Here is a 71,844-nt window from a genome sequence, read left to right as displayed (position 1 = left end):
GGTCATATAGCAGGGCAGAGGTATGTATTGGATTCAAATGGGAATCTTGGCATCACATAGAGCTGCTTCAATCTAGATGTACATGCACAATTAATAAAATCAAAGTTAGATAGCTATAGAGTACTTACCAGAATAAAACTCTCATATAACTCTTGAAATTAAGGAGGATAATTGAAAACAGCAATGCAGAAATTACAATACATCGAGTGAGCATGGCTGATGATGTTATCTTTATGCATGTGCCTTTTGTTTGTCAAGGTAACTCGTCTTTCTCTGAAGAAAACTGGTGTTCTATTTCTGCTGAAAATACAATCTTGGCACCAAGGAAATTGTTCTGAAGCATTGAGCTCGAGTCTCATCAAGACAAATAGCAAGTTTATGGCATGATATTTGCTCCCATGTTTTCTCATACAGAAGATAATTATAAATAGACTTCAATATCCTGCGTTCTTTCAAGCATGCCAAACTCAACATATTATGAGCAGAGATCTCAATCAAACTGAAAACATTAAAAAATGGACTTAATATGATTATGTGATTAAAAAATTTTAAATATATTTCCATATCAAACTGTGTTGATATACAAAAAATTGTAATTTTGATTAAATGTAATAAATAAATAGGTGGGGGAATACATAAGACATACAAACTAAAGGGAGTCTGGTCACAATTGGCATTTAACAAATAGCTAATGTTTATTGATTGCTTCTAATATTCCTAGTAAATCTTGAGTGATTGCATATATTAAAGCATGTACCGCCCCAATTTTCCAAAATTATGTAGCTAGTAAGAATTAGAAACAAGATTAAAAAATTTTTTTTAATGTTTTTTAATTTAGTTTTGAGAGAGAGAAAGAGACAGAAACAGAGCATGAGCAGGGGAGGGGCAGAGAGAGACACACACAGAATCCAAAGATAGGCTCCAGGCTCTGAGCTGTCAGTACAGAGCCCAATGCGGGGCTCGAACCCATGAACCATGAGAGCATGACCTGAGCTGAAGTCGGGGGCTTAACCGAATGAGCCACCCAGGTGCCCCTAGAAACAAGATTTAACCATGAGAGTTTTACTCTAGAGATCATGAGCATTAATCATTATGCTATGCTAACCCCAGAACAATAAATCATATTGAAGCAAGTTGTAAGAATATTACTTTTGTTGGAAAGAGCCAGCGTCGCTCATACAAGGAGATTTACATTTTTTCTCCCCTGTATGTATCTTTCAGAAAGGAACAAATGAGAAAAAGAACTTTCAAGAATCAAATATCATAACAGCTATTCATGAGGAGTGACAATTTTATACTAAGTCTTCTCTGGAATTTGAATAAAAAGGATTAATAGAGGGGATTCTCCCCTTAGTAGACTCTAGCAAGCCTAAAGAATATAGGTCTCTTTCCTTTTTGTTTGCCCCCAATAGTTAACTTTATATCGTTTCTCCTTTTGCACTGCATTCAAGTTGTTACTGCCATTAATAAAGAATTCAATCTACCTGTGGGGTGGTAAATGTGTGTCCTATATGCTGACAATTCTATGTGGCACTCTCATAACTACAACACTCCTCTCTACTGAACTGAACTCCATGTTGAGTAATTTTTTAAAAAATATTTTATTTATTTCTAGGAGAGAGAGAGAGAGACAGCGTGAGCAGGGGAGGGTCAGAGAGAGAGAGTCACAGACTGAAACAGGCTCCAGGCTCTGCGCTGGCAGTCAGCACAGAGCCCGACACGGGGCTTGAACCCACGAACCGCGAGATCATGACCTAAGCGAAAGTCGGACGCTTAACCAACTAAGCCACCCAGGCGCCCCTCCATGTTGAGTAATTTTTAACAAAGCACACCTGAAAGTCTTCCCCAATGGCATTGCTCTTATCTCATCCACGCACTAGGCTTTAAACTAAACTCGTATATACAGATCATGAGTGAATCTTTTAGGAAAAGCATGTAAAAACAAATGTAAGTAAAGACTAATGAGTTTGCTAAGGTAATGTCTCCTAACGGTGACCTCACAGTGTGCTTTTTGTAAATCACAGTTTCCCCATAACTTAGAGTGGAAGAGATGATGTCTGGGAATGTTCCAAAACTGACAGAGAACATCAAATTGCAGATTGACAATGCCTTATGAGCCCCAGGAGGGTGAACAAAGTGAAAACAAAGTTATGTGTATCATGTAACTTGCTGAAAATCAAATCAGATGAAAGAGTTGAAAGGCAGTCAGAGAAAAAGAGAATTTGCCTTCATATGAGCAATTGACAGCTAACCTATAAAAAGACAAAGAAAACATGAAAGTCATATACTTACTGAAAGATAATTGTCATACTAAAATTATTTTCCTAGAGAAAATATGTTAAATATATAATAATAATCATATGAGTGTTGGTGCACTTGGGTGGCTCAGCTGGTTAAACATCCGAATTTGGCTCAGGTCATGATCTAACAGTTTGTGATTTCGAGCCCCATGTCAGGTTCTGTGCTAACATCACGGAGCCTGGAGCCTACTTTGAATTCTGTGTCTCTCTCCCTCTCTGCCCCTCCCCTACTCATGCTCTGTCTCTCTCTCTCTCTCTCTCTCAAAAATAAACAAACATAAAAAAAGAATCATATGAGTGCATAATCATGTTTTATAGGTGAAAAGAATATAATTGAAGATACACAGAGAAAAAAAGAATTTATTACCTTAAGTCTGCACTAAGTATACAAACTATAATGTTCTTTAAGTGTAAGAAAATTATTCCAAATGGAATATTGAAGATTCAAGACAAAGGGCAATGAAATAGGTTAATGTGGGTATAGGTCAAAATGGTGATTATATAAAATAATATTAATATTATGGAGCACCTGGGTGGCTCAGTTGGTTAAGCGCTGACTTTGCCTCAGGTCATGATCTAGCAGTTTGTGACTTCGAGCCCCGCATCGGGCTCTGTGTTGACAGCTCAGAGCTTGAGGCCTGCTTCGGATTCTGTGTCTCCATCTCTCTCTGCCCCTCCCCCACTCATACTCTGTCTCTCTCTCGCTCAAAACTAATAAACATTAAACATTTTAAAAATAATATTAATACATAATAATATATAATATATAATTATATAATATTAATGTCTATGGTTTAAAATTGTGTAAAATTACAGTACACTGTATGTGTAGCAATTAACCAAAGGGGGATCAATGGAGTTGAAAGGCCCTAAGTTTATTACAGCATCTAGGAAGAGATAAAGCAACTATTTACATTGGACATTAATAAGTCAAGGACACATGCTGAGACTTTCAAGATCACCGTTAAAATAATAACAAAATATTGTATAAATATGAATATAGTGAAAGAATATATCTCAATTAATGGAATAATAATTTAATGGAATAACTCTTAATTAGTATAATTATATTCAATGACATTAGTAAAGGAAGAGATTTAATGTCAGGATCATTTTTAGACAAAGATGCAGGAGTTCAAACAAGAACTTGAGCCTTATCTCTTGGGTCCTTTCAAGATATTCGGGGGCCCATAAAGGACTGAGGGTGGATGTTGGGGAATGAGAATGAATGATTCCTGATGCTAAAGCAAAAGCATCCCCAAGTGCCTCTGAGTCACAGTTTTCTTATGTTTCCCTTTTTCTGTCAACTAGTCTGGCTCACAGACTAAGTATATTTACCTCTGTTCATTGGGCCTCTTCCTAAAATCTATGTAGGTTTCCTTGACTTCTTCATAGTTCTTACCAAATCTCTTATCCCAGGGTGCTCTCAGATATATATGTAATATATATATTACACATACTTTGTTAACCCATGATATTCTTTTCAACCTCTATTTCTAGAAAAAGAGCCATGTAGTTTTGTGAGGAAACCACATCAAGAAGCTTCATCTTTATGCTATTCTTGCTCCCCATTTTTTTTCACTCTCAACCAGAGGCCTAAAATAAATTTCAAAGGTCTCTTTTGCCCTATTTCCTTTCCCTGAGACATATCTATCTCTGTAAAGACTGGTTTGTCTCCGTGTGGAAGGTAGTACAGTGAAACCCTGGATTGCAAGTGGCCTGTTCTGTGAATGTTCTGCAAGATAAGCAAGCATTTCTAATAAATTTTCCTTGATAAACAAGCAATGTCTTGCAATGTGAGTACTATGTTATCACAAATGTCACATGATCGCAATTGAACCAATGGTTCTTGAAATTTGCTTTGATATACAAGTGCTTTGGATTACAGGCATGTTTCCAGAACAAATTATGCTTGCAAACCAAGGTTTTGCTGTAATGGATTCCTTCAACTCTTTCAATAGCTGATATTTCAAGCATATTTATTACCTCAATTTCTATTTTTAATAAATCTACTGCAGCCAGATTCTGTAGTACCCAGATATAATTCCCATTATCACTTTATCATTAACTAGCCTATTTAGGCTGACTATCCCACCACTGTTCCCTCAAAAGAAGATGCCTCTCATCCCAAAGTGGCTGGACACAATTTGCTCCACGTTCAAAAGGTTATTGTCTTGGGAAAGAGTAGTTATGTCCAATAATGGGAACAAACTGTCTAGTGATAGGACATATACCACAAATGACACATGCAACAAACACAAGAAAACCAGAGATAATTAACACATGGTGCCACAGACTTTGGTCAAACCAAAGAAGATGAGCTTGGCCTGAGCATAACTTAACACACTGTTGACTGCATAGCATGGGAGAACTCCTGATTTCCGCAGGATTCATATGTTTATAGGGGGAATGAGGGTGGCGGGGACCATTTACCCGAGCTAGATTCACTAAGTCACCTAGCAAGTTAATAAGTCTGTCTCTCTACAACCATAAACATATTTATAATGTAAGGTAGAGAAAGCCAAGATTTCAAAAGCATTTTGGTGACAGATACAAAATAGACACATTATAAACAATTGGAAAGGGTTGGAGTGATGTCAACAAAATGGCAAACCAGGAAGTTCCTGGTTCTAGTTTCCCCCATAAAAATATTGAAAAGAATGATTATAGGCTGGCTAAAATAACTTTATAGGTGCTCTGGGAAACAGCGAAAGATCTACAGCCACCAACAGAATGCCCAGTCAAGGAAAAGCGACATTCAAACCAGTAGGAAATGTTGTCCCCATCTTCCTGATATGACATGGCCTTGGTCTGGTGGAGGTTGGCAACCCAGATGTCAAGCTTAAAATTTGAACCCTTGGAGGCATGGTAGCTCAGTTGAGCATGTGACACTTGACTTCAGCTAAGGTCATAATTCTAAGATCATGGGATCGAGTCCCTCATTGGGCTCCATGTTGAATGTGGAGCCTACTTGAGATTCTCTCTCTCTCCCTCTGCTCCTCTCCTGCTCGCTCTCTCTCTCTCAAAAAAAGAAAAAGAAAAAGAAAGAAAGAAATTGAACTGTTGGGCTTATCTTTTTCTTTTATCACTTAATCCAGTGACATTAGGAGCAACTGGTCAATATCATTATAATCATTAGTTTCCCAAAATGTTTGAAAGTATCATATAGAGAGTCACTCAGCTCCTTTTGTCTTCTGAGTGGTTGCTTAGAAATATCCAATGCAGATGTTTTGCATATCTCTGTCACCTGATCATGCCGTGGACTATAACTGCTCTCCTTACTATTGAAAATAGAGTCTAGGCATCTTCATTTATCTTTTTTTTTTTTTTTTTTTTTTTTGAGAGAGAGAGAGAGTAGAGGGAAAGGGCAGAGAGAGAAGAGAGAGGGAATACCAAGCAGGCTCTCTGCTGTCAGAGGAGAGCTCCACACAGGGCTTGAACTCACAAACCATGGGATCATGACCTGAGCCAAAATCAAGAGTTGAATGCCTAACCAACTGAGCCACCCACTAGGCACCCTGAGTTTGGCATCTTCAAACCCAATCAAGTTACAGAACCAATTCCAGTAACTCCAAATCGAATTCAGAAAACTCATCCTTAAAATCCTATTCCTCTAGAACCACTCTTGGTACCCAAATCTGTATTCATCATGGCTCTCCAGAGAAATATAACCAATAGGATAGAATCAATGGGATGGGAACTGGCTCATGTGCTTATAGAACCCGAGACCTGCAAGCTTGAGAACTGAGATCCATCTAAGACCTTGTCATGGTCTACCATCTGCAAGTTGGAAACCAAGGAGATCCAGTGGGTGTAATTCCAGACCAAGTATGAAGGTCTACACACCAGGGAAACCAATAATGTAAATCTCAGGCTAAGGGCAAAAGAACACTGAGGTGGCACCTCAAACAAGTAGTCTGGAGAGGAATGAATCCTTCCTCCAATCTTCATTCAAATCAGGCCTTCAAGAGACTGGATGATAACCATCCACATTGTGGAGGTAAACCTCCTTTACAGAGCTCACAGATTTACATGCTAAACTCATCCAGAGACTCACCCTCCAAGACATACCTAGAAATAACATTTAATCTGCATAGGCCATGGCCCAATCAAGTTGGCACATAACCATCACAGACCCTCAATAAAATACTAGCAAACCAAATTCAGTGGCATATTAAAAAATATTATACACTATCCAAGTGAGATGTATCCATGAAAGGCAAGCGTGATTCAACATATGAAAGTCAATTAAGATGATATATCAAATTAACAGACTGAAGGGGGAAAATCACACAACCATCCTAACTTAATGCAAAAAAAAAAATCATTTGACAAAATTCTACATCCCTTCATGATGAAGTTGACGAACTAGAAACAGAAGGAAATATATGAAAATCCATATATGAAAAGGCCACAGCTGATATCATATTCAATGGTCAAAGTCCTTTAAGATTGAAAACAAGCAGCATCACTCATCATCAGAGAAATACAAATCGAAACTACAATGACATATCATCTCACACCAGTCAGAATGGCTAAAATTAACAACACAGAAAAACAATAGGTGTTAGAGAGAATGCGAAGAAAAATAACACTTCTTACACTGTTGATGAGAATGCAGACTGGTGCAGCCACTTTGGAAAACGGTATGGAGATTCCTTAAAAAGGTAAAATAGAACTAACAGCAATTCCCCTACCAGGCATTTACTCAAAGGATACAAAAATACGGATTTGAAGGTATACGTTCCCCCCCTCAATGTTTATAACAGAATTATCAACAATAGCCAAAGTATGGAAAGAGCCCAAATGTCCATCGACTGATGAATGAATAAAGAAGACGCGATACACCACCCCCCCACACACACACACAAAATCAGTGGAATGTTAACCATCAAAAATAATAGAATCTTGCCATTTGTAACAATCTGGATGGAGGTAGAGTGTTATGCTAAGTGAAATAAGTCAGTCAGAGAAAGACAAATACCATATGATTTTACTCATCTGTGGAATTTAAGAAACAAAAAGAGATGAACATAAGGGAAAAAAGAGAGAGCCAAACCAGAAAACAGACTGTTGACTATAGAGAACAAATTAAAGGTTGCTGGAGGGGAGGTGGGCAGGGGGGATGGGTTGAATAGGTGATGGGTAATGAGGAGGGCACTTGTGTTGAGCACTCAGTGTCATATGTAAGCGATAAATCACTACACCTGAAACTAATACTACACTGTAGTTAACCAGATCTAATTTAAGTAAAAACTTGAAAAAAAAAAGATGTCCACTTTTGCCACTTCTGTTTTCCATAGTGTAGGCAGTTCTAGCCCAAGCAACTAGAAGAAGAAAGAAAAGAAACAAAGAAACAAAATGAAACGAAACGAAATGAAATCAAATAAATTGAAATGAAAAAGGAGAGACGGAAGGAAGGAAGGAAAGAAGGAAGGGATAGAGAGAAAGATAGAAAGACAGGCAGGAAGGAAAGAAATAGGGCACTTGGGTGGATCAGTTGGTTAAGCTTTGGACTCTTGAGTTTGGGTCAAGAGTCATTATCTCACAGTTCATAAGATTGATCCCTGCATCAGGCTCAACACTGACAGCACAGAGCCTACTTGGGATTCTCTCTCTCTTCCTCTCTCTGCCTCTTCCCCACTCATCTTCTCTCTCTCTCTCTCCCTCCCTCTCTCTCTCTCAAAATAAATAAATATTGAAAAAGAAAGAGAAAGAAAGAAGGAGGGAGGGAAGAAGAAACGAAGGAAGGAAGGAAGGAAGGAAGACAAGAGATAACAAGCATTAGCAGGATATGGAGGAAAAGTACCCCTGTGCACTGTTGGTGGGGCTATAAATTGGTGTAGCCATTATGGAAAACACTATGGAGTTTACTTTAGAAATTAAACATAAAACTATCAGGTGATCTATCAATTCCACTTTTGAGTATATATGTGAAGGAAATGAAATCACTGTCTCAGAGAGCTATCTGTATTATATGCATACAATGAAATATTGTTCAGTTTAAAATTTTTTTTAATGTTTACTTATTTTGGGGGGGGGGGAGATGGGCAGATAGAGAGGGAGACACGAAGCAGGCTCCAGGCTCTGAGCTGTCAGCATAGAGCTCAACTTAGGGCTCAAACTCACAAGCTGTGAGAGCATGACCTGAGCTGCAGTCAGATGCTCAACCGACTGAGCCACCCAGGCGCCCCTATTGTTCAGCCTTTAAAAGGGAGGAAATCCTGCCATATGCAACAGTAAGGATGGACCTGGAAGACATTGTGCTAAGTGAAGTATGCCAGACACAGAAGGACATATACTGCATGATTCCACTTACACAGAGTACATAAGAGAGTCAAACTACTAGAAACAGAGAGTAGAATGGTAGTTGCCAGGGGGCTGCATGGAGGAACAAAAGGTGAGCTGCTGTTCAACAGGTATGAAGTTTTACTCATGCAGTAAGAAAGAATGAGATCTAGAATGGGGGCGCCTGGGGGGCTCAGTCGGTTAAGCATCCAACTTCAGCTCAGGTCATGATCACACGGTTTGTGGGTTCGAGGCCGGCGTCGGGCTCTGTGCTGACAGCTCAGAGCCTGGAGCCTGTTTCGGATTCTGTATCTCCCTCTCTTTCTGACCCTTCTCTGCTCACGCTGTCTCTCTCTCTCTCTCTCAAAAATAAATAAAGCCTTAAAAAAAGTTTGTGTTTCAAATAAATTTACCAACTTCAATAAGAAAATATGTTTAAATATCGTAATTCATTTCATACAATAAAGCATGTACAAAATAAAATCTTGAGATAGCTTGTTAGTATCAGTAAAGTAAATGAAGTGCACTTGTTGTCACCAGAATTGTTTTCCACACAACAATGTCCTCTGTGCTACTAAGAACGAAAGTCTTATAGCATTTCTTAAAAGAGTGCCATCTACTGTCTCTAACGATTTTCTTCCTTGCTCCTGATGCTCATTATGCAGGCTTTATGCTAATAATTACTTGATCTGTGAAAATTCTGTCAAAATTGTCTGTAAAATTTTTATAGAAAAAAAGAAGTCTTATATTCCATTCTTGAATGATGCTTAAGTATTCTGTTGACTAAAATATGCAAGACATATGATGTACTTAACGCCTCTGAAGTAAGGATACTATCCCAGCAATGATGAAGGTCAGATGTATGCACACAATTACAAACATAGGACACCTGTCTTCTGATCCACAGTGATTTTAAGACTCTGTATATTTTAAGAAGCACCCTGAAATGAGAGACTTATTGATATAGATTAATGAGAAAAAAATATGAAAATGAGGCAAAATATATTATAAAAATAAATAAGAATAACAATTTTAAAGAAGCAAAATACTATGTCAAGTCTAACATGTAAATCTACTAAATTATCGAAAATTATATACAAATTGTGGTTTTGATGACAAATGTGAGAAAGAGTAAACTTTGGTTTTGAATTAACTGAATTATGTATGGAATAGGGGAAAATGAAGTGGACACGCCCATTCAGATAAGAAGTTTTTTTTTTTAAATTGTAAACATTTGCTGGCTAAATGACATTTCAATACATTGTTCTGATTCTTTAAATGACAATAGAAATATAAAAATCTCAGTGAGCTATGTGCTAAACAAATTTCAAATGCAATTGTTATCAGTTCAGTAGAACTATATATAAAATTATTATGGAAAATATTATTGACATAAAGAGATGATAACTCTCAATGGGCTATTGAAGATAAATTTCAATCCAAGTCCCTATTCCAATTCAGAGTCACATATATATGAAAAAAAGATGCAGAAAAAAAAAAAGAAAAACTCTCATCAACATTTTCTTTTTTTTTTTTTAATGTTTATTTATTTTTGAGAGACAGAGTATGAGTGGGGGAGGCGCCGAGAGAGATGAAGACACAGAATCTGAAGCAGGCTCCAGGCTCTGTGCACAAGCACAGAGCCAGACTTGGGTCTTGAACTCATGAGCTGAGATCATGACCTGAGCTAATGTCGGACGCTTAACCGACTGAGCCACCCAGGTGCCCCACATCAACATTTTATTTTAAAAATTTTGTACATTCTATGAATGATTTGATAAATGACACGTTCTTTCCACATTCCATCTGGTAAGTAGTTTTATAACATACAATTGCAGAATAAAAGGAAATATAAATTTTTGATTTGTCTGCTGAATACTATTGCATGCCGATATATATTCCTATATGTATTGATAAATATTTTAATATGACTCCTTTCATACTTGCAAGAAAGAATACACAAGAGAGGCCCAATGAATTCTCCAAAGACAGAGAAGGCCCTAGCGTTGTAGCCACTGTATGAAATCTGAACATGAAAGAAAGAATATCTGGGGTAACAGGTCTAGTAGTCAAGCTGGCTGACTGTTTGCATAATATCCACAGTTTGTTTCTGTAAGTAAATTCGCTATCTTTAAAGGGCCAAGGACAGAGTATATAGCATATAGATCATTTCTAATTTTTCTTTCCTGTTTTTCTGTACTGTGACATGTTCTGTAATGAGAATACATGCATGTTAAATTCACAAACTGTAATCTTTATTAAGTACCACCAAATATACTTTTTGGATATCCAAAGCCGATAGCGCAGATTCAGCTTAGTACATGGCATGAAGGGCTTTTCTCCACAGGCCACAGATTGTTTCTACATTATTTTTGAAGCTGTCTGGGAGAAGTTCAAGATGGTGGCATAGCAAGATCTTGAACTCACCTCCCACGGACACACTGAACCTACAGTTACATATGGAACATTTCTCTCTGAAAAAGCTGAAATCTAGCTGAGGGTCTGGCTTCCAATCAGCCTGAAACTAGGTGCTAAATGAAATCCCTCCCCTTGGCATATCCTTCACAACGAGAACCTATCAAGAAAAAGCCAAGCTGTTTAGACATTCACAAAGGTCCGAGAGACAATCAAGAGCTAGGGCAAGGTTAAACAAGAAGGTTCACTTCCAACACAAGACCACTCTTTCAAGACTGGGAGAGTCTTGACTGAAGAGTCAAGACTGGGAATGGTTCACTTAATATATGGAAACAAACACAGAGAATCAAACAAAATGAGGATATGGGAATATGCCCCAAACAAAAGAACAAGATAAAACTTCAGAAAGGACCTTCATGGAATAGAGATTAGGAATCTACGTGATAGAGAATTCAACGTTATGGTTGTAAAGATGCTCACTGAACCTAGAAAACAATGGATAAACACAGTAAGAACTTCTACAAAGAGATAGAAGATATAAGAAAATACCAAAGAGAAGTCACTGAGCTAAAGAATACAATAACTGAACAGACTATACTACAGGGTTTATGAGGACCCAAGAGGGATGATTTGAACACTCTATATGTTGTGTGCACCTCGTCTATATCGTTTTACTGCAATGCATTATGATTGGTGTGTGTGTTTATTAGACTTTCCACTGTACTCAGCTCTTAAAACAGAGATACCATGTGCTTTTATAATTTTACCCCCAGGTAATTTTATGTTTACCAAAACAAGGTAAACATAAAGCTCATCTATATTGAATGGGAAAATCTCTTACAGTTTGCTCATTCAGACTAAAGTGACAACTTTTCACTTACATCTTTCCTGTCACAGCTTCCTCCTCACACGCTCATACACACACACAGAGAACTGAAACAGGAAGGAGCAACGTACACTTCAGGCAAAAAATAATAATAATAAGGTTAATGTCAAATAAATTCTAAGAAAATCACAAAATTGGCCCACTCAATGGCGATACAATAATCAGGTGAAATGTGTTACGTCAAAAAGTTTCACAAAATTGTAATATAGATAAAGGGAGAGTTGGTTTTTTTAAAAATAGATATGTGCTCCTCAAACACATGGAACACATGGAAAGAAAGAAACTAGGAAATAAGGCACATAATGGAAGCATGTCGACACTCCTAAAACCACTTTGGTTTTGGCAAAAGTTTCATTATATGCCAAAATTTACATTTTTGGCTCAGTGAGAATACTGACAAGTATCTGTGCAATTGATGATTAAATAATCAATATCTGTCTAATACATGCATGCTTGTTTACACAGCTAAATTCAACCAGAGAGCTACCAAATTCCTGGGATAATTGAGGTGAAAAATTGGATTTTAATGTAATTATGCATCTTGTCTTTCTGTGTGCTTAGCAATCTGGAGTGAAACAAACCTTTCTCAGATGATGAACTCTTGCAATTTACTAGCCTGGCAACCTTGAGCACACTCAATTTTTAATAATTTTTTAAGTTTCTTTATTTTGAAAGAGAGAGAGTGAGCATGAGCAGGCCAGGGGCAGGGAGAGAGGGAGAGAGAATCCCAGGCAGGCTAAGCACTGTCAGCACAGAGCCAGACGCCGGGCTCAAGCTCACAAACCGTGAGATCATGACCTGAGCCGAAATCCAGAATCAATACTTAACTGACTGAGCCACCTTGCTGCCCCAAACACACTAATTTTTAATCCTCAGTGTCTTCATATGTAAAATATAGAAAGCAATATGATGTAGTTCATTGTGCTATGACAAAGATCCTATGAACTAATACATGTAAATTCTTAATATAAAGCCAGGCATTCAGTGAACATCAATTAAACATGATCACTAGAGGTTGTATTTAAATGAAATCAATACTAGATTAACACTTCGTGAGAAGAGTGTGGGTTCCTTCAAAATAATTGAGTTTCCTGGTAATCAGTACTATTTCATCATCTTTATTACTGGCTTTGCTTATTTATGGTTTCTAGGGCTGGAAACCTCATAAACTAATAGTGAGTAAATGGGTCTATTGGTTACAAATGCTGGTTTGTAAGTCCTTGAGCCTAATACGTATTTAGTAATTGAATGATTAATTTCTGGTATTCAGTGAAGTTGTTCCCTGGTCTTTTTTTTTTTTTTTTTCCAGGAATTTGCTTGTCTTTTTTTTTTTTTTCCTTTTATGGTCAAGTTTTAACAGTGAAATTGTAGACTACAAAGTTTTACGACACATAAACTTTCCCCTAAATCCCCTGGCTAGAGGAGTTCAGAACCATTTCACTGATCCTTCAGAAAATTGCCTGAGCTTTTGGCCACCAAGAAGCAACTTATTTACCACTGTTGTTTATTTCAGTGTGAAAAGCCTGAAACCCACTGAAGTTCACACAGAGCAGTGGTTTTCTACCGCACTGACGCAGGGAGCGAAGGTAGCGGCCAAGCTCTTTGAAGCTCTTGCACGAGGTATTAACACCTTATTTTAGTCCCACATGCTTGCTGTAATTTGTTAGCAAATCATGTGTTTATCAAAATAAAGATGGAAACGTTGTATTTTGAAATCACGTTCTTTTCAACTGTGGTTTATAAAACCTCTTCCAATGAGAGCTCCTAACAAGATCAATGTTCCGGATCATGGCATGTATAGCTGCCCATCTCCTTCCCTAGGGAGATGTCTCACTCCATAACATTGCTATTAGAAAGGGTCAAGCACTGATCAGGAAAATAATAGCACTTCCGATCTTACACGTTGTTCCACTATCCTTCATTTTAAGATGAGTACACCATTCATTACCCAGTGGACAGTGGCGTGAATAATGTTTTGGTTGTTTTGTGAGAGGAGGGAATTGAAAGTGTTTTCTTGTTTGTGTCCAAACTGGAGGCTGGGGCAAGTGAAGATGGGTCTGTGTAATGTGTTTTAGTTAATGTTTATGGATGCTTTTGTTAACATCACCGTAAAACATAAAAGCATATACTTATTCTACACGAGTATAAGAAGGTGAGCACAGTACAGACAATCCAAGGGCCACTGCAAAGATCATGGTCAACACTTTCAAGGGCTTTTCAAAATGGAGACAGGAACAAGGAATTAAAATTATCACTTGTCTCCCATTTCCTCATTGCTTCCGCTTGACGAGAAGTTGTGAGATGGTCACTCTTCCAGACTACAGGCTTCTGACCTCCCCATTTTCTTACAGCATTTATTTTAGAAAATATGTCATTGTAATTTCTTTTTCTACTTCTTTGAGATCGAATTCTTCTCCCAGCCTCTTGCTAAGTCCTAATTGACTTAGGAGGTATCCCTTTGAAATGTCATCATCAGAAAGATAGCTGCCCTACATCTCAGTCTCTGTGAGATGGCAGGAGCCTAGTTCAGTAAGTCCAATTAGCAAACACACACAACCTAATCACAGTGACCAACCCACCCCCAATGGCCTCCATACTTTTGCTGGAGTGCACCTCAGCACTTGAAAACCCTTCCACTTTTTATTTCTCTGGGACTGAATTTAATCGCTCTCCCTGATTGCAATAGCTTTCAGTAAAGTCTTCCTGGCCTGTCTGCGTCTGCCCAGTTAACGTCTGAGGGATCCATGTAAAGGCTACCCACTAATTCTTTGCATCTTTCTTGCAACTTTTTCTGTAAGTCCAAATTTTCTTTTTTAATTATATAAAAGTAAATATCCCTCCACTACTGGACTACTGGGCTTAATCATTAGCTAAAAAGATTGGTAAAGAAATGATCAGGTATTTCTCCAGCAATCTGTTTCCTGTATAAACCGTGACAAATTAACCTCTTGACTGATGAACCAAAATTACTATCTATAGAAATATTTAAGCCCATAAATAGAGAATGAGCAAATTAAAATATCATTTTGCTATGTATAATGGGTGCATGGATGGAGTTAATAATCATCAATTGTTGCTAACATCATAAAAATGAAACACTGGCTATTACGTATCTCTGAGTGCAAAGGCACAACCTTTATAACAAGGCAGTAGGGCTTTTTTCTCCCAAAATAAATCCAATCTGAGTCCTATCAAGTATTGATCTATGAACATACAAGAAATAGAGAAAACGTCCTACAACCATACGGAAGTGCCATCAGCCAAGCTAGGACTGGAGAAAACCCCATCCGGTCCCCCCTGCCCCCAGCAACAATAACAGCATTAAGGATTGTTTAAATGAAGAACAATAACAACAAAGTTTAGAGACATATCAGCCAGTCTCACTAATGAACCTCGATTTAGTTTGCATAAAAATATAAAACAATCAGGAAAATGTGAACACTAATATAATAGCTGATATTAAGAACTTATTGTTGAATAGAGATTATGATATAATAACTGCTTTGCTTTTAGAGATTTACACTGAAATTTTACAGATGAAATCATATGATATGGGGGACTTTAAATTCACCTGGACTAAAGAACTAATATTTGTTGAACCTGAGTGATGAGAACAGGGCAATTTACCAAACTATTGTCTCTGAACAATTAACATTTAAACTGTTCTCCACGACAGAAAATTAAAGAACACAAAAACACGTGTCTCTCCATTGGTCACTGGGTACAGCGAACACATTTGAAGGACTGATCGACTGAGCTAATTGTAGTAAACGAGGATCATGACATGAATCTGAACGATACGCATGGTGGGAGAGAAAGACATTCAGAAAGCAGAGATGAGTGTTCCAGAACATCTTGAAGATTCACCCTTGATCATTCTCTTCTACAGCAAATTACAATGGTGAGCCCAAGCAAAGAAATGTAGCGTTAGGCAGAACAGTTTACAAAAGAGAAGATGTAGCAAAAGCTCCCAGTTAAAAAAATGATATTTATTGTGTATTTTCCAAGCACCACTTTTCATGTAGTAAAATGTTTAATGCACACAACTACTCTATGAAGTAGATGCTGTAGTTATCCCCATTTGTCAAATGGCACACAGGATGCGGGGAGCATGTTTATTTTGCCCAAAGTTTTATAGCCAGCAGGTGGAGGAGCTGGGATTTGAACACAAGCATACTGGCTTTGGAACCTATATAGGAAACCTCAACTATATCAGTCAGCAGCCATCACAAAAGAGGGTGGACCAGCAGGCGGTACTTAAACACTCCTCTCTGTGTGATTACTATTCCAGAGCCTTGGATCAGGGTGTCTAACTGCATGTACAGGCTTGATGTTAAATCACAGAACTTCCGTGGCCATGTTCTGGGATGCATAAATGATGCACAAGAAACACCTCCAGCATATTGCTTACACAACCGTGTGGTCTCATAATTTTAGAGGAGGAAAATTAATTCACTTAAACTTGACTAAATTAAAATATAAGTTTTACAGAGACGGAGGGAGGCAAACCACATGAGACTCTTAAATACAGCAAACGAACTGAGGGTGGATGGAGGTGGGGGGTAGAGGGGAAAGTGAGTGATGGGCCTTGAGGAGGGCACTTGTTGGGATGAGCACTGGGTGTTGTATGTAAGCCGATTTGACCAATTATATTCATAATAAAATAAAATAGTCATTTGAAATTAAATAAATAATTAAATAAGTTTTATTACAGAAGGTGCACTACAGTGAGAGTAAGATAGAAAGATGGGGGTCAACTATCAAAGTCAGAACTCATGCTCGCACTACCAAATAGATAAGAAATGGTGGAGTTGAATTGATACCACCGCCAGAGAGCAGCTTATACCTTTAGAATCTTTTGCCTCGACAAAGAAAGCAATTTTCCTGTTATCTTCATAGTATCTGGGGTTTGTAGTACTCATACACCTAGAGATTAGTTAGATAGGTGTCTCTATTTAGTACCAAGCTTGACCGCTATATAATACTCTTTCAATATGGTACCTGTCCTGTATTCCCTTGCCTCTCCTTGGCCATGGGCCCAGTAGAAGCCTGCTTTGGGCGCATGATACTGAGTAAAGATCTTTGGATTATGTTAAATCATGCTAAAACAGTTATGTGCCTAGCTACAGCAGAAACTACAGGAATAAGATAACAAGAAAAGCTTTGGTGGAGGCTGGTCTCCCCATTTAGGCATTCCAGAATTCCTGAGCTTCTTAAACAGCTTAGCAAGAATTAGGTGAGTAGCCAAGACTCACTTTCAAAGATCTGAAGGCCTACGCAGGTAATGAACTGGAAAAATATCAGGCCCAGAGACCACGAATGTGACTTTCAAACTGCTCATTGTTATCCTTTCTGAGAATCTGAGATCAGACTCTCACAACTGTAGTGACAGGAAAGGTCACTATAATCACGTTAAGATTGGAAAGTCCCCCTAATTCAGACTCCAAGTGGACTGACTCTGTCTCCTTTCACCAAATTTCAATTCATCAGGATATTTGTTAAATTAACATTGCTAGATTATTTCGGTTCTAGGCTAGGATGTTTCTAGTTCTGTGGTATTTGCTCCACAAATATAAATCATTATAGGTCAATTAATTGTTCTCTTTTCTTTTCATATATACTACTTATTTAATAGGCATATCTATCAAATTTTAGATTTCTTTTTGTTTTAATAGAATCTTTTTAAGTTTATTTATTCTTGAGAGAGAGAGCGCACACAAGTGGGTAAGCGGAAGAGAAAGGGAGGGAGACACAGAATCTGAAGCAGGCTCCAGGCTCTGAGATGTCAGCACAGAGCCCAGCGCGGGGCTTGAACTTGTAAACTGTTAAGTTTGTCACCTGAGCTGAAGTCGGACACTTGTCTGAGCCACCCAGGCACCCCTCAAATTTCTTTCTCATTGAGCTTGAAGTGAACTTATCTGCTTAGGTTAAATTCAAGACTGTAAACTCTTACTATTTACTACTCAATTCATATATAGAAAATTTTACAAGGAAGAATTCCTTCTAAAGAGATACTGCTGCTTTTTAATAAAATTTACTGCTCGGTTCACAGCATAATAGGCGACACTGAATACACAAAAATTAAATATTCCAGTGACAAAATGTATGAATGAAAAACAGACACAGTCTCTGTTTTCATGGAGACTATATTCTTCCTAACAAAAGAAACTACCAAATTTAAGTAAAAAGTCGCATGAAACAAATACAAGTTCCAATTAGTGTTATAAATAAATAAAAAAGCGTTTCAGATTCCAAGCAATAGTGGAGGGAACTGACACTCCCTCACTGGGTGATCAGAGATTACAACATTTAAGCTAAGACAAGGTGTAAGAAGGAGCTCAGGTGGGGCAGTTCTCCAAAACACACCAGCATGTCCAGAGCCCTGAGACAGGAACTTGCTTAGCATAGTTCCAGAATTATTAGTGAGATTGGGACGTTAGAAACATTACTTAGGTATGTATTTTGTGGTGGTAGTGGATTTGTTTTTATTTTTTAATTTGTATTTTGTTTGCCTTCTTTCTTTCTTTCTTTTTTTTTTTTTTTTGGACAAAACACTGAATATATTTTATTACTGACAGGTCTTTTACAGTTTTTTTGAAATATATATATAATTTATTGTCAAATTGGCTAACATACAGTGTGTAAAATGTTTTCTTGGTTTTGGGGGTAGAGGTTCATCGCTTCCATACAACACCCAGTGCTCATCCCAACAAGTGCCCTCCTCCATGCCCATCACCCACTTTCCCCCTACCCCCCATCCCCATCTACCCTCAGTTTGTCCTCTGTATTTAAGAGTCTCTTGTAGTTTGCCTCCCTCCCTCTCTGTTTGTAACTATATTTTCCCCCTTCCCTTCCCCCACAGTCTTCTGTTAAGTTTCTCAAAATCCACATAAGAGTGAAAACATATGTTATCTGTCTTTCTTTGACTATGGAAAGAGCCTTTTTTTTCCCTTTTTTAAGGCCATACCAAAATGTGGTTCTGATCTTTGTATCCTTATACAAAAGCTTAACCTGTAAACAAAGGAGTAGAGAACATTTGGGAAACGATGCTAAAAATGTTTGTTTCTTTTTCCTTTCCCTTCCTTCTCTGCCTCACCATCTGCCAGCCACCTTAGCTTAAGGAAGTTCTTCTTTAACCTCTAAGCCTGCATAGGTTGAGGAAACGAGAGCAAAAGCAATGTGAGAAACATTTAAAAGGATTTATAACTGGTACCTGCTTTTTGAATTGCCACAATAGTCCACAAGTAAAACGTCACCTCTTGCAGAGGGAAATAACTTTCAGAGGTGCAAAAGTCAGAGATGAAACAAAGCATTTTGCTTTTTATAAATCTTTATTTGGTCTTCAGCTTTTTCCCTACCTTTTAAGTAGCTTAAAGAAAACAGAGGGAATAGATTTATGTTACATTATTTCCTCTTAACTAGACCTCTATTTCCTGAGGTCTTAGATACGCATCACTGTTAATTTTTTCAGCTCGCGTTTGAGGTAAGAGTGTTAGCACTCATCTAGATTCTGAGAGACACCGGAGTAGGAATAACAATTAAAACTGTGTAATGCATCTCCTCTTTGGGAAAAAGAAATTTTAAACAAAGTTGACAATAAATAATCAAGATGATCCCTCATATATCTTAGGATTCTCATATAAGACTATGTGGTCTTCGATTACAGAAAGGTGACGCTCTTTTAGTGACAAATGGGAAAATGATAGCCACAGCCTTTAGCAATTGACTGCATTGAGTTACTAAGTGGATCTGGCTCGCCACCTGATGGCCACAAGTGTAATAAACAGAATTGTTTCAGAAACGTAGCCTCCCGAGCTGTGACAGAACTGGGGACCCGGCTGCCTTGCAATTGAGTCCATCAAAATCTTTCAGTCAGATCCAAACAGCATCAAATGCACTGCTGACAAGAGGAGTGGCTTACTGCCTTAAAGAGGTCCAAGGAGACTCATGCTATATCGTCTCTACTTGTCTGTAGCAGAAATCGAATTCACGGACAAGGGTCGTCTTAGGGTCTACAGCACAGCAAGATTTGATGGAGAAGGAAATATAGATCTGGCAAGAATTATTCCATGTCTGTTACATAGAAGGAAAATGAAGCAAATTCTGGAGAGAAGTTCCTAGTTCCAGAACTGATACTGATGTTGAAAAAGAGCAGTCAAGTGAATTGTTCACAACCCTGGCTACACAGGTCACTTGAAGGGTTTGTAAAAAGCAGAGAGGCTTAGACCCTCCCCCTGTCCTTCCCAGGAATGACGCCGAAGTGGGACCCTCGTATTAGTGCTTTTTAAAAAACCCTCATTTATGCTACTGGGCAGCCAGGAATGAATACACCAACCACATCCCTTACCCCATTCAGTAGGATGGATGGTGCTTTTAATTCAATGTGGTTATAAAGCCCCAAGTTATTTTCTCAGTAATGTACAAACAAAACCCCCTATATTAGAGCAGACCAACAACAGTATCTAAGTTTTAAAAAGTGATTAGGAGGGGTTCCTGGGTGGCTCAGTCCATTGAGCATCTGGCTCTTGATTTTGGCTCAGGTCATGGTCTCATGGTTTGTGAGATCCAACTCTGTGTTGGGCTCTGCACCAGCAGTGCAGAGCCTGCTTGGGGTTCTCTCTGCTCCTCCCCTCTCTGAAAATAAATAAGCATGTAAAAATAATATTAAAAGATCAAAAGAAACCCCAAAATATAATTTTTAAAAATTTCCTTGGACAGGCTCCGATAAATCTGATCTACAAAAAAAGCATCCCAGATGAGTCTCCTTGTCTTCATTTCCTTTGCGGGCTTAGATATATCATATTGTGGACATCGCTACACTAATTGTGAATTTCTCTCATACTCTGGCAAATGTGCCACTTTACCTAGAGTTTCTCGAGATTCCATCTGCAAACATATAAGCTTGTTTAAAATGCAGTTTTCTGTATTTGCCCCTCAGAAATTCACATTAGCAAGTTTGGAGGCATGAATAGTTATCTCCATTATTTAACAAGTAATCAGATACATCTGATGCAGGTAGTTTCGTGCATCTCAGAGAAGCATTGTTTAGCCATATTGCAACTTGCTAATTCACTGAGGGTTTGGGAGTGTGTTTTACGTAAGGGATGTTCTAGTATTTGATTTCTACAGTAGTCTCCCAAGTGTGGTCCATGGATCGGTAGCATCACCATCATCAGGGAATCTCTTACAGAAAAGCAAGTTCTAGGCCCTCTACACTTTCAGAATCAGAAGCTCATGATGGGGCCCCCAAGAGTATTTTAACGAGCCTTCTAGGTAATTCTGATGCACTTTATTTTATACATTTGTTTAAGTTTATTTATTTATTTTGAGAGAGACAGAGACAGTGAAGTGGAGGGTGGAGAGCAGAGAGACAAGGAGACTGAAAATCCCAAGCAGGCTCTGCACAGTCAGCTTGGAGCCCAATCTGGGGCTCAGACACATGAAACCGTGAGATCATGACCTGAGCCGAAACCAGGAGTCATACACTTAACCGACTGAGCCCCCCAGACGCCCCCGCAATGCACCTAAATATGAGAACCACTAGTCAAACCATCCCATCATCCTTGAGGGCTTTTTGGTGTAGCTTCTCGTTAGAATTTTTCTCATTCTCCTAACACAGCTTTAGGAAGGAAGAATGCCCCATGCCTAGGTATCAATATAAGGGGAAAATGCAAGGTATTTGAAAAGAGATAGGATGGGAATCTCAACTCTTGTCAATTACTAGGATTAAAACCATGCATAAATCGTTTTGCTGAGATTTCCTCATTTAAACATTAGAAACTAAGTGGCTCTGTCCTGCCACCATCTGGTCATAAGTGTAATTAACTTTGCTTGAAACTGCTTCTTGATCACCCACAGCTGCAGTTGTCATTACTCCGAATTTATAGATGGCAAAACAGACACAGAAGATTCAGAAAGGTGAGCATGCTTGCCTGTCCCAGACCCATGGGACACAAACCCTTCGACAGCGTTTCCTTATCTGCAACATGTGTCTAAGGACTCCATGAGTCTGTTGTAAGGGTTAAATAAGCCATTGGAACTTTAAAAGATTTGTAAAAGGGAAACATTATGTTTGTATTTATTATCAGCGGGGAAAAATCAATAGCTAAATCAAGAAAAGGTGAAGCCAGAGACTCCATCGAGGTGAGTCAGTGATTTGATGACTCAGGGTTCTTCCCCGACCTGGGGGACCCAGGTGACCTGGAGTGGAACAGGTACAGCTCTTCCAGTCAGAGGGTTAGGGTAGAGACCCTGACCGGAGAGGAGCACAGAGACGCCATTTCTGTCTTTTGCCGAAGGGCCTAGAACAACCGATAGTTAAAAAGACCAGTCTTCAATTTTCAGAGGAGCCTTGCCAGTGAGAATCTTGCAGCTCTTTTCAGGGGCTTTAAATAAAATTAAAAAACAAACAAACAAACAAAACCCTCTGCCTGCTGCTCTGCCTGCTGTCGTGCTGAATGTCGTGTTGCCCTGCCTGCGGGATGTGTGGTACCTGTGTCCTCCGGGGCTGCGGCTGAGTGGATTGGATCCCGGTGAGAAATACTTGCAGGTGTGTCTCACCAGGAAAAGCCAAGCGTCTTCTCCGGCGTTGTAAGACAGAATGCAGATCTGGACAAACTTCTGTCTGCACTATGGCAGGTGCTACTTCTTTTTTTTTCTTTTTCTTCCTATTAGGTGTTCCCTGATATACCTCCCTTGCCAAATAACTGCATTTCAGATTTTATGTTTCAAGTAGAAGATGAGGCTAAAACCTAAAGATAGAACCACAGGTACTATTCTGACTGCTCGTGTTTGTGTGTTTGAGGGACAAGTTATGAAGGAGAGGGATCAGGGTAGGTACTCAAATGTACCCTGTAAGGAAGCATTGTATCTCCATCATCCTACTAGTTGCTTCTACAGAGAACCTTGGCTGCTATAGGGGGCCAAATATTCTAGATAAATCTTCAAAAGGTCTTGACGTTAATGAGGCCCTTGGTGAGTTGGAGGAACTAAACCACAGGAGCTACAGCATGGGCTGCAAAGGGCAGAGTGACGTGAGCTGAAGCTGGAGAGAGAGAAGCAAGTAGGAAATAACGAGGACGTTAACTTACCAAGTTATACCTTGTTCCAGTCCTCTTTGAGAGAGTAATTTTGCTCCCAAGAAAGACTCACCTGCTAGCTAGAGAATTCTGAGATGTGTATTTAATATTTAGGATATGAAAAACGCCCAATCTGCGTTAGTCTTTTTTGCTGCATTATACTGCCGTCATTCCAGATTCAACAAAAAGGTACTCAGAGCCAGGTACTGAGATACAAAGATGAATTCAACATAATCCGGGTTTTAAGGAAGGAGAGGAACAATTAAAGAAAAAGTGACAGTATTTGGTAACATTACACAACTGCATACAGAACTGTATGATTCTGAGAGGCGGACATCATTAGCTCTAATTTACTGACGAGGTGATTGAAATTCACAGAGGTTAAAGTCACCAGTATATTTAAGCAGATTTGCAGTATGGCAGGAAAATCTAACCTTTATTTTGGATGAGCGTGTTCCTAAGATACCTGTTACTATGGAAGAAAAGGAAATGGATTCTGGGGGACAACAGCCAACTCTGCCACATGTCTCAAAACTCAACTCTTGAGGAGCCTGGGTTGCTCAAGTCGGTTAAATGTCCAACTCTTGGTTTTGATTCAGGTCATGATCTCACAGATTGTGGGTTTGAGCCCCATATCAGGCTCTGCTCTGACAGTGCACGGCCTGCTTCAGATCCTCTCTCTCCCTCTCTCTCTGCCTTTCTCTTCCTCTCTCAAAATAAACAAACACTGTAAAATTTTTTTAAAAACTCAACTTTTAAATTATATATACTTTTAAATTTCTTTCAAACTTTTAAGATCCTATCACTTTACTCTTTATTATTATTTGTGCTAGTCCCTATGGTAGGCTCAAATACATAGTTGCATTTTAAAAAATTATACAAATTTGCACCCAAAGTATAAATGGCTTTCCAAAATAGGTTGAAAATTATTAACACAGGAACACTGAAATCACTTGACCTTTGTCTCAAATTCCTTATAAGCAAAAGAAAGGATCAAGACAGAGATTCAAAGTACGAATCTTAATACCCACCCACCACCAGTAGGTCCATAATGACTTTTTTAGTCAAGGTGGAAAAAGAAAGTGGGGCATGAACTTTACGTTCATGAAAATAACTCAGTCTTCATTACGCTAGTAAGAAAATGGACCCTGGAAATTTAAGAACGTTAATTCTTTTTTATTACTATGTAGTTATTAAACACATTCATTAATTCTTAATTACATCACAATGATACATTTTAAATGTATCTTATAGTATGTTAATCCCATATAATTTTACTGAAACTCATATCGTTAATGAGATAAAAGGCTTCCTAGTTGCTTGGTTAAGCAATTAATGCTAGAAGTGTCTAGATAAGATGGAAGAGCTCAAGTGGATATGCTTTAAGAGTTAATAGGTAAATCTTCATTTTCTTGGTATAAGTATGCATATGCTTATGTATTCATTCCTTCATTTAACAATCATTGCTCCTAGTTACTTGCTGGCTACCAGGTACAAAGGCCAAGTACAAAGGTATACTTCCAGCCCTTGAGGGAATCTAAAATGCAATTTGGGAAGCAAGGTATGTTTAAAACAAAACACTTAACAAAACTAATACAATAAAACGTATAGTGTTTTAACAAAAGTACAGCAATGCAGGATACAGTCGCTGCTCCAAGAATTACGTTTCAGGGCACATGGGTGGCTCAGTAGGCTTACGGTCTGACTTTGGCTCGGGTCACAATCTCAGGGTTCCTTGAGTTTGTGCCCCGCATGGGGCTCGCTGCTGTCTGCACGGAGCCTGCTTTGGATCTTCTGTCCCCTTCCCCTCTCTGCCCCTCCCCCGCTTGTATGCTCTTTTTCAAAAATATACAAACCTTTAAAAAAATGATGCTGCCAAATTTTCCAAAAGAATGTTGAAGGTATTACTAGGAGCTGGTTCATAGAGGAGTCTACATTACGTTTCTTTCAATAGTAATAAAATTTTGAGCCAGGCTGATGGGCACCTAGGATAAAGACTGAATTTACTGTTGGTGGGAATGTAAACTGGTACAGCCCCTCTGGAAAATAGTGTGGAGGTTCCTCAGGAAACTAGCAATAGAACTCCCCTATGACCCAGCAATAGCACTGCTAGGAATTTACCCAAGGGATACAGAAATGCTGAGGCATAGGAGCACATGTACCCCAATGTTCATAGCAGCACTCTCCACAATAGCTAAAACATGGAAAGAGCCTAAGTGTCCATCAATGGACGAATGGATCAAGAAGATGTGGTTTATCTATACCATGGAATACTACATGGCAATGAGAAACAATGAAATCTGGCCACGTGTAGCAACATGGATGGACCTGGAGGGTGTTATGCTGAGTGAAATAAGTCAGGCAGAGAAGGACGGACACCATATGTTTGCACGTATAGGAGGATTAGGAGGAACTTGACGGAGGACCGTGGGGGAGAAGAAGGGCGGAAATGGTGGGGGAAAGGGAGAGAGGCAAACCATGAGAGACTCTTGAATGCTGCCAAAAACTGAGGACTGATGGATGTGGGGGGGAGGAGGGATGGGCATGGAGGAGGACACTTGTGGGGATGAGCACTGAGTGTTATGTGGAAACTAATTTGACAATAAACTATTTGTAAAAAAAAAAAAAAAAAAAAAAAAAGACTGAATTTGCCAAGTCCATTTGCAATTGGATGTGGCCAGGGTACTCAACTACTGCACTCTAGCCTGTAGGATTAAGAGGAACCTCCTTAGTATCTTAGGGGAATCTTCCTTGAGAGAGTCCTGACCTGACCTATGACCTCTTGTAGATCTTGACTTCCACCTGATTACAGAGATGTTGCCTGTGACTTTAATGATGAGTACCACACCCAACTAAATAAGGATCATAGGGTAGGAAAAACCTGGGTTTCGGGAGACAGCACCATTATACCAAACCTGGATTTTTTCACACGAGAATGGAAGGCGGTATCTTGTTGAAGCCACTGTTAGTTCAGTTCGGGGATTACTTGTCCTTGGACCTAATCTAATCTTCACACAGGTGCTACTGCTGGACAGAGCTCAGGAGGCAGACGGGACAGGAGCAATGTAAGGAGAGAGCCTGAGGTGTAAAATTACCTGGTGTGTTTGTAAAACGCAAGCAGAAACAATTCGGTTATAGGGCAGGGAACCATTACAAAAAGAAACTGAAATGCTTTATATTTAATTATATTAAATGCTTTAATCTGATCAAACTTCTCATGAAATTACTAATGTGCTCTAATCGGCTTTGACCTTGGTGAGAAGCCACGCATGAGATCAGCAGTTAGACCTGGGTTTGAATCTAGCTATACAGCTCCACATTAGCTATTGGATCTTGGAAAAAAATTAACCTTTCTTCCTCCTATCTAGCAGTCCAGTTGAATTAAAATATTCACCCTAGAGAATATTCCAAGATATTTCAAGATTCACTGAGAAAGCATGGAGTACGTAGCACAGTGATTCATCCAGAATAACTGGCTAATAAAGGTTTGTTCTCTTTCCCTCCCCTTCTTTAACTCTCCTTCTTGGGCACTTATATTTAGGAAGTGTGGGTTCTGGAGGGACTTGCCATTTGGGGATTATAAAGTTAACTGAAAGAAAACAAAGACAAAAGGCACCTCACTTGCCCGGAACTAGTTGTTCGGAGCAGTGGGCTGCACTCGGAAGGGAGGAAGCGTTTCTGGTGACTAAGCAGCACTTCCAGCTGCCAGACCAGAGCCAAGGGCGTCCTCTTTGAAGGCAGCGTTTTACCTTCCGCTTTGGGTGGCACAAAAACTAACAAATGGGAGTTAGTTAACTTGTGCAGACCATGATGGCTTTTTGCCTGGACATTTCGTAACTGTTTGGCACAGAAGCAAAAATTAAACATCCGTGATATTGACTCCCTCCTGATAAGCTGAAAAATGGTCTGGCTACTCTGTCCCACATCTGGATTTTACTGGCTACTGTGGAAAAGGAGACCAACATTACTGAGAATAAATGGAGGGTAAATGGCAGCTAGTGACATCAAGAAAATCAATCCTCAATTGATTTTTTTTCCTTTCCGTTAAAGGAGGGGGGAAAAAGGCAAAAAAAACACCACCCTCTCTGCCGTGTTTCCCATCGTTGAAAAGCGGTCTTTACAGACATCCAGCTGAATACAGGCAGCTTCATTTTCCCTGACTCATGCCATATCCTGCAATTGCCAGCGAATGTTCTTCAGTATTACCAATAAATAAAACAATGAAAACCTACATTGTTCTGCCAGCTAGGCTGTCATTGCCATTTTAAATACAACTTACTCCTAATAGGCAATAGTGCTATTGAATGGTTTGCAAAGGATTTCATATTCACCACAACCTAAGAGGTAATTATTATTCTGAGAGGGAAGGAAATCAGAATTTCATCTGAACAGAAGACACACTGGCCTGTGTCACAGAGCTAGTGAAGTGGCAACAGGGAGATTGGAGCCCTATTTCCTGCCATGAGATCTAGTAAGTTCCAAGGGGTTCCCAGAGTTCCCGGAGTGGCCCTTTTCTAATTTGTGCTTTTATGGATAATTCAGTTCTTAATAGAAGTACCTCGTCCTTGGGGCGCCTGGGTGGCTCAGTTGGTTAAGCATCTGACTTTAGCTCATGTCATGATCTCACTGGTTCGTGGGTTCGAGCCCCACATCGGGCTCTGTAATGACAGCTCGCTCAGAGCCTGGAGCCTGTTTCAGATTCTGTATCTCCCTCTCTGACCCTCCCCTGCTCACGCTATGTCTCTCTCTCTCTCAGAAATAAATAAAACATTAAAAAAAAATTTAAAAAAAAAGTACCTCGTCCTTGTGAAACGTTCTGTCCTATCAGAAGCTACTATTCTTTCACTATTTTTGAGCACAAACTACATGTCAGGCACAGTTCTGACCCGTCTGTGTAAATCAGTGAACAAAATAAAATTTCTGTCTTTGTGGAACTATCCAGTGAGAAGACTTCAGAAAGTGTTAGAAGGTGATCTGTGCTAAGTGGAAAAGACAAGAGTGGTAGGAATGAGTGGGAGAACGGCGAGTGGGTGCGGGCTGTTGAAGTACTGAAGGTATGGGGGAGGGGGTGCTTCAGAGGACTGCAGAGCAAGGCTTAGAGGGTGTTAACCATGCCAGCACTTAAAATACGGCTTATTGTTACTTTTAGTCTTTAAAAACCAAGCAAGAGGCGATCAGCATGCTTTCTCTGAATGATGTGAGGGAACTTCGAACCCACTCAGAAGCGCAGAATTAGAAAATGATTTCAACCCTATGCCCAAGATGTCAACATCCCATTATTCAAGTTACAGGTGTTCAAGTATCTCTCAGCCCAAATCCTAAAGATCTGAAATAAACAACCTGCCATGTCAAAAACAGAACTGTCAAAACAAACGGTCCAACACACTGTCGGACACACACCAGAATGACTTCGGTCTTTTGTTAGTCACAGCTGAAATATATGCACAGCTACACCATGGCATATTGAAATGTCATCTACTGCTGGCGGGTATCACTTCCTGCTACTTCAAACTCTGCAAATAATCTGCATATCTATGTGTATCAAGGACCCAAAGGCCCGTCATGTAAGAATAATCATTTTTTTAATAATTTTTTTTTTGTTTTTTGTTTTGAGCGAGAGATAGAGACAGCATGAGCAGGGGAGAGTCAGAGAGAGAGGGAGACACAGAATCTGAAACAAGCTCCAGGCTCTGAGCTGTCAGCACAGAGCCCGATGCGGGGCTCGAACCCACAAACCATGAGATCATAACTTGAGCCGAAGTCGTACGCTCAACCGACTGAGCCACCCAGGTGTCCCAAGAATAATCAACTTAAAAAGTGGGAAAACATGGTCCTGGGACATAACAGGGCAATTAGGCTGACAGTTATCACAGTTCTCTCACAGCTTTTCAGACAGGGACTCTGATGTTTGTGTTTCTGGGTTTTTGTTTTTATTTTTGAAGCATGTATCAAAACAGCTGAGAAAAACAAGTTCCCTAGAGCTGAGTTATGCACAGGGCAGCGTGCCAGAGGCTGGAGCTGATCATACTGCAGACCTAACACATTAACATCCAGGTAAACGGCAAGGCGGCTGAGGAGGTGGGTGGCAGACAAGGGCTAGGAAGGAAGTACCTGGTTACCCAGGGTTACACTGAAGTGACAACCCAGACTCAGCCACCAAAGGCCAAAATGGGCCAGTTTCTGAAAATCATTTGTGGTTTATGCAAGAGGAGGGGAAAAAAAGATACATGCTTGGAGCTTGCTCAAACCATCAGAGTAAAAAGTATTCAGAAGAAAACAAGACTAGTTTGTGAAGTTTTGTAGAGTAGGGGCACCTAGGTGGCTCCACTGGTTGAGCGTCAGGCTTTGGCTCAGGTCATGAATTCAGGGTTCGGGAGTTCGAGCCCCATGTCGGGCTCTCTGCAGGTCAGTGCCAAGCCAACTTCAGATCCACTGTCTCCCTCTCTCTATGCCCCACTCCACTTGCGCTCTCTCCCTCTCTCAAAAATAAACGTTAAAAAAACCCTAAGTTTCGTAAACACTGGATGGAATCCATGTATCAACTTGTTTATTTCCCAGAAAAATCTATTCACTACAGCGGACTTGGTGCTGTGTCCATGGGCAAGTGTACATACATGCCCCCAGCCCCCACATGGAAACCTCAAAATCACCCCATGCCTATATTTCGTTAATGATACAAATGCAGAGTTGCCTTCACGGCTCAGTCGGTTAAGTGTCTAACTTCAGCTCAAGTCACAATCTTGTGGTTCACGAGTTCAAGCCCCATTTCAGGCTCTGTGCTGACAGCTTGGAGCCTGGAGCCTGCTTCGGATTCTGTGTCTCCCACTCTCTCTGCCCCTTCCCCTGTTCATGCTGTCTCTCAAAAATAAATATGGTTTTAAAAACATGATACACATCCGACGTAAATAGTTTAATGTTACATTTCCACAGCAACTGGCAATAATTAATATTGTGTTCAAAGGTCCCCGTGACAGCCAGAGAATGTGCACCACCCACTTTGGGAGGGAAGTTCACAGGCACCCGTATTAGTGTACCTGTTTGCCTAGTCGCCGCTCTGATTTTACATGCTCAGTGCTTTAAAGGGAAAATACAATTTTTCTTCCAGTTGCTGCCCACCCAGGATGAGAGCTGTATCGGGGCACAGTATACCTGGAAGGCACAGATATTATCTGGTGATGGTGGGAATAAACCTCCACGTTTCTTTTTTCTTTTTTTTATTTACTTAGTATAAGGAGAAGGGTTGTATATTTTGTCCATTGGGAAACGGTGAAATAAAAAACCATTAAAAGATCAGAACAATGCATATAAATCAAGTCTATCCTTGCGAAACCAAATCGAGGCTCACCTGCCATAATAGTATTTGAGATCCACCAAAATACAGGGCACGACCACGGCCATCTTGGCCTCCAAGGGAAAGAATGGGCTTTATGACACACTGTTCACCCTTGGTCTCCAGAAAGCAGCAGCAGGATTAAGTCAAACCTGGGACAGGAGGCCAAAGTTAATGAAAAGACATTTCCTAAACTGTTTTTAGTTTAGCCTGAGCACAGAGCACCTTTAAAGGTCACTAGCAGGAGACACACTCAAGAGCTACTGTTCTGGAAACAGCATCACATGCGCAAATCACAGCACCGAAAGGTCTCGGAGCCTAGCTATGAGTCAACTTTATGGAGCTATTGAATCAGAGCGCTGGTCTAAAATGGCATGTAATGTCCCCAGTCTTTTCCAACAGGCATATCCAGATAAAAAGGACTGAACTAAAAGGCCGCCTCGGGGAGAACCTCTAAACTTAACTACTACTTTGGTTTAGCAATGGCCCGAGTCTCCTGTGCTACAGGACTATTCCCAATCCATACAGAGAGCTGGAATCTGCCCATTTCCTTGCTCTTAAACATTCACATACAGGCGCGCCTGGGTGGCTCCGTTGGTTAAGCGTCTGACTTCGGCTCAGGTCTGATCTCACAGTTCATGGGTTCAAGTCCCACGTCGGGATCTGTGCTGACAGCTCAGAGCCTGGGGCCTGCTTCAAGTTCTGTGTCTCCCGCTCTCTGATCCTCCCTCCCTCATGCTCTGTGTCTCTGTCTCAGAATAAACGTTTAAAAAATTTTAATATTCACCCAATCTCACTCCTAGCTAGTGGGTTAAGTCTTTTAGTGTCAAAATACAGATTGTATCTTCATTCAAATCTTAGCTTCCATTTGACTTTAACAAACAATACCCTGGTATTTTTTCTGTCAGTAGTAACATGTGTCCATTTTTAAGGCTCGGATGTCAAAATCAAAATTCCTTAGAGCTTCCCATACTCCTCTACCTAACTGTGCATGCTGGATTGGGCTTCTTCATTTCCTCTCAATCCTGACTTAACTCTCTCAACAAGTTATCCTGGGCATGTTTCGGTGGTGGGTGGAATCCTGCCATGGGTCTTTTGTAACCACTTATTTCCATTTCCTTTCTGGTGACTGTGATATGGCCCCTAAGAGTCTATAGAGGTAGACACAAGCGATTAAAAGAGGATTAAAGAGAATTAAAGATGGCTTTTTTTCTTTTTTAAGAGAGGGTGAGTGTGAGTGGCAGAAGAGGTGCAAAGGGAGAGAGAATCTTTTTTTATTTTTTAACTTTTTTTAATGTTTATTTATTTTTGGAGAGAGCAAGAGACAAAGCATGAGCAGGGGAAGGGACAGAGAGAGACGGAGACAGAATCAAAAGCAGGCTCCAGGCTCTAAGCTGTCAGCACAGAGCCGGATGCAGGGCTTGAATCCATGAACTGTGAGATCATGACCTGAGCCGAAGTCAGACACTCAAAAGACTGAGCCACCCAGGTGCTCCAGAGATGGCTTTTAAGGTTAAGAAAGCAGGGGTGCCTGGGTAGCTCAGTCAGTTAAGAGTCCGACTTCGGCTCAGGTCATGATCTCACCGTTCATGAGTTTGAGCCCCAGGTCAGGCTCTGTGCTGACAGCTCAGAGCCTGGCGCCTGATTCGCATTCTGTGTCTGCTTCTCCCCCACTCACACGGTCTCTTCTCTCAAAAATAAACATTTAAAAAAAATTTTTTTAAAAAGGTTAAGAAAGGAATTTCTACTACTTCCTCAGTTTTTCACTGTCTCCTAACTGGCACCCCCACTATCCACCCACATTGTGGTTCCAAATGAATGAATGAAAGACGCCCGTATGCTCAGAAGATGCTAAGTTCTGGACCCCAGGAGCCTCACCTCTGTTGCCACCTGTGGCTCTGGGAGATGGCGGCCTCCCGCTGACCAAGACACGACGGAGAGAACAGGGTGGGATGGGACTCGGGACAAAACGGGGTAAAGAGAGCAAGGCTCTCCACCTTCAGCGTGCAGCAGGGTCATGAGGCCCTGATCAACAACACAGACGCCTGAGCGGAGATTCTGAGTCAGCGAAATCTGGGACAAGGCCTAGACACCTATATTTTTAACAGGCACGCCCCTACCCCTTCCATTCTCACCCAGGCAGTGTTCCAGCTTCAGCTTTGGGAAACACATAAAGCAGTAATGACGCCTTTTATCTGCAGAGGAGAAAACCATGCACGTTATTACCAAAGCGCCAGGCTTCGCTGCTCTCCCGCAAGTGCCTCAGAACGGTAACTCATGGCCTGTGAGGAGGTGAGTAAACCTGTGTGTGTCTGGCCATACGTGAGCATTCATTTCTTTTGTTTTTAATTTTTTAATATTTATTCATTTTTTTGAGAGAGAGAGAGTGTAAGTGGAAGAGGGGTAGAGGGAGAGTGGGAGACCCAGAATCCAAAGCAGGACCTAGGCTCTGAGCCGTTGGCACAGAGCCGGACGCGGGGCTCGAACCTACGAACCAAGAGATCGTGACCTGAGCCAAAGTCACACACCCAACCGACTGAGCCGTCCACGCGCCCCCTTTCGCCCCGTGAGCATTCATTTCCAGCAGCCACCATCACTCAGACTTTTCTGCTCAGTCCACACGCCATCTATTCTAAAACACACTCAACAGAGGCAACATTTCTGAACTCGAGATTGGTTTTCAAGGTATGCGATTATTTTATTTCCTTGGCCTGACAGCATACACTTCGTTACACAAGAACCTGCAGCTGACAGAACTGAGACAGATTTCACCTACAGGAAGGACCCTTTTCATTAGCAGAGATGGACTGAAATGTCATGACTGGGTGCCACTCCCGCTCCCCACCCCCACCCCTGTAACCCCCAAAGTGAAAATACTCGGAATCAACAGAATCCCCCTGAACTACGAAGTCATCCGCTCAAACTTTCCTAACTGGCAGCTGCAGTAACAACGAAAACCAAAGGAGGTAAGCAGCTGGTCATCTCTTAACATTTATGTGTGCTCGGGACTCAAGGGACACCAACGAGGGAGCAAGAATCCAGGCTGAGTGGGAGGGGCAGACCCTCCGTCTCACCTCCCACCTGCCCCTTCCATACTAAAGACGTCTCTGTCCCTATACATGGAGCAAAGTCTGGGAGATGCTGAAGGAGTGGTGGTAGCCCGTAACTGGAAATGACTGTGGTTCATTAAAGCCCGAGGGAGCTATGGGAGAAGGGGTACCAGAGAGAGAGCAGGTTAGACGGAGGTGCTCAACTTGGTCAATTCCAGTTTAACGCTATCAAAACTATATTCATAACCCATCACGTCCCTCATGCTTGGCCCCTATTTTCCAGTGGGGAGAAAGTGCCATCTAAATGTTTACCTGATGTCTGATCTATCAGCACCCCTGGGTGGTGCCGTGACGTGGGTGGTGAGGATTCCGACTGGGATGGGAAGGTATGAAGACAGGAGATCAGGGTCACAATGTTTTAACTACGATGGGTCTCTTTTGGTCCCTAGGAATGATCTACTACCAGAAGTCCTAACACATCCACAGCCCCTTCCCTACATAGCTTGTGCAAATGTCAAAAATAGAATCTCTGCCCAAAGAGGAGGGAGAGCAGGAAGGTACTGGTGGTCCCCGATCATCTCTGGCCCCAGCTCGCCTGCCTCCTGCCTCTTTTGTGAGGTCACACAGAAGTTCACTCCGAAATGTGAAAATGAAACCATCTCCGTTCTTCTATGCAAGCCAAGCCAGCAGCTCTGTCCTGACATGCTTTCTCCCTGGGCCGAGGAAGCGGCGAAAAATATCAATTGAGCATGTGAAAATATGATGACGGTGTGTGCGGTGTAGTGTTTCCAGAGGTCTTCCCCTTCTGTCTCCTCCACGGTGGGAGCCCTCCCTCTCCTTCCCCAAGTCCCACACACACCCCTCCCCCTACCCCCGAGTCCACGTGCTCCCATCTGCTGGGCTTCCGCCACTCACTTCCCATAGACACTCTCGTCACTGTAGGCCACGTACAGAAAGTAGTCTTCCTCGTGGTTGTCCTGCAGGAGAGACAAGACAGCAGTTGGAAACCATCACGTTCCTTCCTCAGGAGTCTGGGCCTCACACACCCTTGTGGAAGGGGGTGCAGGAAGTGGCGTCAGCCTCCATTCCAAGAAGCATAAACAATAAACAAAGTGACTGGAATTCAGCCTCTGAGTTCACACGAAGTCTTCAGGGAGAACATCAATGCCTAGAGGTCTCGGGGTAAGAACATGACCCTTAAGAAAGCTTACTCTGGCAAGGGAAACACAGATCCGAAAACACACATTTGCTACAATACACACTCAATGGGGACTACGTGCGCTGGAATAAAAATGAGATTAAGAGGTTGTTAGAGGAGTTTCCACCACGCACTAACCGAGCGCAGGAAGAAGGCAGTGCCATACGAAATCATATAAGGAATACAGTTATGTAACTGGGTGACGCAGCATGACCAAGTGTTTCTCTATAGTGTTCTCGTTAGATTCTGACCCTTTACCTGTTAAACCAAATAGAATCCCATCAATTATTCCCTCCAGCCGAGTTTAGCTGTTAAGACAAATGAATCGATTTAAAGGCTTGGCCTTATCATTGTAAACGGCATTTCATGTGGAAGTTGTGATCAAAAACCATTTCTTGCTGCTTCAGTAAAGATGATCCCAGATTACCAACCAGAATAAGGCAAAACTGAGAATTCAAAGAGAATGAATCTAGCAGGCTGCTGCTCGATCCCTAAAGGACAGGTGACATCTAATCTCCCAGAGCCTTAAACGGTTGTGTGTAAGGGGATCTAGGTAAGTAACACCTCCTGCCCCACTTCCCGGGTGTGTTATCAGCGGACACTGGAACAAAGGCTAGAAAACACCAGACTGCACGGTATTGTTGTGACCGGGACGCTTACCTCATACAGCTGGCCCATGGTGGCACTGGTGGGAGGGATAGTGTTGTTGACAAAGAAGAATAAGGCATCCTCGGGCCTCAGGTGGATCCTCTTCCGGATTAAGAAGTAGAACTGGCCAACTAGGTAAAGAAGAAGGAAAAGAAGGCAATTAGGGAAAATAAAGGGTTACCGAGAGGCATCACTCCCAGAAAAAAAATTGTCAATTGTTCCCTTGTTTAAGTACCAGCTTTAGATCAAATCTCAAAAGCACCAAATACTGTCCTACAGCTTTAGAAATAGACAGTGCAACTCAGCGGGCCTCACTATTCCCTGACAATCATGGAGAAGCTTATCCTTCAGCCCTTTCCCTCTTTACTCAATGCCAGACACTTTACTCAATTTCAGATGTAATGTTAGGATCTCCGTTCAAAGCCGGAGGACAACTTTGAGGGAATGCCATGTACATCCAGATTAAAATACTCTTATCATTGTCTAAACGGGATCTGAAACACATTTCCTACCCAGTCGGACCCCACCACAAACTGGAGACGGGGAAAGGTCTACTGGACTCCAGTAATCTCAGTATGATCACTTATCCCAAAGCTGGGGCCACAAGTGGGGTTCAATGCCATACCTTCTACTGAACAGATTGAAAAAGTTCTATAAGGCTGGGAAACGCACCTACAAAACCTTGGCAGTGTTTCCTGGATTCACTGGTTCTTCCATTAAGGATCATTAGCGTGAAGAATTAACACATTCTTTATAATCCCAATCAACGTCTACAGAACGTATTATCAAAAACCATAGCTTGAGAAGACCAAATATTCAGCTGAGAATCTCTTAAAATGTGATCCTCCTTCTGCCTTTCCTTTTGGTGTAAACTGACAGCACAATAACAAAGCTGACTGTAAGTGGTTTAAGTAATGGGCATCTGGTCTTTGCTTCCAATGTCGTGTATTCTGCTGTGTCTAAATCACACAAGACACGGGATAGGACATACATAGGGGACCTGGCAATGAAGAACAGCTCAGTTACTCCTGGTTGAGGCTCCCCACACTCTGGAGAATCCCTCCCGCTTTCTTCAACTCTACCCCCTCTCAATCCCATGATCCCATGCATGCACACGGGACCGAAAATGCCATGGGAAGGAGCACGTGGAGAGGGGAAAAAGCATTACCAGTGAGGTCCGAGGGCACTAGGTACTTCCTCTTGTCCAGATCGGGCACCCTGGCCTTTGGAGCCTTCTCCACAATCACCTGGGACGGAGGAGAGTGAGAATGAAAACTATAGAAGCTAGTCTTTTTCCTTCCACATCCTACAGTGGCCCGATTTGAAGTGAGTTTGTCTAGACCCAGTAAAATGTTCCCATTTCTTATTCCCCCTTACCTCTTACAAAACCTATGGGGGCATGGGCTTCCTTAGTGAGGTTACAGTTCATTTTACTACAATGAGAAGAGAATAAAGGCACGTGATGGAAAATAAAGAGGCGCTTGATTTTAAGTAATTACAAGTTACCTGTCAGGCATAGGATCTACACTTCCTGGTATTTAATAAGATCATGGAGAGGACTATGCATTTCCTCATACAGACCTGAGTACCTAGTAGTTTTATTCTTTCTTACGAATACCATTTATTAAAGGTATAGGTAATGTAGTTTCTAATCTGTCAAAATTTTCAAGACCGACTGCAAAAACATACGTTCAAGGCATGGTTTTATTATATCAAAGAAGTACTAAATATTTCTTATTGTAAAATATCCTGTAATATGAAGTCACTATAATAACGCATTTATCAATATTGATTTAGTGTTAGTATTTTAAGAGATTTGCAATGCCCACATTAAATATTTCTAGAATACTTCAAATTTTATGAAGATCATGTTCCTGTAACGAAAAGGAAAAAATAAAGATGTATAAAAATTAAAGATTCTATGCATAAAATTTTAAATCGTAATTTAAATAATATATTTAAGTTTATGTAGTAATTACAAGAATTTACTATTTTTTTAATGCTTATTGGGGGGGAGGGGGCGTATACGCACAGGCACATGAACAGGTGAGGGGCAGAGAGAGAGGGAGAGAATCCCAGGGCAGAATCCAACACGGCCCAATCTTACGAACTCAAGATCATGACCTGAGCCAATATGGAGAGTTGGATGCCTAACCGACTGAGACACCTAGGTGCCCATATTTAGTATTAATATCTGTTCTGTGATTTCACTGAAATAGTAAATATTTAAAATCTATTGTAGAATCACCAGCTTTAAATTTTTAGTTTAGAATATACAATCATTCCTGGCTAAAAATACAGAAAGTATAGAAAAATTCTAGAAGTAACAAGAATCCCTAGGAACTCCTTGTGATCAAAGGTCACACCTCTCAGCCACAGCTTTCCAGTGATTTTTATAGGAAGACAGATGATAATTTCCAACCCCTCTTTTACAGTCACGGTACTGATAAAATAAATTTGAATAATCCATAAAATATATGAAAATGATCTGTTCCTAAATAGAAGGGTTGACTTACAGGAAGGACTTAGTGCTTGAAGCTTTTATATGAAAGGGAACCCATTAAAATAGTGAAAAACGGGGGCACCTGGGTGGCTCAGTTGGTCGTGCATCCGGCTTTCGGTTTCAGCTTGGGTCATGATCTCACGGTCTGTGAGTTCGAGCCCCATAAGGGGCTCTGCGTTAATGGAGTGCAGCCTGCTTGGGATTTTTATCTCTCTACTTCTCTCTGCCTTTCCCCTGCTGATGCTCTCTCTCTCTCTCAAAATAAATACATAAACTTTAAAAAAAAATAGTGAAAACCATTATTCTGTGTTTCTGGAGAGAAAGAATCTTGCAGCACCAGGAAGATCAGAAAGATACGGTTCCACTAAAAACTGAAGGAAAAAAAAAATACATGAATCAGAAATTTTGAAGAAAAGGTAGCAATAGGTTCAGGGAGAGACCAGTGAAGGCCCAACAATGAGGACAGACAGGAGGAAAAGACAAGGTAAGGAAATCAAAGGGAAAGAGCCAGAGCCTCGCACTGTTTCTCCAAGGAACCCCGAGACCTCTCAGCTCCCATCAGTAAGAAGTGATGGGAAGCACAGAGAGCAGAAAAAGAGGACAATAAAATAGACTGCAAATAAGACATCCCGACAGGGGGTGGGATGTGGAGAGGAACAAGAGGGGGTAATCACGAAGGCCGGGGCTCACGGGAAGATTCTAGGTTTCCAAGAATCCCAACTCTACTCAACCCTGGGCTAGATGCTTTTCCTCTCTGGTTCTGTTTTGTTTTGTTTTTCTTGTGTGCAACCTGGCTAATGTTCCACAGGGCCGCTCATAAATTTTTAAAAAGCAGACAATCCGTTCCTAATGGTTTCCCGCAGTGTTGCAGGTTTTCACTACACTGTAGCTGCGAAGATCATTTAAGATCTCAAGAAACCCTCTCCTCCCAAGGCACGAGCACATCTATTCTTTTGGATGTAAGCTAAGAAATAAGGCCGGGCCAAACTGAAATGGAGTTACGGAAGCAGTCAGGGTCCGTGGTTGCTTCGGTCCAGCTGGAAGGGGCTTTAGAAATCACTTACCCTAACCCACTTTTCTGTAAAGGGCAAGATTCAGGGTTCTGCCCAGAACTAGAATTGAATCTCACAACTCAGAAAGCACAGCTCTTCTCCCTGCGTCACAACTGCAGAGATAGTCACAGGCTGGGCGCCTACGGAGCAGCTGGGAGCCGAGCTGGCCAAACTGGTTAAAACCCCACCAGAGGAGCCATGAGATCTGAGCGATGGTTCTAACAGCTTACAAATTATCACAGAGGTGTAAGAGTTCACGCCAAACAAAGAGCTGGAAAAGAATGGGGAGGATTAGCTGAAATATTCTGGGGGAATGCATGTAAATGACTGAAATGGGAAGGGCTCCCATTTGTTCTGAAGAAATACATGGGAAATTTACCTAGATGTGGGAACAGGGACATGTCAGAGGTTGTCCCTGTCCCTCTCAAGCAGAGCTACTGGAACACAGCTTCAGAAGAGAGCTCTGAATAAATGGTAGTCGTTTTGCTCCGTGGGTTACCTTTCTGGCATCACACTACTCTGTGACGGCCACAATTTTTCTCGATTTCCCATACCGAACAGTGCGAGGCACACAGTGCATGCTTACTTAATTCCGTTGAAGTGAACTGTTAATCAGAAGTTGAAAAACCAGAGATGGAATCTCAGCTCTGCCATACACCAGCCACAGGAAACCTTCAGGAGTATTTAATTTCTCTGTGCTTCAGATCTTTCTCTGCAGAATGCGATCATACCGGTGTGAGGATTAGGAGAATAAAGTCAGAGGTGTTCTGGAACACTGCCAGTACAGAGTAAATGACCAGTCAGTGAAAGTCGGTGGTCATTTTTAAATATTTTAAGAGAGTAGGATTGCTATGACCACAATTAGGGGAAACTTTTGAAGCAGTCATCCGAGGTCCAGAGAGCATAACAAATAATTAGTGAAGGATCCCTCACTGGGTGGGTAATAGCGTAGTGCTCTCTTTTACCCAAAAACCCTTCTGTGCAGTTCCTGGGGAACGGAACAGCCCCCCTGCCTCGCTTCCTTATAAGAAAAGGACTGTGAGGGGTTTCTACTGCTGGCATAAGGCCCAAGTTGCTTCCAGAAGCTGTAACGCGATCAAAGTTAGGTAAGGATCAGAGAAGAGTCCCCAGGTACCTGCAGGTCAAGAATGCACATCAGATTATGGCAGATTACTTACCTGTACATAGCATGTAATATTGACCCAAAAGTCCCTGCCTGAAGTTAAAGAGCACAATCTGAAGGCCTCTGCGCCTCCATTTCTAAAACCCAACGGCTGCTGCTCTCTACCACACTTCAAAGTCTTCTGCCTTGCAATCAGGCTGCGCAGCCCACAGTACAGAAAAACCAGGCAAGTGGCGGGGGAGGGGGTGACAGAAAAAACGCCCGGATGCAGAAAGCTATCTTAATGTTTCTTCTGTTCCTCCTCGCTGCCTGCGCTAATTTTAGCCACATAAATCTGCTTCCAGAACTGAAAAGGAAAAGGCGTCAGTCCTTCCATATTGTGTCCAGGTACAATCTGATGGAGTAAGTACCGGGGGGGGGGGGAGCTGGCTTCCCCCCCACATACCCCTGGAGCCAAGAACGATGAGGCAATCGGGCTGTTGCGCATAGAACGTGACCTTGTTTTCTGGGCCAGGCCTGTCTGGTGGTGTGCACCCCACCCCCCGCCGCTTTTTAATTCTTACGTTATAAAAAGAAAGAATCCACTGGCTTCCGAACCTTTCCCTCCCAAACCCAATGTTATGAGGGCCAAAGTCAACTTAAGGGAGAAGCATCTAAGGCAGAAATCGAGGGGCGTAAACCTCACTGCAGGTTATTCCCAGATCGATTTCCCAGCGATCTCAAAGGGAGATGTACGGTCCCAAACCGATCCTTCTCTCACAAAAGGGCCACATTTTGAACACATCCCAATCTGAACATTCTCTGAATCCTGCTGAGTCACTCAAACGTAGGCTCCTCTCTAAAGATGCGGTCAGCTCTAAAGATGACGGGCCCCGGGGAGAGGGGTTTTTGAAAGCTCCGCAACTAGGTCCATTCCGTCGGCTCTCCCGGTAGTGAAGGGCGTTCAGGACTCCGTAACCACAGGGACCACCCTTCTTCCGTGCCCTGGGGCTGCCGTCACACTCCCGGGTCCCCACGGTCTCCGCGGGTCGCCTTCCCCTCCCCCTCCCCGTTCCCATTACACTCACAGGGACCCTGTCCGGATATTTCTTCCGGATCTTTTCTCCTTCCTTTTTCCGATACTCAAAGGGGTGGTCCTCCTTATACTGGAACTTCATGATGGACCGCAGGGTTTCCAAGATCCCCGGACGGGGCCTGCCTCCCTCGCTGATGGTGGCGTCTCTCCGGGCTCGCTTGCCTCTGCCAAATTCCGATGGGTAGCAGAACAGCCTGAGAAACGTCAGCTCGCGTCGCAACGCAGCTTGGCAGAGCTTTCAGAAGGGATGTGGGGTCCCCTCGGACGCAGGCAGGCGCCGGCCAGGTAGACAGACCCCAGCGGCTGTTCCCGAGCGCTGGGAACACAAAAACAACACGGCAGCGCGTTGGTATTGTGACGTCATGACGTCTCACGTCTCCGTCCCGCCCCCAGCGTTCGGGCCGCGCGGGGACCGGGGGATGGGGGGGGGGGAGAGAGAAACAGCGTCGACTGCTGGGTGTTCTCTTTCAGTCGAAACTTTCCAGAGCAGAGTTCGTTGCAAACACGAACATTTTGTACTTGGAGTTTTATTGTGACTGTGACATTAAGATGGTTTGAGTGCAAAAAATATGTTCTACAGATACCTCTTCTCCCCTCTTTCTCGCTGTTTCTTGGTTTGGTCCAGAAACAAACACAGAGGGCGAAATCCAGCTTTTTCCAGTTTGTTGGGGTCCGGAGCCCAGGGAGAAAAAAGGGTCTGGGGTCCTGTGGTTCCTTTGCCACTGCAGAAATGCGGGGTGCTTGCATTTGGCCCTTTGTTCCTTCAGCGGCGCCGCGGGCTCCCCGAGTGCTGGGCAGCCTGACCGTGACCCCTCCACCAGGCTGGCGTCATGTTGTTTGGGTCCTTGCAGCAATTTGCTCCTTCACCAGCAGCATAAACAGAGCATGACTCAGGAATTTGAGGAGATGTATAAGGTGAAGGGCATGACATGTAATCAAGGTCCAGAGAAGTGATGTCAGTTGTGACTGCTAAGGGGCTTCACTCATATTCTAATATAGAAATGATTCTAATATAGAAATGATTCATTTTCTCCTATGAACGTAACTCAGAAGTTGGGCCTGTCTCCAGGAAAAGAGCAAGCAATTCAGGTGATTAGCTCAGTATTTCTCAAACATGCCTTTTTTTATTCTGTAAAAATTCCCCAGAGGATAGTGGTGCTTGCTGAGCGTCCCTAAGGTGACAAAAAAGTGTCACCCGAATAGACAGGTGGAAGACTGGTGGGCTGGCTGCCATCGAGCCCTTCCGCTGCTTCCCTTTCCCCACTAAGAATCAAAGTGGAAAAGCCCTTCCAACCACCTCTAAGGGCAGTGATTCCGGGGATCTGTACGGGCAGGTCAGTGCGAATGGTAAAATACACAGAAGAGAGAGAAAGGGCTGCTTTGCTGTGATCCAAGCCCAGACAACTCTGAAATGTACGACAGTCCCTGTCACCTATCTTCTTTTATCAAGGACTCAGTGTCTTTGGCTTAAAAAACAAACCCACAACATAAAACAAATTAAGTTTCATTAAAACAATTTAAAAAAGAAAGAATACAAATTTACAACTAGTAGATATAATCGTTACAGGTCTAATGTACAACATAGTGATTAGAGACAACATTACTGTATTATAAACTTAAGGGGCACCTGGGTGGCTCAGCCAGTTGAGCTTCCGGCTTCTGCTCAGGTCATAATCTCTGTCCATGGGTTCAAGCCCCGTGTTGGGCTCTGTGCTGACAGCTCAGAGCCTGAAACCTGCTTCGGATTCTGTGTCTCCCTCTCTCTCTGCCCCTCCCCCCTGGCACTCTGTGTGTGTGTGTGTGTGTGTGTGTGTGTGTGTGTGTGTGTGTGTGTGTCAAAAATAAATAAACATTTTAAATTTTTTTTAAAAAAGAAAGAATGAGATCTTGCCATTTATGACGGCATGGATAGACCTAGAAAGTATTATACTAAATGGAATAAGTACGGCAGAGAAAGACAAATATCATGTAATTTCACTTACATGTGGAATCTAAAAAATAAAACAAACAAACAAATAAGAACAGAAACAGAATTATAAATAGAAAACAAACTAGCAGTTGCCAGAGGGGAAGGGTTGGGGAGATGGACAAAACGCGTGAAAGGGATTAAGAGGTACAAACTTCCAGTTATAAGATAAATAAGTCACAGGGATGAGAAGTACAGCATAGGGAATATGGGCAAAAATATCAGAATCATGTCGTGTAGTGACAGATGGTGACTATACTTATTTGACGAGCATGGCGTAATGAAAAGAATTGTCATATCACTATGTTGTACCCCTGAAACTAGTATAACATTGTATGCCAGCTACACCGTAATAAAAAAATAATGTGTAAAACCAGAATATCAATGTACTGGTCTCCAGTGGGAAATCTAACAATGAGGTTCAGCCACTTGTAGCCATTTGCTAAAGTCACTTGATGTGCTTGAGATTTAAACAAAGGAGTAAGTCAATTAAAATTTTAGATAAGTTGTCATTTGGAAAACAGCGCCACCTACCATGAGGATGAGATTGGCCGACTCAAAGACCAGGAATCTTCCTTGCCCTGGGACTGTGCATTGGTGAATCTTCCTTCTTAATAGTTTGAATGTGCCCCCTTTGCTCTGCCCCACCTGTCACAATCCTCAAAAAACTATATTAAAAAACAAAACCCAACTGAGCACAGTTCAAAGATCTTCCTGGCTTCATTCAATGCTCCATGGACTGAGCAGCATCGTACCTAACAGATGGAAAGAAACTGAAAAGCTGGACAAAATGAAAGACAGAAAGCGGAAGAGAAGGGGACAAACAAGTTCCTGGCCTAGAGTGGATTCTTTGTGGCAAAGTCACTTTGCTTTAGGGGACGGGTATGAGCCAGATCCAGCTATCTTGGACAAATCTGCCATGATGGTGTTCTGTGACCCTAAGCCTTCTTGAACCCGCCACCTCCTTCTTCAACCACACTCTTAAGTACATCCTTGGGGCATAACATCCTTTATCTGCTTTGCAGATTCTCAAGACTTTTCCTCCAGGATGGCTTCCCAGCAGGTACTCCCCAGCCTCTAGGGTTATAAAAATAGGTCTGATGGGAGGTGGGACTGTGGAGATGTACTCGTCTTGTGGGTGCCCAAGCAAGACCTTTTCCTTTTATGGAATCTCACCGCAGGTCTGATCACATAATGGCTACAGCTAGGTGGGCTTCTTCCATGGAGGCTCTCTGAGCAAAAGAAATCAGCAGAAAGCCCATCACCTTTATAACTTGGTCTTTTAAGCTCTGACACTTCTGCTTCATTTTATTCCTCAAGGCAGTCACAAAGTCCTGCCCAGTGCCAAAGGGAGGAGTCAACAGTACCCTGTTCAGATGGAAGAAGTGTTAAAGAATTTGTGGATATGTTTTAAACCAATATTACTCAAACTCATCATTCATTAATCTTTAATGTTGTCCTTAAGAGAGAGAGAGAAAGCTCACTGAGGCCAGAATAAATATAATAAAGCTATATGTCATTGTGCCAGTTCTCTCTTTTTCTTTTTTTTAGAAAGAGAAAGAGAGTGAGTGGGCGTGATCAACGCAGAGGGGGGAAAAGAAAATCCCAAGCAGGCTCCACCCTCTGCTCAGACTCTGACACTGGGCTCCATCCTGCAGCCCTGGGACCATGACCTGAGCCGAGCCGAAGTCTGACGCCTAACTGACTGAGCCACCCAGGCACAGTCAGTTCAAAAGCCACGTGACTTACACAAGACTAATCAGATTTTCTCCTTAAAATTTCTCACATACAAACTAAGGAAAGTGTTAAACAAAATTCAACTAAGTAAATTTGAACATCTAATTTACTTTATTTGATGATTTATGAGTCAGGCAGCAACCCATCTTAGCAGATAGAAAGAGCTCTAAGGAGCTGTACAAAGTAGAAGCTTTTTGTAGGCAGCAGGAGGCAGATAAAGGAAGTTTCTAACAAAGAGTGGATAGTTTAGGCAATGTTACCTTCCTTTGGGAGAAGACAGGGATCTATCAAGCAGATTACCTCACTAGCGCTGACCAGGTAGTTCTAGAGTGACTGGTTAAAGCTCACATTCCTGGGAGAGGCTGAAATAGTAATTAGGATAGATAGTAAGTCTCTGGTGATGTAGGCTTAGCACAAGTGACTCCATTTTGGACTTGTCTCTTTTTTAACAAAGTAAGCTCCTTTGCTGATGAAGTTGGATGATATAAGATCAGAGGCTTACAATAGCCATCATTTTGATTTCATGCAGTCCAAATGCACCTGTCAGAGATAAGACAAAGAAAGGGACATTCAGAGAGGCAAGATATATAAGTAGGGATAGAGAGAGGGAGAGATACAGAATTAGAGAGTTCTAATGGCATTTAAATCCTTAGTTTCATGTAGTCTTTCCTAGTAGACTTTGTGCTCTTTGATGGCATATTACTGTTGCTGGGTGAACTGGGGAGTCCCCAGACCTTGGAACCAGGACCTCATCTGTCCCAAAGATGTTGTGAAAGGTTCTCAGTCTTGTCACAAGAAAGCATTCAAGAACAGACACAGCATGGTGAATGGGTGATAAAAATAGTAACATTTATTAAAGCAAAAGCACACTCTCAGGTGTTAGAGCAGGTGAACAAGAGAGAGAGGGAAAGAAAGGGAGAAAGTTGTGCACCCTGGGGCTTGGGTTTCTATCTTTTATTCCCAGTTGTTAATTAACAAAAGAGTGGATTATTCATTACTTGGGGCAGGGATTTCTTGGAGGAGGGGTTTTGCACCTCTTCTTCCTTACTTGGTAAAGGGTTTCCTGTCATGGCATCCTCCATCTTGGGCCTGGCTAGTTTGATCCGGCTTCTTGTGGAATGCTCTTAGGACAGACCTCTAACTTTCCTGATAGCTGGCCACGGCTTCCACTACGCTGGCCTCCAGGTACTTTGTTAGAACTGTTTACTCTAACATTACTTATATTTATATCCTGAGTGCTTGGATAAAAAAATAATGACCAAAAAATGTAGAGTATGTCATAGCCAAACGAACAAAGGGAATTTTAAATTTAAGATGGTAGATTAAAAAAAGATGTATTTGGGGGCGCCTGGGTAGCTCAGTCAGTTAAGCCTCCGACTTCGGCTCAAGTCATGATCTCACCATTCATGAGTTCGAGCCCCACGTGGGGCTCTGTGCTGACCGCTAGCTCAGAGCCTGGAGCCTGCTTCAGATTCTGTGTCTCCCTCTCTCTCTGACCCTCTCCTGTTCACACTCTCTCTCTCTCTCTCTCCCTCTCTCTGTCTCTCTGTCTTTCTCAGAAACTTAAAAAAAAAAAAAAGATGTATTTGTTTTCCACCAAAACGACTATTATGGATTGAATTGTATCCTCCCAAAAGATGATGAATTTCTAACCCGCAGTATCCATGAAAGTGACTTTGGAAATGGGGTCTCTGTGGATGATCAAATTAAGATGAGGCCATTAGGGTGGTCCTTAATCCAATATGACCGGTGTCCTTCTAAAAAGAGAGAAAGTTGAATATAGGGACAGACATGCATAAAGGAAAAAGTATGTGACGTCACAGGAATAATGCCATCTGCAAGCCAAAATGGAAGAGACTACAAGAAGGTGGGAGAGAGGCATGCACATTTTCTCTTACAGTCCATAAAAGGAACTAACCATGTCAATAACTTGATTTCAGATGTCTGGCCTCCAGAACTGAGGGACAATACATTTCTGTTGTTTAAACCATCCAGTCTGTGGTACTTAGTTATGGCAGTCTGTGACATTGTGATTTATAATAATAAATATATATCTTGTCTTTTAACCAATTCCTGGGCAGTGCTCCTAAGAAACCTTTGGAATTTCCTAAGTGATGAAACCAATAAAGGTGTATTTTGTTGTGTGACTTTTGGAATGCCCCAAGGTAACCTAAGAATGTGGACTGGTCACCAGAGGAAACAACCAAGTTTTTAGAGAATTGGAAGTCTTTGTTCCACCCGACCCTCGATCTCCAAGGAGAGGAAAGGGGCTGGAAACTGAATTCAGTCACCAATGGCCAATGATTTAATCAGTCATCCTTATGTAATGAAGACTCCATGAAAACCTAAAACGATGGGGTTCTGAGAACCTCTGGATTAATAGAGCTTTCTGGAGGTTCTGGATAAGTGGTCACTGTCAGCACAGAGCCCAATGTAGGGCTAGATCTCAGGAACCATGAGGTCATGACCTAAGCTGAGATCAAGAGTTGGGTGTTTAACCAGCCGAACTATCCAGGGGCACTGGTGGCAATCTGGATTTGCAATTGTCATCTGAAGTAGGGGGTGGGGGAACAATCATGTAGAACTGAGCTCTTAACCTATGGGATCTGACATCATCTCCAAGTAGAGAAAATAAGCTTGTATGCAACTTGGGAACACGAGAGACTCCATTTTGAGAAAAGTTCCATCCCCCTTTCTACAGCAAGTGGCAAATGAACTCCTGAACTGGGCAAAAGACTCCTGCACTGGGCCAGAAGCAATAATTCTTTTGCCAGCAATCATTCTCAGAAGTCAACAGAACAAGAGGTATCTTGATCATAAGACCTGATTGTAGACTTTCTGAAGAGAAGACAGTTAGCTAATGCATACCAGGAATAGTTTCATTTGTTAACACTAATAGAATAGTCAATCATTGTGTAACCAAAAGCAGCTCAGCCTATTTGACTCTTTTTTTTTTGTTTTTAATCCAGGTCCTCTATTTGCTCCCTTTCCTCTTTCTCATAAAAACCCCTTGCTTTTGTAATCAGACTAATGTGCATTTGCTTTCTGGTGAGCCACAGATCCACCAGATGAGGTGTCACACAAAGTAAGCTTTATTTGCAACAAAGAAAGAGATCACAGTGAATAACTTCCAAAGTCATGACCCTCCTAAGGAAGGGTGAATGAGTTCCTTTTATGTAAAGGTCAGGATGAATATTTAGATAGGGAAGCTTTGTCACCTTTGTAGAGGACACAAAGTTGTGCAGGGGCCTTAAGGAAAAATGCCTACACATACACTGTGTCTTATGTAAATGAGGCTGAAGCTCCACTGGGGTGGAGATTTTATTTTTTTCATTTTTTATCTTCTAGTAGTAGTAGTAGTAGCAGTAGTAGTAGCAGTAGTAGTAGTAGTAGTAGTAGTAGTAGTAGTAGTAGTAGTAGTATAATGAGGTCAAAGTAATTGTCAGTCATTGCAAGGGTTACTCCATCGTCCATCTGAACAGACAGGAGTAGCTCAAAAGGCCTGGATGGTCTGGGCTGAGGGAGGACTTGTCAGGGTAGTTGAGATCACCTGAGGGGTGGTTTCAGGTTTCATTTGCCTGAGTTTAGAGGTAAGCCAGAAAGATGAGCTTAAGGAAAAATGTAAGACAAAAGTCAGTGAAAGTCAGATCTTGGGCTGGAGCTGGTGACACTTTCACCCCATGAGTGGGACACTATTTAGGTTTCTATCCAAATCTGTGCTCCCCAAGTTGTAATTATGAGACCCCAAATAAAGGCCCTTGTTTTTGGGGTGCCTGGGTGGCTCAATTGTTTGAGCGTCCCACTTCAGCTCAGGTCATGATCTCACAGTGAGTTCAAGCCCCACGTCAGGTCAGCCTGCTTCAGATTCTGTGTCTCCGTCTCTCTCTGCACTCAGCCCACCCCCCTTCTCCCTGCTCATGCTATGTCTCTCAAAAATAAATAGTTTTTTTAAAAAGGTGTTTGTTCTTTTCCAGTCTTGTCTCTCTTCTCAGATGACAATAATGTCAGAATTGAGTTGAACTGCAGGATGCCCAGTTGGTGTCAGAGAATTGCTTAGTGTGGGGGAAAAACACCCATATGTGAGAACTGGTGTGTGAATCCTACGGCCTGAGGAAACAAATACAGACTGCAAAAGAAAAAAAGGAAGTCAAAAAACTCATAAAGGCAAAAAAAAGAGAGAGAGAGAGAGAGAGAAAACTGAAAAGAAGTTTGAAAAGAAGAGGTGACAAATGACAAATAACTCATAAAGAGAATCCTGAACCGACAGTAGGGGAAATCTAAAGTAGCCCATTATTCATTATAAAACATAGAGAGAAAAGTTCAGGCATTTTTACCTCCAGTTTACCTCCTTTGACGGATACAGCCATGTGATTGTCTTTCCCCATTCCTGTACAGACAGGAGATTTAGCCCTTGTATGGGAAAATTAAGGTCTATGAACTGCAGCAGATGGAGGAAGCAGGCTCAAAGATGGCGCACTGAGAACTGGAAGATTGAGAATTTACACACGGACTCTTGAATCCCCAACCCTTTCCCTCCTAGATCTGTGCCCAGAATTCTGGTAGCCCAACTGGGTTCGCATGCATACAGGGTATAAATGAGCCTTTTAGTGCTCTGTTCTTAAACATGAGCAGACAGGAAGGAGTCAGGATTTGAAAGAAAAATCTGATGTGAAACAAATAGTCGACAACTACTTCAAGAGAAAAAAAATAAGACTGGTTAGGAGATTACAATCTCAAAAATTTATCATTAATATCCTCAGAGAGACAAGAGAAAATATTGCATCCATGAAACAAAAACAGTTACAACCAAAGGATATTCAAGCCAAAATACATATATTTAGACAGAGGAAAAGAGGGAGAGAATGAGAAAGATAAAGTTTAATACAAGTATTAGAAGACTGTTGAAATTTTTTAGAATGTAAAGTAATAGGACAAAAAGACGAGGAAGGGGCCAGGATATGTAAATTAGAAGTCCAACAGTCACCTACTAGGAGACTCAGAGCAAACGGAAAATGTCGGAGGGAGATCAGATTTTATTTAAAGCTAGTTATGCCTTTAAAATCCTAAGGGAGAGGCACCTGGGTGGCTCGGTCAGTTGAGTGCCCTACTCTGGATTTTGGCTCAGGTCATGATCCCAGGGTAATGGACTCAAGCCCTGTGTCATGCCTAAGATTCTCTCTCCCCCCTCCCCTGCCCACCTTCCACACTCACACACTCATAAATAAATAAATAAATAAATAAATAAATAAATAAATAAATAAGTAAATGTTCCTAAGGGAAATTATTTTTTTTCTAGAATTTTATATCAAACTACTATTTAAGTGTGAGGGTGGCACAAGACCTAACTTAGGCATAGAAGCCCTCCAAAACTTTTACTTCTTATGCATCTGTTTTCAGAAAGCATTCCCCCAATGAGGAAGTAAACCAAGAAAGAAAAGATGTGGGATGTAGGAAACTGGACTTAACATGCGAGACATAATCAACAAGATAGTAAAAGTGAATACTTCTTAATGTATAACATCCATGTTTTATATATAGCATGTACATATGTATTAACCCTCATAATACTCACATAATGTTATAATGTATATGCACTCATTTTTCTTTTTTTTCAAACAGTTTTTTTCAATGTTTATTTATTATTGAGAGAGAGACAGAGCATGAGCAGGGAAGGAGCACAGAGAGACGGAGACACAGAATCGAAACAGGGTCCAGGCTCTGAGCTGTCAGCATAGAGCCCGATGCGAGGCTTGAACCCACGAACTGCAGTATCATGACCTGAGCTGAAGTCAGACACTGAACTGACTGAGCCACCCAGATGCCCCTACATGTATTCATTTTATCATCATTTTACAGGTGAAGATATTGTGAAGCATAGAATGATGGAGTGACTATAACCAGATTGGTCAGGGAGTAAGGAACAGAACCTAAGTTTTAATCTATAAAGCCTGATTTCAGGCTCTTGGCCATTAACAGTCTTTTTCCTGCTTCCCAATATACTCATTTAATCAAAGTGATGATATAACTGTATCAGATAGAGATGGTGGTGATAAAAAAGAGCTAAACTTTCCTCTTCCTTAATGGTAAGTCAATGTGTGATACACCAAACTGAAAATAAAAATCAAGAATAGCAACATATGCGTAAGTATTTGGAGAGATGTAGGTTTAAAAAGATCAGCTACAAAGTAGGGGGTAGAAAAAATGTGCACAATGAGGAGGTGCTATTTTTCTTCCTAAGCCTTGTAGAGCTATTTGATTTTTTAATCGGCATGAAAGTCTGCATTTGATTAAAAGGAATAAAGCTTACATTTTAAAAGTAAGAGCAAAGCATTTTTCAGTTTGGAGTTTGGGGTCCAAGAAAGTTGAGTCCAAGGTCCAGCTCAGTCACTCAGCTCGCTGCAGAGTATACCACTTCCCTGCAGTTCAGCCTCCAAAGCTGATCATTAATGGAGAATTAAGTGGCTATGATTACTTATCACTTATTTAACTCCTGGTGGACTTCTGTACCCTTTGAATTGAATTCCATGATCTACTTTGGTATTTATTGAGTTGGATTTATGACACTTTTGGAAGAGGGAGAGGGCAATACTCAACTCGACCACCTATAGTGATTAGTATTAACATCTTGGTGGACGGGGAGCAGGTTCTAAGTTTAGTGCAAGAAGGGAGTGCGGGAGAGATCCTATATAGGCAAGTCTGGCATACAGACTGGGACTCAAGAAAGGTCTAGTCCTTTGGAACACTGATAACATTTGTCAAACAAGGACAGCAATGACCATAGGGCAACAGAAACAATTAAAATATAAGTTTTGAGAAGCTGAACTATAGAAGAAACATTATACTTAATTGGCCTTATTTCATCACTTTGTTTACAAGGAAGCTTTTATGAAAGACACGGAAGAAGTGCTGTCTTCGTAGTAATTCAGGACCATAATGGTCTCCTTGTATTCCAGATCTCACCTCTTCCTCATGCTCTAATGGCGGCCAAAGCACCTTACAAGTGGCATGACCTCTCTTCTCTCTTTCGAACTTTACAATGGCTTTCATAGAATGCAGGATAAAGATCAGTCTGCAAAGGTCACATTGCAAAGATGCTAACCTGTCTTTTCAGATTCATTCCTATTATATCACTTTGGAATTTCTAACGTTTTTCCGTGATTCATTCTCAGTTTTTCTCTTAACTCACAGACTCCCCCCACCCCTGCCCAATGCTCTTATACCATGTATTTGATATTTAAAATTCTATCATCCTGGGGCGCCTGGGTGGCTTAGTCGGTTAAGCGTCCGACTTTCGCTTAGGTCATGATCTCGCGGTTCGTGGGTTCGGGCCCCGCGTCTGGCTCTGTGCTGACTGCCAGCTCAGAGCCTGGAGCCTGTTTCAGTCTGTGACTCCCTCTCTCTCTGACCCTCCCCTGCTCATGCTGTCTCTCTCTCTCTCTCTCTCCTAGAAATAAATAAAAAAATAAATAAATAAATAAATAAATAAATAAATAAATAAATAAAATTCTATCATCCTTTAGAGTTCAACTCAAGTATTACCATGTTCATGATACCCTTTCCAAACTCTTAAAGTTATAAGGAATTCTGAGATGGGAAGTGGTGCAATTACAGGTTAACTAAGGTAACGGTGCCAAGAGAGACATTGGCCAACATTATTCAGAGACAGCGTGTGAAATATTTCCCACAATTGAAGTCTCGGTGTATCTTGGGCAGCCCATAAATCACTGTAATTGTTTTCCCAGTCAGCCTGCCAGCTCAAGGGCAAACGTCCCACCCTGGCCTCCTTATTGCCTTCCAGACAATCTGTTTACCCAAGTAAAAGAAAACAAAACTTGCCATTTTCAGACTTGGCAATTTTTTTCTCCTCAGCCTCCTAAATTTGTTCCATAAATCCCATTTTTGCTTTCTTTCCATACTCTCATATACAAGTTAACTCTTCATGTGTAAGCTAATCAGACCCTCTAATAAAGGTCTATAGACCACACCTATAAGGCTAATTCAATAAGATTTAATGCTGGAGTTCCAGGTCTAGATGTGGACCAGAGACAGGTGAAAGGCAGTAGAATCGTGACCTCAAAATAGATCTCTTTGGCATAAGGATTACTCTAAGCTGGTTGCTTTTCAGAAACAGAAGACACAGGAGAAGTCTGAAAACTGAGTAAAAGGTTTTATAAGAGACGTTTACATTTATAAAGTAAACATACAGGTGCAGGTGTTTTTCTCCGTGTCAGAAAGAGGAAGATGACTAAATCTTGAGAAACGCTCATCAGTGGAGAAGACGGTGACATAAATCTGCTTAACAGCCATGCTTTTATTTACTGTGCTTTTCCTAGTGACTTCTCATACGCCCCCACCCCACCCACTCTTTTGCCTTTAGCTGGAGATGTTATTTAAGGTGGTGGTTGGGCCATTTCAGGGAGTGACTGAATTTTCCCGGGTCTCTTTCATGTATACAGGAGGTATACATGTTATTAATATTCTATTTTTTCTTTTGTTAATCTCTCTTTTTAATACTGAGGTGTCTCACCCAAGAACCTAGGAAGGTAAAGGGAAAATTATTTGTCCTCCCCTATGCAGTCATCCTGTATTGTCCTATTTGCCTCCAAACCACAGATAAAACTAGTCGTCATAGCCCAGTCGATCTTTCTCAGACCCATCTTCCCCCAGGAAGGAGAGCCTGTATCGTCCTTATTCTTGTGTAAATCAATATATTCCCATATTTCAGGTCTCCTTCTTGGATTAAGAGCTTTGTGCCTTCTAGTCGACTCCTCCCGCTATGTAGGGGCAGACACCTCCTTTCAGATATTGATATCCCACTGGACACTACTCTCAAAGAAAACTTTGTTCTCATTGGCACATCTGTACTTTTTTGCTGCTTTAGTGAAGTAGGCATTGATTTAGATTAACTTGGGATGTATTTTGTCATAAAATGCCTTTTCCCCATTTTAGAAGTCACTCACTTGAGCTTTCCCTTAAATCTGGTCTTGCTGAATCTTTCCCATCCTAATAAATAGCTACACCTTCCATGTATTGGCGCAGGTCACTGATCTAAGAATTATTTTTCACCCTTTTCCCTTACTACATTTCCCTACTCAATCCATCAGCACGTTGAGGATCTTGTCTCCAACGTATCTTTCAAATCACTACATTTATCTCTGTTTCCACCTCTAACATCACCATGTTTGCCCACAGTCATGGGTTATCCACAGCCACATCTTGTCTACTCTTCCTCAAGACCTCCCATCTGGCCTTCACGCTTTCATACTTGTCGTCCTCCAGTCCATTCTCCTGTAGCATCAAGAGTCATTGTCTTTGGGGGCGCCTGGGCGGCTCAGTTGATTAAGCATCCGACTTCAGCTCAGGTCATGATCTCACGGTCTGTGAGTTTGAGCCCCGCGTCGGGCTCTGTGCTGACAGCTCAGAGCCTGGAGCCTGCTTCAGATTCTGTGTCTCCCCTTCTCCCTGCCCCTCCCCTGCTCATGCTCTGTCTCTCTGTTTCTCAATAAATAAATGTTAAAAAAAAAAAAAAAGAGTCATTGTCTTAAAATTCAGATTGCATAAAGTGACTCACTGTTCAAACTTTACAATGGTTTCTCAATGCACGTAAAATATAGTCTAGACTCCTCGCCCCCAAGACTCCTTTTCCTGCTCAGACTCCGTTTTCTGCAGTTCTCTCCTTAGCTTACTATAATTGGCTACTGTTTCTTCGGTTCCTCACACTTATCCAAATTTTCACCATCTTTGAAAATGTTCTTCCCTCTTGTGCCTTTTCATGCAGGTTCTCTGCACTAGTCATGCTTGCTACCATTTTATTTTTGACTTTTTCTTAAGCTCTGTGAGGACCATGAGTCAGAGTCCCTGACTGTCTTGCCCACTCTTTTACCCCCAGCTGCCTCTGCACTATTCTTGGCAGAGAATTTCTTCATTAATGCCTGTTGAACAGAGAATGTAATGGACAACACAGTTAGATGTGTTATATTTTGGGGAGGAAGGACATATATTTCAATGTGACTGGAAGGAAGGAGGAAAGAGCAGGTACAGATCTACAGAGGCGTATAGCTTTGGGCTAGGACGTTACCTGAAGGCTTGATTTCCTTTTTAAATGAGGAGGACAAGTTCCCTGCCTCAGATTAATGAGGAGGTGAGAGGGTGTGGGGTTTGAAGGGAGCCACTGAAATTTGCATAACTACTAAAAGGAGCTGAGAATTGCTAAAGAAACTCTAGAGGAAACGGTTGATGGCTCAAGTGGTGTTGGAGACCATGACCTTATCTCTCACTAGCACGGGGATTTCTGCAGCCCTGCTCAGCAGTGTAGGCGTTGGGAAGAGATCCGTTAGCTTCATGGAACCAATGTTAAAGTCTGAAGGATAGGTGTGAGGAAAGTAAGAAGGGGTTTTAAAGAAATTGAACAGTGGTGATGAAAGTGATTACACTGATTAACAGGTAGATTGAGTAGAGACCAAAGTAAAGCCAAGTGTGTATTAATATTCTGACAAAATGGAAGGGTTACAGGAACAGAAGACTCCACTTGTCTGAGGAGAGTGGAGAGGGGAAAAGGAGGGCTGAGAGATCTCTTTAGAATAGGATACCTACAGGCAGGATTTCTGCCAAGATTTTTTTCTACCAGATATTTTAATTTCTTCAAGAATGTGGTATATTGAAGGACGAACGAGCCTAGAGGATTTTATGGAACGTGTGATAATGAAGCGATTCATTTGGCAGTGGCAAAACAAGGCCACCTCAGGGTCTATTAACAATTCATACATTTTAACAATTTCCAGAGGCAATGTGATAAATGACTCCGGATAAATTCAGATCACCAGCAGGTTATACTCAATTAGAACATTTCCCCCTTGGGCTGAGTGAACATCCCAAGAATGTATTTAATGAAGTGCTATGTGAATCAGCCTTTCCCTGGGTATGACTCCCCCAGTGGTGAAGCTAATTGCCGAATAACCGAGTTTTCTCAAACATGCCTTACCTCTACACAGACTACTTTAAAAGGAATCACATATCATTAGTTGTTAACCTCAATCGACAAATACTTATTGATGAAATAAAGTGACTTCGACATGACTTAGCCATAGCCTAACAAGCTGAGTGGCCAAAGGACGAATGAGAACACAATTCTCAGAATCATAGTAGCCTAGTGAAAATTAGATGCCACTAGTAAGAGTAACAAAAACATGCGCATAATATGCTACGAATCTTGTCACTTATGTTTAGCTTATTTGAGCCTCACGACAATCCTTGGAGGTGTTATTATCCCCCATTTTACAGATGAAGAAACTCCTTTGTCAGGTGGACAGCTTAGCCCTAGACGGTGGGATGGTGTCATGGGAAGGATAACATCCAGGCTGAGTTTAGTTAGTCGCTCCAAGAATTGGAGAGGGGTGCCAAGAGGCTCACACAGGAGAATACATTTTCTACCATGGCCACTAGGTGGCAGTGAGGGCCACTCCTAGAGACTAGCGTGCGTCACTCTAGATAACCTGGCTTTAAGCGCTCAGCCGGAAGGCGAAAAGCATAACAATGCTATTCTTTTAGAGGGAGAACCGACTGCGTGGGTATGCGCATGCGTGCACGCGGGCGCAGGTGTGCATATGTTTGCAAGGCAGAGGAGCTGAGAAATTAATAGAGACCGTTCCTGCACTCTGTGCAGCTTCTCACACTCCTAGTGAGTAGGGCCGGAGTGAAGGAAAGACCTTGATATTCGGCACCATTCTCTGTTCCCTTAACCCATATCTGCAATCCTACCCTAGGATCCTGAATGTCCACTTAGGTATTACGTGTGCCAAGAGTGATCACTGTCATTCAGTAGAAAAGTGAATGTTCTTTCCAGAGGAAGGATTCCTGGCTTTGGTGCACTAATGTCTATGGCTGTGCCTACACTCTTGTCTTTCTCCTCACATGTATTACCATCTACTATTGCGTTACAGCCGGCAGAAAGAAAAAACGCCTGCCGTAGCCCAAAGGTACATCTGATGCTGTCTTGGTTCAGCAGTAGTCAGCATCGCTAGAGGTTAGTTGCAAATTTTGGCCATTGGATAAGGAATTAGAGTTCGCAATTAGAGCATTCCATATTAGAAAATACATGTGGCTGGAACTGAAAGGTTGGGACCCATCCTTTCCACTCAGTAATGTCTAGTTGTCCTCCTAAATCTTCCGAAAGTTAGAAAAAGAAACGTCCCACTTGTCTGTCTGGAGCTACTCTGGGGATCTCCCCCCCCCACCCCCTCCATTTATAAAACCAGAATTCCCATCAGTTGGAAGCGGGTCCTGCTTGAGGAGACTTGTCGAGTGGAGGCGGCTGCTTTTCTCCCCGCACTGGGGGTAGGTCAGGTGTTTTCGGTCCACACCTCGCAACGGTGAAGCGACTCATGCGAAGGGACTCCTCATACCCTGGGAGGGTGTCCAAGGAGGAGGGCAGCTGGCCCAGGGGGCTGTGGGAGTGAGCCACCGCCAGGATTCTTCGAGCCGCGGGGCCAAATATTGACTGCAGCGCTGGCGAGGAAAGAAGGGACAGAGCTAAGGAGAACGCGGCATCCTCAGAAATCGGCCTTAGACACACTTAATCCTCCCATCTTTAGCAAGTGTCCACACTCATTGTCACGCTCGGCCAGATGTCGTAAAAATCCCGTGAGGCCTGTTTAGAAACCAAGTTCACTCTGCTAGAAGAGCCTGTCTTCTCCAGGGTCCCCAACGAATCTAAATTGTGGTCCCATGTGTCACAGCCCTGCCCTTTCACTTTTATAAAAGGCTTGACACCAACGCACTGATAACGCAGACTCCTTAGGAATGTTTCTTTCTGTCTTATTTATCTCTTCTCTAAAATGACCATAAGAAAACCAGGAAAGGTGAACGGCAGACATAGTCTCTTTTCAAAATAAATATCACAGTGTTGTGACACCTGCTCTTCCGCCTGGGGTTTCTTCTCCCGTTTCAGGAAGGAATATAATATAAAGAAGAGAACAGAAGGGGATAATGGAAAGTGTTTTATAATCATCAAGGGAATGTTAGGCAGCTATTTAAGTGTATCCATACATATGCTACAGAACAAGGGATTGAAAGTCACATGCCTAATTTCTCCAATGATATAAAATAATATATATTGACAATAGAAGATACAAGTTCTCACAAAATCCAAGACATTTTTGAAAAAAAGGATACACTTATTATTTAAAATAATTTTATCAAAATAAGTTTATAGAGTAGGTAATTCTTCCTATAAAACAGTACCAGGGGCTGCTGGGTGGCTCAGTCGGTTAAGCCTCTGACTTGGGCTCAGATCATGCCTGGAGTCTGCTTTGGATTCTATATCTCCCTGTCTCTCTGTCCCTCCCCCTCTCATGCTCTGTCTCTCTCTGTCTTAAAAATAAATAAAATTTTTTTAAAAAATTTAAAAAAAATTTCCAGTATTTTCTCCAGCCTTCTATTTCTTTCTTCACTCTATCATTAGTCAGGCTTCCTGAAATTATAACGACCCTGAGTTCTAGAATCCTCATACTATCCAGGGGTGCCTGAGTGGCCCAGCCTGTTAAGCATCTGACTGTGGCTCAGGTCAGGATCTCACAGTTTGTGAATTCCAGCCCCACATCTGGCTCTGCACTGACAGTGTGGATGGAGCCTGCTTCGGATTCTCTGTCTCTCTCTCTCTCCCTCTGCCCCTCCCTGGCTCATGCTGTCTCTCTCTCTGTCTCTCCAAAATAAATAAATAATTTTTAAAGAAAAAGTTTAAACAATTTCTAAAATATACTATTCAGTCTTTGTTTCTATATCTGTTGCACTGTCCTGATGGTTTTTTAAATCACCCTCCAGCGTTATAATGTCACAGTACTCACACGTGATAGTGCTCTGCAGGGTGCTGTCATGATCAAAAGCAATGACTGTCACTTCGTAGGGAGGCCGGCCCTCGTCTTCCCCATTTTGCTGGCGACTCAGGCAGCAGCGGAAGCACACGGAAGTCAGGCCACACAGGAGCAGCAGCGCGCCAATCACCACCAGCAACCTGCAAGGCGATCACCGGACAGTGAGAGAGCCCTGTGGTCCGGTGTGTTTCTCAGCCCTGGCAATAACCGGCCTTCGGTGTCTGCACTCTGACTTTGTTTGAATATTTTTAGATTGACCATAATACTTCTTAATACGCATATACTTATTTGACAACAAGACCGAAATGGGTCGTTAAAACAAGAAGGGCTTTGGGGTGCTTGGGTGGCTCAGTTGGTTAAGCATCTGACTTCGGCTCGTCATGATCTCATGGTTTGTGGGTTCGAGCCCCACATCGGGCTCTGTGCTGACAGCTCAGAGCCTGGAGCTGCTTCAGATTCCGTATCTCCCTATCTCTCTGACTCTCACCTGCTCAAGCTCGCTCTCTCTCTCTCTCTCCCTCCCCCCCCCGCAATAAATAAAAACATTAAAAAAAAAAACAAGAAGAGATTTACTGTGGTGGGGTGCCACTTTCTAAAGTATTCTCCTTTCTGTGGAAATTTCTGGGGCTAACCCTGAGAAGGTACACAATAGCTTTTTGATATTGGCCAGGAGATGTTATTGAAATAGGAAATCCTGGCATATTGTCACATAGTTAACGATGAGGTAAAGAAACCTTACTCCATGGGCTGCGAGGTGAAGTAGGCTGGGTGTCTCATACATTTTGTTCCCCCTGGTGTCAATATATTTAAAAACTAAAAAATATAAATAAATAAAAAAACCACATGCTCTTGAGAAAAATAAAGCTCCTTTGGGATGTCTTTCTGGGTATTAGAGTTGAAACTTACCATATATACCAGAGATGTACCCAATCTGTGGTCAGGCAACTATGAAGAAAGAATAAAGTGGGTTGTGTTTTTTTTGCAATAAAAATATAGTCAATGCCTGTTGTAGTTCCAGAATCAGAAATATGAGTTACAGTGTAATATGCTGCCTTGTTATAACAAAGCCATCACAACTTATATATGTATTTTTTAAGTTTGTATTTTAGTTCCAGTTAATTAACATACAAGTTGTATTAACTTTAGTATAACCAGTGGAATGTATTGCAAAATGGGATGCCTTAAGAAGTACTTTATACTACAGATGGCATTGTGTAAATAATTTTGTAAATCATTATAAGACTGACTAGAGCAGTGATTATGAAAAGAGCATTTATAGAAAGTATAAATGGCGACCACTGTAAACCTATGAGGACGATTACCAAGGAAGAGCTTGGAATGTAGGTTTACAAAGTTTGAAAATGGACAGGAAGGTTAATGTTTGGATACATTAGAGATTGATACAATTTAAACATAAAGATTTCAATTACAAGCATGAAAATACAGTGAAGTTTGTATTTATGCGTTGCAAATTGTCGCAAAAAGGGCCGCCATAAAAACTCTCACCATAAAAAAAAACAAACTCAACCCTGAACTTTCACCTCCAAGGTCAAAACTGATATGCACACCCACTAAAGCCAAACAGGAAGGAACAAAAATGTCGAAGCCAACTTTGCGTATTGAAAGTTAATTAAATTAACTAAATTAATAACAGTAATTATAAATTTTCTCTATGGGGTGAAAAAATATGGATTGCAGAGGAGAAGGAATCATGGGTGTCTAAACCTTAGACAATGTGACAAGCAGCCAAGGCCAAGGCCACCCCATTTCCCCTGGGTTTAACAGACTTGGCTATTGAGAAACCCTTCCCATGGCTAAATATGTGTTTTCCCGCAGGCTGAGCAAGTGTTTCATTCCAACTGGCCCTGCTTTGTTTTGTTTTGTTTTGTTGTTTATTAATTTACCACCAAGCGAATTGAATCTCTTCTCCTTGTATGTCCTCTGTGCCTATGTAAGACCTAATTGTGATGGGTTTAGATTAAGGGATATTGACTTCAAAGTGATAGCTAAAGGACATCAGCAATACATACTGACATGCCCTGAAATATGGAAAATGCTTTTCATACTTCAGGTGGTGATGTTACTTTGGAATTACCCAAACTTATCTGCCCAGGAGGAGATTTTGAGCCTAGTCTGTCTTGATGAGTCACTAAGAAGCATGGGAAAGAAAACCTTTTGCAAATCTCTGTTATGATATAAATTGAGATTAATTCTGATGCTTTAATGGGAAGATTGGCTTTAGGGAGAAAATGGCATCAGTGATATTATTTTAAGTACCTAGGATGACGCACCAGTGCGTGTCTTTATTTTTGGGTAACCCAGTCTGTGAGATTACTGGGCTGATGCCCATTTAAGTAAAGATAAAGGGAAGTCACAGATATCTAATGACCCCTTGACCTTGTGTTGGGTCCTAATGTTTTTGTCTGTTTCTCCTTCCCGGTTTGGTCTCAGATACTTACTGTTCAGGATTCACACAGTCCTCCTCACATCTTGCCCGAGGAAGCTGTAGGAAGGGAAATAGTCTCAGACAGGGAAATGTCTCATTGCTCTGCTTAGCAGCCTGTTGACCACCCTCATGACTCTGCATCATGATAGCTGGGAAGATATGAGGACAAGGTCATAGGATCAGCCAGGTTTAGGATTGTTTGTTTTCATTGCTCCCATGCTGCTTGATTATTATATTTGAAATGGGAGAAACTGGAAGAGCAAATATCTTTGCTTTGGGGAGGTTATTGTTTTGTTTTGTTTGTTTTGTTTTTTGGAGGTGGGTGAGCATTACAACTTAGGCAGCATTTAAATCAATTTGTTTGTCCTAGAAATTTCCTGATCTGTCCCCCAGCATGTTGTTACTGCCTTCTTAATTCTTTCCCAGTTACAGACTGAATTCTACCTCACTCCTCTTTTTTTATTCCCTTAGTACATCAAGAACACACCGTACGAAAAAAGTGGGGGGGAGGGAGACAAAGGGAGGAAACAATTGTATTTATTCAGTAGCTACTATATGCCAGTCGGCTAAGATTTTTCACTATGTCATAACGCTTCATTGAGATAATCTGGTAGGTGGGTATATTTAACCTTATTTTGAAAGATTAAGTGATGGAGGCAAAGGAATTTAAGTTAACATGACGGACTGAGTGCTCCCATTGAGGTAGCCAGATCGGCCTTTATCATATATATGCATTGAATAATTACTAGAACAAGGGATAAACTTGCCCTAACAACTCCTTGGTATTGTTAGCAAGCCCCTTCTGCTACTAACAGTGAAAGATTCTACTCCTTCTTTTACCTTGTATTTCAGTTGACTTTCTCCCTAAATAGAGAAACTTGTATTCAGAAACTGTATCTTTCTTCCAGTAACTTAAATGACTTAATATTTTCAGGAAATCAACAACAAAAACCACAAAGGCCCCCAACAAGGAACAGAGATTTGTGCTTATTGAGGGTTTATGGGTTAGGGGACATGCAAAATCATAACACATCAGGCAAAAAGGATTTGTAAAAGGACTAACCAGCTGTCCTCTGCGGATAACATTTGAGAAACTCTCTCTCTCTCTCCCCCTTTTTCTCTCCCTTTAATTTGAAATAGTTGGCCATTAAAGATCACAAAGTATATTTTCTCAGCCCAGCCCTGATTCTTTGTTTCTCTTTTCTGACAAAAGGTAAGAAAAACTTAACGTGCTAAACAGATAAAGTTCTTCTTTGGGGTACTACTGCAGGAAGGAGAAGGAAGAGGAGAAGAAGAAGGAGAGGGAGAATGAGAAGAAAGAAGAAGGGGGAAGGAAAAGAAGAGGAAAAGAAGAGAAGAAAAAAAAGAAGAGGACAGAAGGGAAGGGAAAAGCAAGGAAAAGAAGAGGAAGCACAAGGAAAATACAAGAAGAAAGAAATGGATTTGAAGACATTATTTTAACTAGGACACAGAAAACAAAACAGAGAGCCCATCCCCTGCTAGGAGCTGTAAAGGGAGGGATCTGATATGAGACAGTTGCTTCATTTGCGTTTCCTCTTTACTAGAGTTCATAGCTATGTAAACTTCCCCTTTACAGTTGTCTGGGATCCTCAATCCAATGACCCTTTTCTCAGCTAATAAGTTAATATTTAGGGGCTTCTGATTTTTGGTGGGGAGAAATAAAAAGTCCAAAGTATTTTCAAAGAGTTTTTCCTCTATTAACTTATTTCTGATCTGGAGACATCTACACTGCTAGAATTGTACCAGCACTGATGTGGAAACTCCATGTAGGAAAACAATGTACTTCTTTTTGATAATCTATTTGGGACTTTGAGGAATGGGTGATAAGATGCTAAAAGAAATATAGCTAAGTGGCGCTTCCAAATGACCATAGCTATCCTGCATGTATCAATGGTTACCCTAATTTCTGCCACACACACCCCCTATTTCATTGATGCCATTGGCCACGCATGGGCCATGTAACACTATAACACTGAGGAAAACGTTCCAGTTCTTCTTTCCCCACTACCCCTTTGGCTCAATAGATGTCTTTCTCCTCATTCACTTCCCCCAAGGGTCTTCTGAGAGTTGGGGGAACAAACAAAGTTTTATGTATGTTTTCTCAACTCACCTGGATGAAATACACCAGGGCAGAGGTTGTCACAGCCTGGGCATGCATCCTCAGGGAGCTGAACTTCTCCAGGATCATGGACTGAGTGTCCGTTATCTCCTTTCCATGCTCTGTGCCAGGTCTGACTTCTGGACCTGGAGAACTTAAGGAGACAAACTTTTCTCAGCAGTAAATCTGTTTTTGTCGTCTCTCTCTCGCTCTTTCTTATTCTTTCGTTCTGTCCTCTTATTCCTTTGGGCTTTTATTTTCTGTGGTCTTTCTCTCCCCTTTCATCCTGACTTCTTTCTCTATTTCTTTTCTGTTTTTATATTCTCCATGTTCTCTTCCCTCTGTCTTCTTTCCTTCGCTATTATTAATCTTTTCTGTATGTCCGTAACTTTCTCCCACTGCCCCCAAAAGGAAGACTCAGGGAGGACACATCAGTCCTCAGAATTATGGATTTTTCTAGGCAGGGGTGAGGAACTTAACTTTAGGAGCTCAAAGACAGATTGCTGGTGACCAAACAGGTTCTCGTCTCCATCAGAAAAGGAGTGATATTCTTGGTCCTTTACCACCACCCTTCAGGGAGACTGTTGAATAATTGCCAAGCTCCATTCACTCCCCCTTTCCATGTGATTAGCCCTCCTCTCTTGCTCCCTGAAACTCTCCCCTTTGCTATGTTGATGATCAACTCTCCTAGTTCTGGGTCATTTATTCTTAACCATTGCAGTAGGACTGAGAGGTTGACCAATGGACCGGAAAGCTCTTCCATCTTTGAGGAAAGCAGGTTTGGGGATTAGAATGTTTAGGTGGTGACCATGAAATTCCCCTCTATCCTGACTACAGTTCTCATCAAAACAGATAAGTCAGACGGACACACATATTTTTTTAACTGAATTCCAAGATCTACAAGTCTTTAGGTTTCTCTCTCTTTCTTAAATAAAATCTAAGGTCAGAATAAAAATAAGCACACATGGTAGGGGAATAGTTGTAAAGGAACATCTCTATAGGAACAAATGAATGCTATGTAATAGACTTATACCTAGCTCACTAATCGTTTCCTTAATAAAATATTTCCAAAAAACTTTAATATACAAAGTATTTCATAGGAAAATTAGCCATTAGTTTATGCAGATATGGCTGTCTCATAAGAATTGAATAAAACCACCTTTCAGATCGTATCTAATTCTGAAAGTCTACTTTTACTGAATGATTGTTGATGGCATTCATTGGGTGGGAGTGATTCAAAGAGTCCTCACACAGCATTAAATGAGATAAGCATGGAGAAAATAACTTTTTTTTCTTAGCTAAATAATTGAATAGTGACCGAAAAGCCTGGTGATTAGATATCCTTAAATTACAAAGCTAAATGAGCATTGCATTATTTTTTGAAAAGTAAGGGAGATGGTGATAAAACAAAGAGTATTTTTCAAATTTCGCCAGAAAACTTGGCAAGGTGGGAGGTATTTTATAGGATCAGGAGACCAGAAAAACCTGACCCTCTACTAAATTATTATGTAGTTTCTCAAAGCTTTAATTTCCCCATTTATAAAATAGGAGGGGAGTGGTCGCTTGACCGGCTGTAGATGTTGTTCCATAGAGAAAATGCCGTTGAAGACAAAAAGGATTTTGATTAGAATATTTCTATTTCTGTTTAGAGTACTCCACATATAATAACATCACTAATTTTTCCCTTCTCTTGTCAGAGATACAATAGAGTATCATGGCTAAGAATTCAGCTAGGTTATCTGGGATTAAATACTTGCTTTGTACTTAATAGCTGTGCGATCTTGGGCAAGTTACTATATCCCTGTTGGGTCAGTTTCATTCTATCTAAAATGGGGTAATGATATAATGATGTTACTTCATAGACTTAGAGAGATTTAATAAGGTAATGTATGTGAAATGCATATAATTGTCCTGATGTGACAAGTATTTTATAAGTTTTAACTAAGATTAATTCTCTTGATTTCCATTCAGTTCTACCAGTGACCTTCACCTTCAATAAGCTGTATAACTGATGTCCTGTCAGTGAATTCTTACCATGCCTATGTTTTAGCTTTCCTGGTATTCAATTTGGAATATTTCCCCTTGCTGTTCTGGTGATCTCTTCTCCAATCATGCCAGCCAAACCCGCATGAACAGGTTTGCCAATTAACATGGCTTGTGCCCCCACTGCTCTTTCCTGCATGTGATTGCCATCATCTTTTTGCCCTCCAGCTTTCTAACAGGTTTGAACAAAATAGGATTCTTTTAATGACCTCCTTGTTAATATCCCTTCTTAGAATAACTACGGCCATTTTTTCTCCCTCACTGGATTGTTCTTCGGAAGAGTAGAACTTGTTTATCCTAATGCGAGTGATTATGCCTTGTGGTGATTTTAATGCCCAGTTCTGTCCCTGTCAAACCTCTACAACAGGAATGATGAGAGAGGAAATAGGATCTACGTAGGAACATTAAACAGGGTACACACTGGAAGGGCAGGTAGCTGAGATGGAGGGGAATGACCTCCTTGCAATCCTACACAATCCTGTAGTCCCATTAAGTTTGTGAATCATTAGCTTTTAACCAGACTGTTAGGCACTTGGAGTGGAACCAATGGAGGGTACATGTACATAGGCCTTTTCACCTATGCCTCAGGAGATTGTTATACAAAACCTGTAACAAGTGGAGCTAAAATATTACTTGTTTTTGACCTCTTTGATTATTCTACTTTTGACTTTGCCTATTATCAGATGGCCAACCATGAATTCCCTTCCTTTCCGTGCCTCAGTGAAATCGAGTCCAGGACTACCATTACTGTGAGTCATCAAGCATGAGTTATAAAGTGTTGAGCAGTGAGTTGGGCCACACCCAAAGCTTCAAAAATAGATAATAAAGCAGAAGAAATTGGTTTCATCTTGCAACTACTCCACTAGGAAGTGCCCCTGTTTTAGGAAGCCACGCTACAGTGTAAGCATTGAGTGACAACCTCAGAGGCATTGACAGTCAGGGCTAGATTTAAGAAAATTTAACAAAATAGAAGGATTAAGTTTATTAAAGGGTTATTAATTTTATATATCATATAACATTACCAAAAATTATATGAGCACACTTTTTAAAAATATATATATATATCACAGTGTCTGTGGATAGAAGTATAAACATAGCTTGGTTGAGTCCTCTGTTTAGGATCTCACAGGCTGAAGTTAAGATGTCTTCTGGGTGATATTCTCATCAGAAAGCTCAACTGGAAAAGGATATGCTTCCAAGCTATCTCAGACAGGAATTCATTTCTTTGTTTTTTAATGTTTTGTTTATCTATTTTGAAAGAGAGAGAGAGCAAGCATGGGAGGTGCAGAGAGAGAGGGAGAGAGAGAGAACTCTAGGCAGATTCCTCACTGTGAACACAGAGTACTGAGCCCAATGTGGAGCTCAAACTCACAAATTGTGAAGATCATGACCTGAGCCGAAATCAAGAGTCAAATGCTAAACTGACTGAGTCACTCAGGCACCCCAGGAATTCATTTCTTTGTGGTAATAAGATTTATGTAATCTTGCTTCTTTAAATCTGGCCAAGAGGTGAGAGAGAAACTTTGGCAAAATAAGCACTATACCTTATGTAATCACACATATATAATCATATACATTCTATCACCTTTGGCACATCCTAACCACAGATACCACCCACACTTAAAGGGAGAAGATTACACAAGGGCATGAATGTCATGGGGCAGGGATAATGAGAACTAGTTACAGTCTATGAATTCTGTCCAGCTATCTGCCACGAAAGGATTGTAGAAATTATCTCATGGGTCTTAGAAACACAAATGTCCGTCGATGGATGAAAGGATAAGCAAAATGTGGTATATACATACAATGGGATATTGTTCAGCCTTAAAAATAAAGAAAATTCATGGGGCATCTGGGTGGCTCAGTTGGTTAAGTGTCCAACTTTGGCTCAGGTCATGAACTCACAGTTTATGGGTTCAAGGCCTGCATTGGGCTCTGTGCTGACAGCTCAGAGCCCAGAGCCTGCTTCAGATTCTGTGTCTCCCTCTCTCTCTGCCCTCCCTGTTCACACTCTGTCTCTGTCTCTGTCTCTCTTTCAAAAACAAATAAACATTTAAAAATGAAAGGAAAGAAGGTACAGACTTTCAGGGCATCTGGGTGGCTCAGTCAATTAAGTGTCTGACTTCGGCCCAGGTCACGATCATGAGTTTGAGCCCCACATCTGTCAGTACACAGGCTGTTTAGGATTCTCTCTCCTTATCTCTCTGTTCCATCCCCGCTCTCATAGTCTCTCTCAAAATAAATAAATAAACTTAAACAAAATTTTTAAAAAATAAAAATTATAGAGTTTTAGTTGGAGAAGGAGAACAGTTAGCTACATTCTTGTCTGACCTCTGATAGAAAAGAGATGTTTAGTAAATCTCTTACATTTTCTGGGTTTTAGCTCCACTTTCTCAAAATAAAGACCTAAGACCTATTTTCCTTAAATGCCTTTGTATTTTTAAAATCCAGCTTATGCTGGTGATGTTTTAGTAGCTAAGAATCTCAAGTGTTAACTGCCTACTTTTTGCAGAATATTACAATGTATATGGTATTCCAGGGTGATAGGAAAGACCAAGCTTCTCTTAACAGAAGGGGATCTAACTTTACCTTTAAAGAGCTTGTAATTTGGTTGGAGAGAGGGAATAAGTTTACTGGAATGGAAAACCAATAGAGTGCTCTATTAGAGTATATAAAGTGGGGGAGGGGGGAGAACTGATGGTGTAGCAGGATTCTTGCACAGAGGACTGTGATACCAAGCCTTTTCTTTCCAGGAAGCAACTTTACTCCTGCCGGCACCGTGAAGTTGGGTTCGTACCCAAAGAACTGAGCCCTGAATGCCACGTGGTGTAGTTTTTTAAATATATTTTCTACTTCTTTGTCTCCCGTTTGTCTCCGGTACGTGGTAACACACAAACATGGAGTCTGGTCTAGTGGTCTCATGTTACAAGGTCATGAGGGATGTTGTCACAGATAGCCTGGTATTTTTTTTCTTTCCTTAAAAGGAGACCCTACCACAATGATGGCAAGCCTACCTACAGATGTTAAATGCAGAGAATTTTTTTTAAAGAAAAAAAAGTGTCTTTGAAGGAAGTACAGGATTTGTAGAGCTCATCATGAGATCCAGGACTGCTTAGTGAGTGTCTTATAAGTATTGACCCCTAACACAATGGATGATTATGCTGTCCTGGGTTTTGTGGGTGGGGTGTGAAGGTGACTATCTGAAGTCTGTGACATCTAGCTCAATCTTAGGCCTCCTTCAAAGAATGTAGTTCCTCCTAGTGTTGTGTGTTTCTTTGGGTGTTTTAGTTACATAGTCACATATGTTTCTCCAAGACACTTCTTCCTCGGACTATCCATAAAAGGTAACTAGCTCACAAGAAAAATGCGTCATGTCGACAAGTGTACATCTGTATCTCATCTAAATCCACTAGAATATTAATGGCACACAAAATAATCGAGTCACTGTGGGGAATGGTAAAGTGTCCTTTTCATTGTGACATAATTTCAGCATTTATTACTTCGTTATTAAAGCCACTTTCCTGAGATTCTTTTTATCTGAATAGATAACTCACTATGGTGAATGCAGGCAGCAATCTTGCTTCCTGGCACTTACAGTCAAGGGAGGTCGGGGAGGGCTTGAGTGTGAAAGGTAAGTAGCATGGATTTGTTACAAGCTGATTTGACTAGGATGTATTTGCTACATGCTGAACTTTTTTGGCGACCTGAGTCCTAGAGAAAAACTTTAAATGACAGATGAACTATGTTCAGTTTGGTCTCAGATACCCTGCACAGAAAAAGAGAAAACAGAAAATCCAGGGAAGAAGAGGAAAATGGAATCCTAATGAGGCTGTCAATATCAGTGATTTTTCTTAATAGTTTCCTAGCTATTTTATTTATGTATGTATATTTTTTCAATGTTCTTTTATGTGTCCCCTCTTTTTATATTTTTTTTCCTGGCATAGTTTAAAGCAAATTCCAGATATCCCATCATTTTGCCCATAAATACTTTAGAAAATATGACTAATAGATAAGAACTTTTTAAAAAGCACGTTGAGGTGTCTGAGTGGCTCAGTCAGTTGAGTGTCTGACTTCAGCTCAGGTTATGATCTCATGAATTCAAGCCCCACATGAGGCTCGTTACAGTCAGCTCAGAGCCCACTTCGATCCTCTGTCCACCCATCCTGCCCCTCCTTCATTCATGCTCTCTCTCTCAAAAATGAAAAATATTTTTAAAAGTATGTATAACTGCAGTAGACATTTATTCTTTGTTTAGGAGGTTGTGAAGGGAAAATAGGTGAGAATTCTGTCAATGTATTCATATAGTCATCCTTATGGGGAGATCAATGAAAAGTCTTTGTGACTCCAATCAATTATATGTAAAAATGTATTCTTTTCTGGGCAATTAAACTGTGCTAAATATTACTAGTACTAGTATTAATAACTATAATTTATGGAGTTCTTATGTTTGAAGTACAGTACTTAGCATTATCACTCAATATTTCATATGAATCCTTATAGCAACATTAGCAACATTATCCAATGTCCCAATTTATAGACATTCCAATGTCCCAATTTATAGACAAAGACATAGATTCAGGAGTGTCTGAATGGCTGAATCACTTAAGTGTCTGACTGGCTCAGGTCAAGATCTTGCGGTTCAACAGTTTGAGCCCTGCCTCCGGCTCTGGGCTGACAGCTCAGAGCCTGGAGCCTGCTTTAGATTCTGTGTCTCCCTCTCTCTCTGCCCCTCCTCAGCTCATGTTCTGCCTCTCTCTCTTCTTCACACGCACAAAAATTAATAAACATTTTAAAAAATAAAAAAAAGGCAATTAAAAAAACAACAACATAGGTTCAGAGTGTTAAGTAATTCCCCAAGATTATAGATCAAGGGACTAGCAAAGGAAAGATTTGAAATGAGCTTCCTCTGGCTACAAAGTTCTCTCTGCTGTGATGTTACACTGCCATATTATGAAATAGTACTTCTAATTAAGTTCTAAAATTTTCATGGTCATCATGGCTGGAGATGAATGATATATGATTAACTCAAAAATTTCTAATCTATTGCTGATTTAAATAGTCAGAATTAAAAAGAAAACTGTGAGACTTATGAAAGACACAATATAGAGCAAGTCTGCTACGGTGAAATAAACAGATATAGACACTGGAATTAAGTAATCTGGCTCAAAGGCACAGTCTTCCACAAATTTAGTATGATTTATTCTCTTGAGTTTCAGTTTCCTTATCTGAAGAGTGAAGACAAATGCCTCTTCTCTAATGCTCACAGAAAATACAGTTTTCCCTTTCATAAATTACCTAGAGAAAACTCCTGAAATACTTAGGAGAATCACCACTTTCCCCACCTGCAATAGATATAAACCAAGAATTTGCGTCAGCCAACTTTCCAGTATGAAGCAAAGCCTCTTCTTCCTCCTACCGATGATTGAGTCATTCTTCAATTAGATAGCAGTAACTATTTAAACCCTCCAGCAGCAGCTCACAAATTCTTACTTTATGGAGAAGTCCGTGACTACTTCACTCTCTCATTCTTGGAACGAATTTGGAAATGACATTTGATGACCTTAAGAGTAAGACCATGAAGGATCAACCTGACCAGAAGCCAAATGGAGAGAAAGGCAAAGGTACTAGGGGTGGGTGAATGGGCACAGGGACAGAATTCCAGGATTAGCTCCAAATGTAAATTAACTGAATATAGGATTAGAAAGCTAAAACACCAGAGTATGGAAAACACAGTGTAGAATTAGTAACACTTACTTAAAAGAAAAAAATTCAGATGCAATGAGGATGATGATGTGAATGAACTAACTTGGTATGAATGATGATGTAGTAGACACTTGTATGGAACATTTATCAAGGGCTATGTTCTCTGATATTCTCTTTATGTGCGTTACTTCTCTGAATCCTTACACCTTGAAATTAGGACTATGATAATTCCCCTTTTACGAAAGACTGATTGAGGATCAGGAGAATTAACAAAACCATTCATTTTTATGCAGCTGGTAAGTGGTAGAACTAGAATTGTATCGCAACTTTCCCTTTATCAAGAATCCAATCCATCAGAAAGTTAAGGAGATGTTGAATTCACCCAGTATATACAATGATAATTTTATAGTAAGTTTTCTTGAGGCATTGCAAAAACTGGATATAGTTTTATGAATTATCCAAAGCAGATTAAATGATATTCAGTATAGTTTAGCATAAGTCATGTCTTCTTGTGTACTACTGCTTTGAAAATTATAATTTTTTGATATATACAGTAAGTTAAACTCATTAAATGTAAATTAATTCATAATGCCAATTCCACAGACAGTCTGAATAAATTGCCCTTTACCTTATACTGATTCTGAGAGAAAGGAAAAAAATACAAATAGGGGAAGTCCTACAAGTGTTGACAGGAATTTGGATAATGACATTCCAGGTCATATTTCCATAAACAAGATAGAAATTTCCCTCAACAGAGATAAGAAGTATGAATATGGAATGATTGAACATTTGAGTTGATGAACTTAACTTGGTATGAAAACAGCACTGCCATTTATAGGTAGCCCTACAAAGTCAACAAAAGTCATTCATTCATTCATTCTTCATGTAGTAAATATTGAGTGCCTGAGTTTTACTACAATTATTAAGCTAAATCTTTTCTCAGAATCTGATTAGATCAATCACCTCCTGCAAAGAAGTCAATTGCTTTCTGATCAGAAAATCACTAATGGGAGCAG

At 41.1% G+C, this 71,844-nt stretch overlaps 3 protein-coding genes across 6 annotated transcripts in view; 1 reads left to right on the top strand and 2 right to left on the bottom strand.

The window, feature by feature from the left end:
* Positions 1 to 30,312: 30,312 nt before the first annotated feature.
* Positions 30,313 to 41,304, bottom strand: GABARAPL1 (GABA type A receptor associated protein like 1). 4 transcript variants are annotated; one of them, XR_005526460.1, is made up of 7 exons: positions 40,939 to 41,304; positions 36,362 to 36,440; positions 35,206 to 35,324; positions 34,263 to 34,324; positions 32,433 to 32,492; positions 32,176 to 32,342; positions 30,313 to 30,449 (listed from the first exon to the last, which is right to left on the bottom strand). XR_005526460.1 is itself a non-coding variant. In XM_039222313.1 (5 exons), exons 1-5 carry the CDS (start codon positions 41,026 to 41,028, stop codon positions 32,489 to 32,491), a joined length of 354 nt encoding a protein of 117 aa, XP_039078244.1. In that variant the 5' UTR covers positions 41,029 to 41,304; the 3' UTR covers positions 32,372 to 32,488. The 4 variants fall into 4 exon arrangements, 2 of the variants coding, with proteins under 2 accessions (XP_039078244.1, XP_039078243.1); XR_005526459.1 differs by lacking the exon at positions 32,176 to 32,342; XM_039222313.1 differs by lacking the exons at positions 30,313 to 30,449; positions 32,176 to 32,342 and having other exon boundaries at positions 32,372 to 32,492.
* Positions 41,305 to 56,627: 15,323 nt separating this feature from the next.
* On the bottom strand, positions 56,628 to 63,172 carry TMEM52B (transmembrane protein 52B). The gene is made up of 5 exons (XM_039222306.1): positions 63,095 to 63,172; positions 60,977 to 61,020; positions 59,424 to 59,462; positions 58,491 to 58,657; positions 56,628 to 57,153 (listed from the first exon to the last, which is right to left on the bottom strand). The coding sequence occupies exons 1-5, from the start codon at positions 63,170 to 63,172 to the stop codon at positions 56,912 to 56,914; spliced, it is 570 nt and encodes a 189-aa protein (XP_039078237.1). The 3' UTR covers positions 56,628 to 56,911.
* Positions 63,173 to 70,597: 7,425 nt separating this feature from the next.
* Positions 70,598 to 71,844, top strand: part of OLR1 (oxidized low density lipoprotein receptor 1) — an 11,204-nt gene continuing 9,957 nt past the window's right edge. Inside the window, exon 1 of the mRNA XM_039222326.1 lies at positions 70,598 to 70,746. Coding sequence (XP_039078257.1) covers positions 70,671 to 70,746 — 76 coding nt within the window. The 5' untranslated portion in view covers positions 70,598 to 70,670. The remainder of the gene's footprint in view (positions 70,747 to 71,844) is intronic.

This window comes from Hyaena hyaena, unplaced genomic scaffold (assembly GCF_003009895.1).
Source record: "Hyaena hyaena isolate Hyena2069 unplaced genomic scaffold, ASM300989v1 scaffold_1107, whole genome shotgun sequence".
NCBI classification, from domain to species: Eukaryota; Metazoa; Chordata; class Mammalia; order Carnivora; family Hyaenidae; genus Hyaena; species Hyaena hyaena.
Note: the sequence above shows the minus strand (reverse complement) of the source record. Positions and strands in the feature narration are given on the sequence as shown.

Excerpts from the sequence above, each read along its gene's own strand:
- GABARAPL1 (XM_039222312.1), bottom strand. The coding sequence starts at position 41,028 with ATGAAGTTCCAGTATAAGGAGGACCACCCCTTTGAGTATCGGAAAAAG. Across the intron at positions 35,325-36,361 it reads AGTGCCCTCGGACCTCACTG|TTGGCCAGTTCTACTTCTTA; the intron begins GTAATGCTTTTT and ends TTCTTTACCTAG. Across the intron at positions 34,061-34,262 it reads GACGAGAGTGTCTATGGGAA|GGAGAAAGCATGTCAGGACA; the intron begins GTGAGTGGCGGA and ends TCCTCGGCCCAG.
- TMEM52B (XM_039222306.1), bottom strand. The coding sequence starts at position 63,172 with ATGATCCTGGAGAAGTTCAGCTCCCTGAGGATGCATGCCCAGGCTGTG. Across the intron at positions 61,021-63,094 it reads CCCTGGTGTATTTCATCCAG|CTTCCTCGGGCAAGATGTGA; the intron begins GTGAGTTGAGAA and ends CCCTTCCTACAG. Across the intron at positions 59,463-60,976 it reads GACTGTGTGAATCCTGAACA|TTGCCTGACCACAGATTGGG; the intron begins GTAAGTATCTGA and ends CTTTCTTCATAG.